This window comes from Lissotriton vulgaris, chromosome 8 (genome assembly GCF_964263255.1).
Source record: "Lissotriton vulgaris chromosome 8, aLisVul1.2, whole genome shotgun sequence".
NCBI lineage: Eukaryota > Metazoa > Chordata > Amphibia > Caudata > Salamandridae > Lissotriton > Lissotriton vulgaris.
Window position 1 is genome coordinate 1010218864 of NC_141696.1, and position 72089 is coordinate 1010290952.

Here is a 72089-nt window from a genome sequence, read left to right on the forward strand (position 1 = left end):
TCTTTCTCTTTTTCGTGTATCTCTATTACTGTTTTTCTTATTTTCTTGTACATACTGGCTATGCAATTCTGTCTATCATGTTTTCCTTCCGATATATTTTGACCCCACTTGTGGAGTGCATCTAGTTCACTCTGATCTGTTCCAGGCCTATCTCGCTCTCTTATTAGACAGTTCATAAGGAAACGTAATATATATGCGTGAGTGTCAACTTTCTGATGCTCCAAGGCATCCTTAATGCTTTCGGGATCTTTTCCAGTCTGTATAAACCGGTAGATTCTGTCTAGGTGCTCTTTCATACCGGAAAACATTAACAGAAAGTCAGTAGCGGCACGTAACCGCAATGATGCCATCATCATTCTATCCTCTTTTCCGGGTACTGGATCATATCTGCAGACTGTAAGTTGTCCTTTGAGTGCATCAAGACGAGGTGATTTGTACACGGTGGGACTCCGCAAGTCCCCTAGGGATAACCTGTGCGTTACGGGCGGGGTCCGGGGACCCGCGGTCGCACCTCCTGAAGCGGAAGCTTGGGCATCCTCCCTGTGTGGAGTCTGTAATTGAATTTGTCTTTTAGTAGGATCTGGTAGACGTGGTTTTGGTAGGTCTGTTTTGAGTGCAGGAAGCGGCGGGGCTGGCGGAACAGGGGAGGTCTGTTGTGGTACTGGTGAAGCATGATCTGGGGGTGGGGTGCCACCCCCGTCCCTGTCAGTAGGCAGGGCACGAACAGGCAGATTGGTGTAAGCTGGAGCTACATCTTCTAGGTAGGAATTCAGGAATATATCTTTAGTAGTCTTATGCATTACTTTAGTTGGAACCAGTGGTGGCGGCAGATTTTTCGGTATTTCTGAAATGGCGTCAGGTGTACCCTCGGCCATAAGATACATGCCGTTTACTTGGCTATTTCGGATGCGATCTATTTGTTCTGTTTTTACTCGGATTCCTTCAGTAACTAGTTCATTTTCCTGTGCTTTCTCTGACTCTTTAAGTCTGTCTTCTCTACGGAGTGCTCTTTCAGCACGTTTATGTGATTCCTTACGCCAAAATTCTATGGCGTCTTTCTGAGATTGTCGGGCTTTCTTTTTCCGTAATGCCTCTTCTACCTTTATGATGCACTCGGCATCCCATGTTCCATTAACTGGCCATCTGTGTCTTTCGTCTAGGTGCTTTGTATAATCGGTCCATAATTCTAGATACAATATGGCATCTATGCCATGTTTGTTATACATAAAGTTACCTGGAGTGTCCCTAGGGGGGATAGGAATTTCTTCCTCTAACATCCCTTTCCTAGTTCCTATCTGCTTTAACTTGTTGAAGAACGGCATTGTGCCTACTTGATACTGAAATGCGCGATCCTTGATACTTAATTCTGAATATAACTAGTTATACAAGAAAACACAATAATGCACAAAAAAACAGTCACATTCATACCACGACATTAATCACATGAAAAGACATTTGGACATTTGAGACATAGATAACTACCCCCTATACTAGATGTACTGCTAAACAGTACAGATACACTGCTGTAACAGTGCAGAAATTCAGAAATTCGGAATACTGGATATACTGCTAAACAGTACAGATACACTGCCTAAAAACAGTGCAGACCGGACTTGTGTACCCAAACCCGTCTAGATACGTCCCAGCAATGGTTCTCACCGGGAAGCACGGAAACAGAAGGCCTCGGAAAACTCGACTGGACTCGACTCGGAACTTCGGAAAACTTCGGAAAACTTCGGAAAACTTCGGAAAACTGGTGGGCCTCTTGACACCTCGGACCTTGTTTCTTTCAGCTAGGCTCTGGTCGGGATCCTCCGCACTCCTCACCGCCTCGTCTGGGCACTGATCGCAGTCTTCGTCACCTCCGTGGGTCAGAGGGAGATGCAGGAAATCCTGCCGGTACGCGTATGGTCCATCTAACTGATGGCAGGGGACAGAGCTTGCAATGCGCCAACCGGCGCGTGAGGTGGGGGAGGGGTCCCTGTTCGGGTGCCAAAATGACGTAAATAATTAATTTACTCTCTTAATTTCTATGCAGGTAAGTACTTAATCAATAATAACTCAGATCGGAAAAAAGAGACAGAGTCCGTGGTGTTAGAGTTCTTAGGGGTTTTATTCCTTAAAAAGGAATGGTCATGGCCAGGATATCATGTTCTGACCACCACAGGGGTGTCAGAAGGGATAGAGCGCTACATTTTATTAACAGTACATAGCTTATATACTTAATTTACACCATTGGAAACAGTATAGAAGGCGTAACAGCTGAGAGAAGACAAGATAACAATATACACGTGGTACAAGTGCGTAATCAAGAGGCGTGAACTAGAGGTGTGTGCTAGAAACGTCACAGGTAGGTGTCACAAAAGGGGTGGCACTAACAGAAAATATTGCAATGTCAGCAGAAATCGGAAACTTGGATGCGCGCGCAGCTGCATGACGTGGGATTGACGTGAAGCTGGAGGGTGCAGGGGACTTGACATTTACGCTGACGGAAAGAGACAGAAGTCTGGCATGTCAGATCAACTTGTGCTTCTATCATATCTGATATCTGGTGTTTAGGAACTAAGCTATCTGGGCGGAAAAGGTCTCTAGGGCAGAAGCTATTCTATACTTGCTGTGAGTGCGTGTATAAGCGCCTGAGTGTCTGTATGAGAAGCGTGGGGGCATGGGCCTTCCACGGGAGCATGGCAACAGAGGCTATGAATTACTTGAATTAGTTGCATAGAGACAGGTCGGCCCTTTGGCCCTGCAGCTGGGGAAGGATGTTTACTGAAGCTAGCAGGCAGGAATGTATTCTCGGGGAGGGAAACAGATAACTCGAAGGTTATAGTCGATCTTGGCAGGCAGCAGGCTGAGCTGAGCGCGAGGGGCCGCGCTGAAAGTAAGTCAGAGTTCACGGGTACAGAGGCAGCCTGGGCAGAGGCCCTCGGAGTCAGAAGCCAGAAAAGAGGCTCGGTGGCAGAAATTCAGGGCCTACTCAGCCAGAGCTGAAAAACGTAGGAGTACACTACAAAAAGACGTTGGCATAGCATACTTAGGAACGGACCATTCAACCCATTCATGGTGGGTCTGAAAGAGGACATGTTAACGTTGGACGCAAATGTATTTGCGTCTTCATAGCTGGTACAGGAGGGAAGTTACATGCACTTTAACTCGTACATGGAGACGGTGGGGTACGCGCTAGGGAACACATCTTGACCATAAAATTTATATTTCCTCAAGGTGTTAAAAGTCACCCTGTTTACTTAAGCGATTTAAATTACTTAATACTAGCAAATAAGGGAGAGCCATCTTATATGGATTCTTAGTTGTAGGCACATCATGATTGTTAATTGATAGTCAGTTCAAAGATGAAACATTAGAACTGACATGTGCCAGAAGCATAGTCAGAATGGGATGCTTTTTGTTAAGAATAAAGACAGTACTATTCTTTAAATCAACAGTGGATATGGTCTACTAGTATTACACATCACAGTAAAAGAGGGTTTAAACTACTTATAATTCACATTAAAAACGGACCCCAGATGTGGGTTGTTCGTTTAAATGCACACCGTGACATTTTAGTGGTAGTCAGTTTGGGGATATACTCATAGAACTGACATGAGTGCACAGTATGTTCAGAAGGGGTTTAAGATAGTACAATGCGCTAATGTAAATCGTTGTACACATGGTTTGAGTACCGTGATGTAAAGACCCATGTAAAGCATAGCCAGATCGGTCTAAATGTCGCTATGTGGGCAGGCGTCTACTCATTATCTAAGGCGCACGCTAACCCATTAACCCCAAGTAACTCACCTCCGCGATAGGAGCAGCTTGCCGCCTGCCTGGTCACCCGATCTCCAGCGTCAGATCAGGGGCCTCTTTTACTGTGATGTGTAATACTAGTAGACCATATCCACTGTTGATTTAAAGAATAGTACTGTCTTTATTCTTAACAAAAAGCATCCCATTCTGACTATGCTTCTGGCACATGTCAGTTCTAATGTTTCATCTTTGAACTGACTATCAATTAACAATCATGATGTGCCTACAACTAAGAATCCATATAAGATGGTTCTCCCTTATTTGCTAGTATTAAGTAATTTAAATCGCTTAAGTAAACAGGGTGACTTTTAACACCTGTTCACTGTATCTATTGTTTATCTAGAGAAAAGAATTGCTTCCAATTTTAATAAGAAGAATTCCGCTCTATCTAGGCTCAATTGAAACCGAGGAGTGGAAAGACGCCATATAAACTACTGAGCTGGCAATAATTCCATCCCTCTGACTCATATGCAGAACGATCCACAACGCCACGGTCACAAATTTTAAGTAAGCATGAAATTTAAATGTTCTGCAAGTAGCCCAATAGCAGATGGTTGTTCATATATAAAATATTCATAGAACATATACCTCTATACACAGGTTGATCAAGGGAATACAAAGACCCAGACTAGTGGATAAGGTTACTCTATCCCCAGGATTAAGACTGATACCGCGAATTGAAAACCGCGAAAGATGTAAGAAATTTGGTACTTGTAATATAGACACTATTAGAATTCCAAAATAACCTTTCTGTAATTTAAATTCCTCACTGAATATATACTAATCTATTGTCCATATACTTTTTAGATTCAAGAATTTTAATGTAGTCCTGAGGAAGGTGTGCCATCGATCTAAAACACCGAAACGCGTCGACATTTTGGCTACTTTTAACCGTTTACATACTATTGTAATGAAGCACATTGTAATGTGAATATATAATGAGTTGTGTAAAAAATGTTTTATGTGTATAATCTGTGTTTATCCAATATTATTTGAGTAAGTCTGTTTCTTTTAATAAACATGTTTTTAACGATAATTTAGTTTTTTTGATACAATTTGTGGGACATATAGTATACATCTGAGGACAGAAAAGTATTGGTGTTTCACTTTACAAAGTACATTATATTCAATAACTAAGAACCACAGAAAGGAACCCCTTTTTTCTTGTTATAATACTTCCCAGTCCTTTCTGGGTTTGTTCAGGGAAAACTCTCTTTTTTGTCTAACTCAGAAGCTTGTTGACAAGTTTCCAAGTCCTAAGACTCTCTTCAGAATGTCAAGCAGCACAACACATGCAGTCTACGCTATGGACTCCACATTACTCCAGAAACTTTACTAACATTCTGTTTAAATTATGAGCATTAGCCATTAATTGTCTCAAGCTCTGTATACTGTGGACATGATTCTAAACAAATTCTGTTAGAGAATCCTGGATATTTTAGCATCATTGTTCATGCCTTGTCTGACATGAGGTTCAATTATGAACTCTAATGATGAAGTCCCATTGTAGTCACAATCTTTAGTCCCGTTATCTGCATCACTGATAAAATATCAATACGTACAATATTGAAACACAAAAATATTGGAAATTAAATATCAATAACAAAAAGATCGACTACTAATATTTAACTACTAAAACCACAAATATCGAGAAAACAAATATTGTTGTTCAAAATATCAGAAGCAAAAATATTGTAAACAAAAATAGTGTGACATTTAACACCTTAGCTGCGTGTAAACATTTCTCCCCAGTGCTGCGCTGTCCATTAGAACTAGTGCTGAATGGACGTTCAATGGTCGTGCGCAGCACTGGGGAGGTAGCGCTGCTGACGACCATTGGCCGTCAGCAGCACTTAAGGGGTTAAATAAACAAATATGTCAATATTCATTTTCACAATATCAACTCTATTATTTGCAAAATAATTAAATATTCACAAATAAATATTTTTAAAAACACTGTTTACATACATTATTGCATCAAATGAACCCAAAACATTTCATACACATATTTAAATTAAATAAAAATAAATTACATCAACAACATATGTAACATACAACCCAGTAAATTACATAATTAAAGTAATGGCAAAACAATAAGAAAAAATCTTGCAATTCTCTACAAACTTTTCAACCCATACCTCAATACAAATAGATATATGAATATATTTTTGACTACTTCCCACCAACATACTGCCAACTACTGTAATCAGGTGCATCAGTCCATAAAGGGGATCTTACCTACTATTGTGATTATTGTCAAGCACACGAGGCATAAATAGGTTTCATTTATTGTATCATAAACAAAATGGTTTCAGCATGTTACCTGTTTTAATATGTGTCTATATATATATTCAGAAATATCAAACTATATGTCATTCATAAAAATAAAACTTTGATTATCATTCACCATAGAAGCATTTACCTGATAAAAAATGTAGAATAAAATTAAACCAGCTAATAAGATAAAACCATGAACATCTTTAACCAATTAAATCAAGCATACAAATAAATCAACAATATAAACGTTAATAAAGGCACACTAATTTACACAAATAAATACTTCAAGAATAACAAGCGCTGCAAGACGAGGAAACTCTGGCAGATTCTCTCACCAGACCATTAAAGAAGAAATATATACATTTAAACAAGTACCGAACCAAGTAAAACATAAAATAGCAAATAAATACTAAAACACTTTCCACATATGCTTCCTAAAAGAAAAACTGCTACATGGAAGACTAATAAACTTCCAGAAAATAACCACTATTGTAAACCTGCATAAATATATGAGGGAGTAAGTATATATAAATTAATACATGTATCCAAATAAGAAGCAAAAATAAACCTAATGACCTCAAACTTTAGTCACTACCAGCAAATTAACATTTAAAATTAATCGTATGTTTTGTTTAACCAACAGAAAAGATGTGAAACATCTAAACTGAACAGTATACAAAATGATATTAAATTTTGCATATTTTTACATTCAAATAACTAACATACACATTTGTAATGTATTATTTCACAGGAAGGAAAGCAGGTACTTAATCACATTGGCTACATTCACCACCAGGAAAGTGGATCATCAGAAAGTCTAAACTGGAGATGTACTAAATATTATTCTAATGCATGGCACAGGAGGGCAATTACAAAAGAAGATTTTGTAATTCACGTAAGAGAGCACAACCACTCCCCAAAATGTGACAGAAATAGAAGTTAGGGAGATATTTCATGATATAAGAGAGGCAAGCACTAGTGCCAAGGAATTCACAACCAAAATCCTTAAGGATGTACTACCTAAACTCTCTGCACATATACCAGGGCAACTACCACCTATCTCCACTTTAAAACATTGAATTGCACACACTGAAAAATGCCACTAGCGATACTCCACCTGCTCCTAGAGGACATTTAACAATTATACATAAGGACCCTTTCCTTTTATATGACAACTCAAATCCTAATAATCTCTACAATATATAATAGATGATGGATGGGACCTTTAAATGTGTCCAAAACAAATCCATCAGATATGCACGATATAAAAACACAAATATCCTGTTATATATGCCCTACTGCCAAATAAACAAAGCAGCACTTACTACGACCTTTTAAACTATATAAAATATAAAACAAATAACTACTACACCCCAAAAATATTCATAGGCTTTGAGTAAAGCATTCTAAAAATGTAATCCCACACAGCCATAAAATAATGTTATTATCATTTCAATCAAAGTTTATAAAAACACCTCAAAAACCTGCACTAAGTGTAGACTATTTTACAAACAGCCAATTTTCCATTGAAATGTAAAATAAATGATAACATTAACTTAAGTCCCTCTCACAGAGTTAGTCAACCACTACAGTTTAATAAAAGAAATTCCTTTTAACTAACAAAATAAAGGCAGACTTAGGGGCTTATTAGGATGGCGGGTGGACTTCAGTCCACCTGCCACCCAAGCGGTGCTGGGAATGGCCGCCAGCCGTGCGGTGGTTCCGCACCGCCAATTAGGCTGTGACCGCCACCCTGGCAGTCGCATTCCACATCTTTAACATTGCAGCGGGTGCTGCTGTAGGCAGCACCCGCCCCAATGCCAAAGCGGCATGAAGGGCATTGCCATGCACAACGTGATAGGTTCCGTATGGTACCAGCCACCTTGTGCATGGCAATGAAGGGGGTATCATTAGTACTCCCCAAGAGCAGCCACCCACCCCCTGGGGGCCTGCAACGGGCCCCCAAATCAATTCCCTTGTCAACCCATCAACATAATATGATTTACGGTGCCGTCCCCTTGTTTTCAGACCGGCAGAAATCAGGGGGACGGACTTTCCGTCTGCCGCAGCAACCCCGTCATGATAATATGGCGGGGAGTAAGTCATGTGGTGATGGCGGGCAGATAGTCACTGCTGGCAACCCTCATAATGACCCCCTTAATTCCCTAATAGACTATTTCAAAGACACTTGGGTTGGCAGACCGCATAGCTCCAAACACCAACCTACATTTCAAATACTATGGTGTAATTTTTATGATAGCACCTTGGCACTGGAAGCCAAAACAAACAACACAGAAAAAAGATAGCACACTGCCTCCCAATACACACTGGGCAGATCCCAACCTACACTCTACAAATGTATAGAAGCATTACTAGAAGAGCATAGGTTCCAAGAACTACAAATGGAAAAATCTGTTAGCAAAATTGTCCCTAAACTTAGCAATCAAGCCAAAAGAATCAACGAGATGTTATAATTTAAAGTCAAACTCTTTATAAATGACAAATGAGTAGATTACTTAGAAATCAGAGTGGAAAGCATATTATAAAATGAATACTAACCTACCAATGTCCTCAGAAACTATGACAAAATCTAAACCAACACGGCAAATATTTTTTTATTTATAATATCAGTCAAAACATTCATTCACATGACAATGTTAATGAAGGCTGGTATAGTAAAAGTATATATACATTTATTTTAAATGTAATCGTCACCAATGAAGAAAGTTAAAAACAAACTCAAGCAATCACATAGAATAATTACAACACCTAAACCAAACAATTCCATATAACAATCACTTAGGGGCCGATTATTATCTTGGTTGGAAAGCCTCCAACCTTAGGTCAAAGGCTTTCCGACATAGATTGTCTGTTTCAATTCCAACCAGCTAATTACAATACAGCCATTCAGAATTGAAACTGGCTGGACATTCCAGCTGGATTCCACCAGGCCCAAAAACCCATCAGCCATTCAAAAGCCAGCGCATAATCCATATGGACAGCGTTTTACACCGTCTGGATTACGATGCACAGTTTTCGACAGGCTTTCCATGTCGGCCTTTCCGACATGGTAAACCTGTCAAAAAACATTTTTGGTGGCCCCCAGCTTGGGTCCCTTCTGGTTGCGGCCTCCGATATCGGCCAATAGGGCTGGTATGGTGCCTCCTTGTTGATCCCTGTACCTTGTGGCAGGCACTTTGAGGTGTCTGCCATGGGTGCATAGATTAACAAAATCTCCCATTTCTCTATGGAAGCTTGTGTTATTGCCGGTTTACCGCTGAAAAACAAGCTCCCATAGAGAAATGGGAGTATGCGACTGCACAGTGTGACATCTGACTCACATCCTGAGCCTTCATCTCCAGATTAACCCACTAACCTACCCCTCCTGCAATCAACAGAGTTCCACAATATGTGCAAAGTGTACACTTGTAAGTATGGAATTAACCCTCTCACGTTTTCCCTAATGGCTAACAACTAACCAATGTAGTCTTCTAACTAATACACTAATCTATGTTCCTTAAAATCAAACCTGTATGCTCACAGCACTTCTTGGCCTCACCCCATGTAATCACTTCACTTATCCTGTAGTAATGGCCTACACCAAAAGATCTGACATTCCCAGACTCTATTTGCATGGCTACAACTGCTTGGATTGACAACTGACATGGCTCCATCTCAACAACAGCTGCTTAATTCATTAGATCCTTTGTATGTTGCTTAAATAAGAATTTATCTTGAAAAAATAAAGACAAGAGGCTTTTGGCAAAACAGGAAGAGTTGGTTTAATTAAACACTGTGGCCAGGAGTACAGCATACAGAAATGGGTGTGAGGACTGACTCAAAGTACAATCATTTTGAGGACCTTCGTATACATTTCTTGGAGCATCATGAAACAATTATTTTGATCTGATGAAGGAGTGGAATGTGGGCCAAGTCATGGAGCCATAAATCACTTTCACCTGATAACAAATGCAGGTGAGTAATGACCTTGTATGGCCACAAGGTGAGCCAGTGAGTAAGGTGTCCAGATGTCCATCATGTGGAGCGTATGATCACTGCATGTGCTGTTTGTGCTGTGTCTTGATTGGCTTAGTGTATATATGGCATCTAACTTTATGATGTTTTTGGAACGTTCACCCTCCAGCCATGTGTGTTTTATTGGGGCCAATCTTCCCAGACCATTGTGGTGTTGTTGCCTATCTATGAGATTGATGTGGGTTTTTTCTATTCATTCATTTGTTCTGCTGGTTACGTGCTACCCCACCTGTGATCTGTCAATCAGTTGCCTCAGGCCTATGTTGCAGGGCCTACCTGACCACATATTTCTGTGGTTTGATGGAGTGGTCAACTCGGGTGATTTTGACAGCAGTGATTCGATTTCATTTTTATGCACACATATATCAGTGTGTACATCAACATCAATATTAACATTGCCCCTGCTAGTTGAAATTTCAACATCATTTACCAAATACTTCATTACAGTAACGTTCTTAGGTGCTTGTCATGTTTCAGTTTTCACTATTACTACTTCTCTAGTCACTTGCATTCTACCCAATTAGAGGAATGTATTTTTAGAGCAGGCAACTCCCACTTGTAGGAAACCACTAAAAAACAATACAAAAATGTGAACAAGCAGCAATGTCCACAGTCCTGTCACTCATTGGGGAAACCAGGAAAACCTTATGCATGTTGATTTGTAAATGATGCAGTGCTCAAATGACAAGAGTCAGAGTCCCATTGTTTATTTAATTGCCTGGGATAAATGTGCAAAAGGATGCAGCGATCTTGGAACATACCCCTCCCTCCATTGTGGTCATCGAGTCCAAGTCATATCAATGTTGCATCACAGTGAGCTGGATTACTGTTATTTCTTCCTTGCATTAAGGTCGAGCTCAGTATTGTTGATCATTTTCATAATTTCTCATCAGGTTATTTGAAACCAGTGGGTGTTTGTTTTCATCTGCATGGTGAAGAAGGGAATGGACCTGCCACATTGATGCGTGTGTCAGAAAACAGTTTTCTTCTGTAATGTTCTTAAATTGAGCCCATTCAAAATAATCAGCAGTTATTTTCTCTTGAGCCTGATGGAACAAAGTAGTTTTCTTCTATAGCGGGTGTTGGTAAACCTTTGACAGAAGACTAGGGTAGGGTTGTGTCTGGTGGCGCCAGTGAGCACAGGTCCCACTATCCTGAGACAAGCTGGGTGCAGGCAAATTTACTGCACTTCCACTAGGTATCCATCAGTGTGGAGGTGCCCTATTGCTTTTCTGGTACATACAGTATTGCACCACAGTTCTCATTCATGCCAAGTGGAATTCTTCCTTTGCCTCTGAAACACAAAGAATACAGTGTAAGTTTCCGTACATTTAGGGGTTGCCCTTTCCCTTCCAACCACATGTACCTATCTATCTTGGTATCCCATATTTCCTGAGATGGGTTATCTATGCTTGTGTTTAACCCTCCCCCGCAAGACTTATTTCCCTTCATATCTCCAGGTGGAGGGCCCTACACTAGAACTCTTTTTCCAGAATTCATTTGTTCTTAAATAAGACTGCCTCAGACACACTAAGGGCCATCCTGGGACCATAGACAGAAGCCGGAGAAGCCTTACTGGTACATTGGCTTTTCTACTGCCAAGAATCTCTTATCTGGAAAGTCTCGGGGCCAAATAGTATCCTCCCCCATAGTGCCCCATTTGCACATCCTCTCTAGCTCTGTTTGAATGTCGCTAGGATTGGTGAAGAGATATAGTGTTGTGGGATTTGTCTTTGAACAGGTCACATTCAGTACTACCCTATGGGGTTCTACTCTGTTGGGGTGGATCCTGGCCTTAATTCTACATACATATCGGTGGAGAAAACATTTTGCTTTTTGGGGGATATCTCTGGAGACAAGTAAAGCTTTTCTTTGCCTACTGTATGTGGCATCAGTGAACAGATGTACCAAGACCTGGCTGATGTGCTGTGTAGTGTGTGTGGAATATTAGTGTTGGGCTCAGTGTAACTATAAGTGACATGGTAGAGGTCTCTCCACAAGTATTGAGCACATTTCCAGGTGGACTCCAATTGACTGGGCAGACCTTTGGCAGCATATGGATGCAGTTACACTTACAGTAAATAGAGGGTACGCACCTGTACAATAATACATAACTTTTTGAACACTGTAGGTCTTGTGGATAGATCCAGCACAGATGTCTGTAGTCCACCAGTGATTGGGGGATTTCTTTACATTAAAAAGGTTTGAAAGAATGTGGTGGAAATGTTTGTGATGAAAGTTCGAGGTCTTTGGGTCTTGTTCGGATTATGGAAGTGGTCGCTAAAGAAATGGTGGGCCACTGTAAGGGTGGTGCACTTTAGTGGCTCAATTGCAGCACTGTTGGATAAGAGCTGTTGTTTGTTGGTAAAGTTCAGAACAACATTTGCATACTTACATAGCGCCACTAATGAATCCTGGGAATTCCTGTGTCTTTCTTTTTTAAGGGTGTACTTTTACATTCATTAGTGTAATTTTTTAGAGTGGCACAGGAAGGTGGCCCCAATCAAGGTGTTCTTTTTTTAAGACAATGGGTATTAATTCATAGGTTGCCTTAATTCATGCTTATGGTAATCTGTTCTCCCCCTTCACCATGACTGATATGGTTATATTTTTTCATGGGGTGATTTTTTTGAGCCCGTAGATGGTCTCTGTTTTTAACTAAAGTTTTGTGGGTATGGCTAGACTTCTAATATCGTACCTTCCCTAGTGAGGAAGTGTGGTGTATACTTTTAGAACCTACAAGTGTGTGATGTGATGTGTAACGAGTGGGTGTGCCTTAATTGGGAATTGTTGGCGATTGCAGTGTGCTCAGGGTTCCTGCTTCTACCCTTCTAGTCCCTGCAAAATGTGGTTGACTAACTATAAAGAATGCGCTCCTTTTTAAATGAAACTACTGGGTTTCTTCACTTATTTGTTCATATGTTTTATCAATTTTCATTGCATTCCATTGAGTTATAACATTACGAGTGCAAAGTTCATCAGTTTCACGATTTCTTTTATTAATTCATCTTGTTTTTAGAAAATTCAACATCATTGAAGAAAGTTCATTGTATTCATGAAAATTCAATCATTTATATCTTGCCCGTTTATATCATGCCCAATGCATTTCGGGTTAAAGAAAAATAACCCTTCGTCAGGGGCCTGTTGAGAAATAATGATAAGAAAACATTCAGGACCTTAGCATTCAGTAAAAGGCAACAGTTCACGAATATCACATATGTAATCTGCAATTAACGTATTCTTGCTGAAAGATACAATGATGTCTGTGTAGTCGTCAACAAAGAAAACTATTAACTAAAGTGTTTTCCAGAAAGAGAAACTGAAAATCCCAACTAATGCGGGCTAATATAATCGTTGCGATAATATCTACAGAGGCTAGCCGGTTTCAACAAATGAGGTCTGGGGTTTAGTAAAAAGTATTTCAAAATCAAAAACGTGGAGGTAAACTTGCGTGCTGCTTCAGACTGTAAGTTTGGATTAGAGTTCCGGGTCACGTGGGTGTGTTGGTAGCCTATGGGGAGGTTTTTAATGTGGAGAAATAGTCGCGTGTTGGTCGGAATCGGCAACTTCAAGATATAGCTATGACTAACATGATTTATTAAACCCCGAAGCGGGATAAGACGTTGCTTATTGCAAATAACAACTAAATAAAATACAAGAGCTATATAATATTGTGAATGAACTGTTCGCGTTTTGCAGTAGCCATAGTTACGTACATCCTGTTATGAGATTGGACAGGAGTCCGATCATAAATTCTCCTTGTTCACACAAACAGGTGCCATGCTGCTCTTCCTGCATCTTAATTGAGTCTGGACCAGGCTACCTTGATCCCTTATCATCTGGTAAGCCCCTCTCCTATGCTGATGATCTGGTGAGGTTTGTGTCCCAGGCAGAAACCTCACTTCTAGTCCTGCCTTTAACTCTTCTTTGAGCAATGCTCCATACCTACCACTGCTCTCTTCAGGTAGAGAGCATGCTGTTCTCTTGGTGTGTGTTCCCAGGGTGAGAGTTCTCTCTCTCCATCACAGAGTGCCTGAGTCCTGAGGCGGAAAGCCGGGACGTGCGTGTTGTGTGTGTTTAATAATCCCCGTTTTTATTGCTGCATTGTTACAAGTCCTGACTAATAGGAACTACGCAATTTACTTTTAAAATTGTATTGTACCCCCTCTACGCTCCTAGGGACGGCTATTCTCAGCCATCTAGTCACTTGCCTTACTGCAGACCCTGCAGCCGACTAGGCGCTGCTTCAGTGACAGACACCTCCATCACCGCCATCTTGGGTGAGGAGCCGGAGCAGGCGAGCGGTCCAGGGCTCTGCCTCTCCCGCCCTCACCGGTACAAAAACCAACAACCTGAGTGCACCGATTGACAGAGTGCCTGAGTCCTGAGGCGGAAAGCCGGGACGTGCGTGTTGTGTGTGTTTAATACTCCCCGTTTTTATTGCTGCATTGTTACAAGTCCTGACTAATAGGAACTACACGATTTACTTTTAAAATTGTATTGTACCCCCTCTACCCTCCTAGGGACGGCTATTCTCAGCCATGTAGTCACTTGCCTTACTGCAGACCCTGCAGCCGAATAGGCGCTGCTTCAGTGACAGACACCTCCGTCACCGCCATCTTGGGTGAGGAGCCGGAGCAGGCGAGCGGTCCAGGGCTCCGCCTCTCCCGCCCTCACCGGTACAAAAAAAAACAACCTGAGTGCACCGATTGACGGAGTGCCTGGGTCCTGAGGCGGAAAGCCGGGACGTGCGTGTTGTGTGTGTTTAATACTCCCCGTTTTTATTGCTGCATTGTTACAAGTCCTGACTAATAGGAACTACGCGATTTACTTTTAAAATTGTATTGTACCCCCTCTACGCTCCTAGGGACGGCTATTCTCAGCCATCTAGTCACTTGCCTTACTACGGACCCTGCAGCCGACTGGGCGCTGCTTCGGTGGCGGACGCCTCCGTCGCCGCCGTCTTGGGTGGGGAGCCGGAGCGGGCGAGCGGTCCGGGGCTCCGCATCTCCCGCCCTCACCGTACAGGGACCGGCGGCCCGAGTGCACCGATTGGCGGAGTGCCTGGGTCCTGAGGCGGAAAGCCGGGACGTGCGTGTTGTGTGTGTTTAATACTCCCCGTTTTTATTGCTGCATTGTTACAAGTCCTGACTAATAGGAACTACGCGATTTACTTTTAAAATTGTATTGTACCCCCTCTACGCTCCTAGGGACGGCTATTCTCAGCCATCTAGTCACTTGCCTTACTGCAGACCCTGCAGCCGACTAGGCGCTGCTTCAGTGACAGAAACCTCCATCACCGCCATCTTGGGTGAGGAGCAGGAGCAGGCGAGCGGTCCAGGGCTCCGCCTCTCCCGCCCTCACGGTACAAAAACCAACAACCCGAGTGCACCGATTGACAGAGTGCCTGAGTCCTGAGGCGGAAAGCCGGGACGTGCGTGTTGTGTGTGTTTAATACTCCCCGTTTTTATTGCTGCATTGTTACAAGTCCTGACTAATAGGAACTACGCGATTTACTTTTAAAATTGTATTGTACCCCCTCTACGCTCCTAGGGACGGCTATTCTCAGCCATCTAGTCACTTGCCTTACTGCAGACCCTGCAGCCGACTAGGCGCTGCTTCAGTGACAGACACCTCCATCACCGCCATCTTGGGTGAGGAGCCGGAGCAGGCGAGCGGTCCAGGGCTCCGCCTCTCCCGCCCTCACCGGTACAAAATGGCCCCTCTAACAAGGGAGCGCAGCGGACGGGCGCCGGTGTGCCCGTCTGCGCCCGTCCGCGCCCTGACGGGCCCCCGGGACTCGCCGCGCTGTAGGTCCTACCGTCTATACCCGTGACGAGCTGTTCTCCTACAACACCGGTCACGGCTTCCTTAGCGATCTATCACGCCACCGAGCCCAAAGACTGAGGATCCTTGCCCATAGCACTCCAACCAAGGACACCACCACTACGATCACGGTGGGTCATGATAGTCACATAGTGCCCGCCCCCTCTCCCCCTTTCCTGTCCATAGCTTACTTAAACACTTGTTCCATGGTCAAACACAACTTAGACCTTTTCCTCTTATTGGATGAGGATAAACCCGACCTACTGCTACTTACCGAGACGTGGCTAACTCAAGACTCAGCCTCAGACATTATCTCGGCCTTACCACCGAACTACCGGATTATTCACTCTGATCGGGGCTCCTCTAAACCGGGCGGGGGAGTGGCAGCAATCTTTCGCTACGATCTAAAAATCACAGCCCTGACTAATCTGAAGTTACCAGATTCTGAAAACCTAGTATTCAAAATTGAAACATCCCATTCCCTCATAGTATGTGTCCTTCTTTACAGACCCCCCAACAATATGCCGTCTTTCCCCCTAACGTTCAGTGAACAAATCGCCAACCTGGCTATTGAACATGCCAGGATTTTACTGGTAGGGGACTTTAATTACTGGTTCAATGACCCCAGGGAAAGCCCTCAGTCGCAGGAACTCACCAAGCTCCTCACAAACCTCAACTTCAACCAACAAGTTCAAGCACCAACCCACAGCAAGGGTCACATATTGGACCAAGTTTGGACAAACTCCCCCTCAGTGACATCCCTGGCAATAGCCATGTCTATGGTCTGATCATTTTCTGCTTAAATTTAGTTTAGCCCAACCTGTTAAAAATAACGCCGCTACAGCTACCGGCGGCTGAGCCAGGAAATGGAACTCTTAAGCCAAACCTGACTTTATACAAACCTTGGCCACTTCCATTCCTCTCCACCACCATGATGTCAACGTAGCTGAAAGCAATCTTGCTCACTGGCTACAGGAAGCCAGCGATGTACAGGCCCTGTACAAAACAATCAAACTGGCCCGAAGAGCCGATGCCCAAAAATGGTTCTCTTCAGACCTGAAGGCAAAGAAATTAGCCCTTCGCCAACTTGAACGACTTTGGCGCCGTAACTACGCTTCTGACGCTAAAACTTGATACATCAGCGCCAGGAAGGAATACATGAAATCCATCTCAGAAGCTAAAACCATCTACTTCTCTGCCCGAATCACTAATTCGACCAATAAATCTAAAGATATATTTTCAATCCTCAACGAACTAACCAATTTGGACAAAGTTCGGCCCAGCTTGCCCCCAACCCAGGCTCTGTGTGACTCACTGAACCTTTTCTTCACTGAGAAAATCGCCACCATTAAATCCAGCATCCCCCGATGCTCAAATCCTTCCCTCTTAGACTCAGATTCTTTTCCTTTGGATTCAGAACCTAAAGCAACCAGCTCACTGTGTGAATTCACCCCTATCACTCCAGAAATATTCCAGGAATTGTTGACAAGAGTGAAATCAGGCGCTCCTTCTGATAAATGCCCCCCCTACATCTTAAAGGAATGTTTATCAGTGATTCCGGCACCTGCCTGCTCCCTTTTGTATGGCTCACTGACCTCTGGACAAGTCCCACGTGCCTTCAAAGAGGCAACAGTAATACCCCTTCTGAAAAAAACGGGCGCAGACTCCACTTGCAACTTAAATTACCGACTCATCTCCCTCCTCCCCTTCTTGGCGAAGGTTCTGGAAGCACATGTCGCCAACTGCCTGTCTAACTTTATTGAAACATCTAACTGCCTTGACACCCAGCAAGCAGGCTTCCGCCCTGCGCACTCAACTGAGGCTGTGGTAGTGGCAGTCCTGGACACCCTTAGGGACTGTGCAGACAATCGCACCACGCAGGCCTTAGTGCTCCTGGATTTATCAGCCGCATTTGACACGGTCGACCACACCATCTTGATCGACCGTGTCACACAGGCTGGCATCCAGGGCACGGCAGCGGCGTGGCTAAAGTCCTTCTTGTCGAACCGCTCCCAAGCAGTCCGACTAGGTAACTTAGTGGGCACTAAACAAGCTATCACCTGCGGCGTACCTCAGGGCTCGTCCCTATCACCACACCTGTTCAACCTCTACATCTCCCCCCTAATCCAGGCCCTTAGGAAAAAACAGGTTATGGTGCTAAACTATGCGGACGACCTACAGCTCCTATTCACAATTGACAACTCAGACACATCCATCGCTTTTTTCCAGTCTACAATGAGGTTCATCCAAGCCTGGATGAACCAGAATCATCTTAAATTGAACCCTGGGAAAACGGAGCTGGTCCTTACCGGGGACAGTGTTAAATACTGGGGCCCACACTACTGGCCATCAGACATGGGCCCAGCCCCGTCTCCCTCTCCATCGGCAAAAACGCTCGGCATCACCTTAAACAGTGACCTTTCGCTCAAAACGCAAGTTGGTCAGGTAGTCTCCAAATGCCTTTTTCAACTAAGGAAAATCAGGAAGGTTCGTCGTCTTCTGACCCGCGAAGCCTTGATACAGGTGGTGATTGCCACCGTGATCTCTCACTTAGATTATGCCAACTCAATCTACCTGGGTCTTCCTCAGTTCCTCCTAAAATGCCCACAGATGGTGCAGAACCATGCTGCAAGACTGATTCTAAGCCAGCCTAGATGGCACCCAGCAACCCCCCTTTTGAAATCACTCCACTGGCTCCCAGTAACTTAGCGCTGCATTTTTAAATTCAGCTGTATGATGTTTAAAGCACTCTACGGCAAAAGCCCCAAATTCATCTCCAATCTGATCATAAAATACAATCTGCCTCGAAGTCTACGCTCAGCACACCATTGTCTTCTACAAACACCCTCCTTCAAACGCAAACGGTCGGGTGGCTGTAGATTTGGCACCCTGGCACCTCGCCTATGGAACTCCCTTCCCCTCGAGATCAGATTATGTCCTGACCTCCTGTCATTCAGGAAACTACTAAAGACCTGGCTCTTTTTACAAGCTTATCACTAATCCCTAACTTCTCCTCTGATCACACTCTGTCCTCACAGCGCCAGGAAACCAACCGGTGTCAGCGCGCTATACAAACCTTTGTTAACATAACATAACATAACATCTTTAATTCATGCCTCTCCTCTAACACCCACCCAGGTTGCCTCCTTCGATCTAAGCTAGGCCCTGTTCTTCTGGGTAGGAATTTGCCCTCAAACTTGCTTTCAGTTGTCCCTTCAGATGCCTGAGCATTCCCTGCCGCTCCCCTGCATCATCTGTCCCCAGAGAATTGGTGCCCCTTTCTTCGCCCTCCCTATTTTTATCACTGTCCAGTACTGCTATGAATCTGCTGGTCACCTGAGTGCTTTTACCTCCGTGCCACATGTGTTCAATGGGTTAAACACAGTGGACAGGGGTTGAGCTTTGGGGAGCTCTAGCACTGAACAGGGGTGATGCTGGGTGTACCTGGGCCTTGTGGCCTGTTGGACTCTCTTGTCTGGATCTAGTAGTTCATTGTTCAGTGTGGGGCACTCTATGTACCTCGACTGGTGGATTGGAATAAACTAATTCAGGGATGGCAGACACTTGAGAAAGCACCTCCATTTCTGCATATAGTGGGGGAGGCGCAGACGCCTTACGAGCGGGTTCTAGGATAGGAATGTCCATTGGGCCTCCTCAATGATGGTCCATATTTCTAACATTGCCTCTTTTCTAGTCTTCTTTTGCCCTACATATTTGGTCCGAATGCATTTTCTCATGTGTTCGATGATGTTAGTGTTGAAGGTTCCCTCCTCTGGCCAGAGGAACGAACATGCATTAGTGTGTGCGTGTCATTTGCTGCAATACTGTTTGGTTTTTTAACTTGTGTGGGGAACATACTTTGAATATGCTTTAGCGGTGACTCTCTGATAGCTGGGAACTTTTTAAGGGACTGATATGCTCTAGCTTCTCGAGATAAAAAAATATTAGATAATTTTGGAAATAAATGCACAGGTATTATAGGCTACAACTGTTTCTATGAGCTCAATACTATAAATATAGATGCATCTGAATAGACATTTCACAAACAAAACATGCTTATTAATTGTCACACCCTGAAAGAAAGTGAAATTGTTAGTTCAAAATATGTGAGTCCAGCAGAAAAATGGCAGATATGGAAAAATAATTGTAAGAATTAGTGACTCCTTCACATGACATTGAGTTATTAACAAAACACAACATTCAAGACAAAAAATGTACTTGCAATAATTTACACACAGCATTATATCAAGTTTGCATCACTTAAAAACCAAAATGAAGAAAAAGCAAAAAAAATGACAGAGAAAAACTGATGACTTTGTAAATAAATACCAGAGCCTGCTCCTCAGCATATGCTACCCGATGACAAGGGGAGGCTTTGTGCAGTACATGGGACTATGGGAGCCCAATCAATCAACCAATCAATCAGTACATTTGTCGTGCACACAACTCACCTGTGAGGGTCTCAAGGTGCTGGGGGTGCAGGGTGCTGCTACTGCTCAAACAGCCAGGTCTTGAGGAGTCTCATGAAGACCAGCAGGTCCTGGGTCTGTCATAGGCGGATGGGGGGGGGGTGTTCCAGGTTTTTGCGGCTAGGTGGGAGAACGATCTGCCACCGCCGGTCGCTCAACGGATGTGGGGGATGGTGATGAGGTCAGTGGAGCAAAGCTGGCGGTACGAGGTGTAGAAGGTGAGTCGTTTGTTGGGGTACGCTGGTCCGGTGTTGTGGTGAACTTTGTGAGCGTGGGTAAGACGCTTGAAGGTGATCTTCTTGTTGACAGGGAGCCAGTGTAGGTCTTTCAGGTGGGCTGTGATGTGGCTGTGGCGGGGGATGTCTAGGATGAGGCGTGCAGAGGCGTTCTGTATGCGTTGTAGTCGTTTCTGGAGTTTGGCTGATCTTCCTGCATAGAGAACATTGCCATAGTCCAGTCTGCTGCTGATGAGGGCCTGGGTGACTGTCCTTAGGTGTTGAAGCAGGAGGAGAAGACAGCGTTCACTTGCTCGGTCATTGACAGTGCGGAGTCCAGGGTGACTCCCAGGTTGTGTGGGTGGTTAGAGGGCATTGGTGCGGCTCCCAGTGCGGCTGGCCACCATGAGTCATCCCATGTGGAGGGAGTGGAACCAATTATGAGGACCTCCGTCTTGTCCAAGTGCAGTTTCAGGCGGCTGATCATCATCCATTTGGAGATGGCCTTCATTCCCTCGTGGAGGTTGGATTTGGTGGTGGTGGGGGCCTTGGTGAGGGAGAGGATCAGCTGGGTGTTGTCGGCGTATGAGACAACGTTGAGGTCATGCGATCTGGCATTGTTGGCGAGCGGTGCCATGTAGATGTTGAAGAGTGTCGGGATGAGGGACGATCCTTGGGTTACGCCGCAGATGATCTTGGTGTCTTTAGAGAGGAATGGGGAGGCGGACACGCCAATAGTCTGTCAATAGCGGCTCTGGGATAAAGATAACAACAATTTTCATGAAAACGAGGAACAACTTGACAACCAGAGGCCCTGCTTGGCCAAGCACAAGGTAAACCTAATCTCCTAGGTCCAAAATGTACCTAATGTATGAATTATACCTATATCATACCCAGGGGTCATGCAAATACCACCCCTCACATTCTTCAGATACCAACAGTGTTAAGAAGCAGGTGGCACTGAAAAACCTTTTAGACTAAATAATGAGATCATGGGTCTTGCCCTATATCACACACACTACCTAAGAGTACCATGTGTATCACACCAAGTGGTCCAAGTGGAGAGGCCTTGGCCCTGTATCGCAGGGGACCAGCATACCATCTGTGTCACTCCCAGTGGTCCTAAAGACTAATCACCTTCACCGTTCCTAGCATGCTGACTAAGTCATATTGGAACAAAGTTGCAATTTTTTACATTAATCAATCATTATAACTAAGCCTTCAGAAAACTTTAGAACCATGAGAGTCTGTGATTGAGTATTGTTCACAGTCTCATCACTGTGACCAGATAGAACATTTTTAGAAATTGATTTTCTGGTTGGCAAAGCTATGTGCCCTGTTGAAGTAGGAACTGCAATCTTAGTCAGGGTAAGTTACATGCACACTACATGATATCCTGTGCTCATCATCTCGTAGCTTGGCACAGAGAAGTCAGCTTATCTAAATAGCCAATGTGTAAAGTATTTGTGCAACACACACACATACAGTAGCACAACGAAAAGACAAAAATACTACACACATGCATAGAAACATAAGCAATAATTTTATAAATAAATCAAGGCCAAAATTAAAAAAATCCGAAGGGTAGAAGTTGAGGTATGAATTTTTTAAACATAAAAATAGTTTTAGTGCTCAGACACAATGAGCTCCAAAAGGGGTTATCTGGTTGTGCTGGACTGTGACAAAGTCAACAGTTCAGGTCAACTGTGCATGGAGTGCAGGCCGGAGACAAGAGCCATGCAGACCCGGTGAACAGAATACCTTGATCCTGGTCACAACAGCAAGATGAGGTGTGCAGACAATCTATGAGTTGATATCAGGCGAGCAGTCGAGGTGATGCATCTATTTTTTTCTATGCTTTGGCAGTGATGCATCGGGAGTGAAGCACCAGTTCTGAGTGAGATGGTTTGCCAGGTTAATCCACGCTGAATGGACGATGCATTGATCTCCACACAGTGACGTGATGCATTGGTTCCAAAGTGGTGCTTCTGGTCACAATGCTGCGGTTTCTAGTGCAATGCCCCAGGTTTATCTCCTGCAACAGGATTGATGTGCTAGTTATGCTACATGCAGAGTGAAGATGCCTCGATTTTAGTGATGCAAATATCTGGGTCCACTTCGACTGTAACAGGTACAGGAGCAGCGGTAGAGACTTTGATATCCCTGAGTGTCCAACAACAGGGGGCAAGGCAACAAGCCCCTGGAGATCACTTTGGTTCAAAAGCAGAGTCCAGCTCTTATCATCAAAATGCAGCAGGCAACAGGGCAGTGCAAGAGTAAAGCTGGTCTTTCAGATCAGCAGTCTAGCAGAGTGTCAGTACTAGATGAAGCACAGAAGTTCTACTGACAGAGTCCAGTTGTAGGTCAAGAAGTGTCTGATTTGGTGGGGTTAGAGACCCAGTACTTATACCCAAATGTGCCTTTGAAATGGGGGTGACTTCAAAGAAGGGTCTTTGAAGTGTACACAGGTCCTTACTTCCCAGCCCAACTCTAAAATATCAGTAGGGGGTAATCAGTCCCTTATGTGGAAAACAGGACACTGCCTACTCTAGTGTGAGTGTCAGCTTCCCCCTCCCTTTCTGCTCAGGAAGAGCCATCAGAATGCAGATGAGTGCTCAGACACATCTAAACCTTCCTGTTGTTCTGGCAGACAGAAGGGAATGCAAATAGTGTAGTTGTCCCCACACCAGACGTATATTGGAGACAGGCTGCAGGGACTCAGAGCAGTAAGAGCGGAGAAATGTCCACTTTCTATGAGTAGCATTTCTAAAATAATTATTTTATATCTAACTTTACCATTAGGAAGGATTTTTCATCACCATTCCAAAGGTATAAAACATGATGCTGGTTATCCTTTCCAATCAGGTATTGCAGCTTAAATGGTATTGAGAAATTCCCAATGTTAACCTATGAGAAGAGTAGGCCTCACAGTAGTGAAAAACAAATTTTGTTTTTTTCACCACCAGAACATGCAAAACGTAAAAGTACATGTCCTATCTTTTACTTAATTCAAACAACAAGAGAAAAAAGGTTTCAAGAACCACTCTTCTACCCCTTCCAGATAGATATATAACAATCAACATAAGAGTGTCAAACAAATATGAAAGACAAAAACGGAAAAAGAGAAGCCAGAGATTCAGGCGGTCAGTGAAGTGGTTACCACCAACAAACAGTTCCCAATTAGTAAGGAAAATAGAGTGCACGTGTTCGGTGTGAACTAAAAGGACCCTCAGGCCCCAACTAAAAGTTGGTAGCCAGTTGTCTTCATTGGGCCCCAGTACTTATACCCAAATGTGCCTTTGAAATAGGGGTGACTTCAAAGAAGGGTCTTTGAAGTGTACACAGGTCCTTACTTCCCAGCCCAACTCTAAAATATCAGTAGGGGGTAATCAGTCCCTTATGTGGAAAACAGGACACTGCCTACTCTGGTGTGAGTGTCAGTTTCCTGCTCCCTTTCTGCTCAGGAAGAGCCATCAGAATGCAGATGAGTGCTCAGACACACCTAAACCTTCCTGTTGTTCTGGCAGACAGAAGGGAATGCTAATAGTGTAGTTGTCCCCACACCAGACGTATATTGGAGACAGGCTGCAGGGACTCAGAGCAGTAAGAGCGGAGAAATGTCCACTTTCTATGAGTAGCATTTCTAAAATAATTATTTTATATCTAACTTTACTATTAGGAAGGATTTTTCATCACCATTCCAAAGGTATAAAACATGATGCTGGTTATCCTTTCCAATCAGGTATTGCATCTTAAATGGTATTGAGAAATTCCCAATGTTAACCTATGAGAAGAGTAGGCCTCACAGTAGTGAAAAACAAATTTTGGTTTTTTCACCACCAGAACTTGCAAAAGTACATGTCCTATCTTTTACTTACACAGCACCCTCCCTATGGGCTACCTAGAGCCTACCTTTGGGGGACTGATGTGCTATAAAATCAGAGTTTAAGGCTTGGTAAAGAGTTTTAAATGTAAAGTCGAAGGGGCAGTAAACTGCACACACACCGGTTCTGTAGTGATAGGCCTAAAGCAGGTTTTAAAGGCTACTTGTGCTACAGGCCCACTAGTAGCAATTAATTTACAGGCCCTGGGTATATGAAGTGTACCACTTTACAAGGGACTTATAAGTAAACTAGATATGCTAATTTTGCATATACCCATGTTATCATGTTTAAGGCAGACGCACATGCACTTTAGCACTGGCCAGCAGTGGTAAAGTGCTCAGAGTCCTAAGGTGAAAACTAAAAGAACCGGCAAAAATAGGAGGTAGGTGGCAAAATGTTTGGGGGAAGACCACCCTAACAATTACAAGTCTAACTAACATCTTCTGCACAAAACATATCAAGTCCAGTATGCAATTGATTAATATAAGTATGATGTACACCAAAGTGACAGTTAGAATTTATAGAGACTATGGCCTCATTTATGAAGAAGTCACGCAGCATAGCAAGTCATCTTGCTGTGCTGCAGTACGTGACACCGAAAGGGCAGAAATATACAATTTTTAAGGCAATATGATGCATTCCTGCCCTTTCCCCTGCACTGGTGCCCTTTTGGCTGCCTAGCACCAATGCAGGCATCCTTGCACAGTGGTATAAGGGGGCCTGCATGCAATATTTATTTCTTTGCAGCAAGGGGCACAAAAACATTCCTGGGGAGACATATTCCCCTTTCTGTATGAGCTGCAGACTACTAGTTACACCTCCCCATGTAAAGTGAAAGATGTTGGCACATTCTGAGGTTTGCAAGTTCTTGTAATTCTGGGATAGTGTCAAAAACCAAGGGAGTTGCGTGGAACACCTATGCAATGCCCATTGAATGCCTTCCCAGGGAAGAGTAACGCAACACAGCGATTTGGAGTTACTCAGTCATGTAAGGTGACTTTGAGGGGCTTCAAAATCTGTTTTAAGGTTTGCATCACTCTTACACCACATTTCATGGTGCAAGAGCAACTCAAACAGCCTCATAAGTAGGCCCCTGTTTTTTTAATAAACTGCAGAGGTGATCGGTGCAGTATCACTAAAGTTTGAATGCTTAGATTGCTCAAGGCGATCAATTGAAAGTTTGGCTAGAGAAGGATCTGTTGACCTTATCTAAATAGTGGGAGGGTAAAACATATTTTTACTTTAGCTGCTATCGTTTTTTTCTCACAGGGTACACTATCTGCTAATAGCTCAAATGCAGTTTCAGTGTCAAGGAGACGTGGTGAGGTTGGAGCTATTTCATTTTTTATGGCATCATGTTGTTCTGGGACAGTGAGAACACCTCAGATTTCAGTTTTAGTCAGGCCCCATTACCACCACTTCCATTGGGCCATTGGGGATGCATGTGGAAGCTGTTTCTAATCAGTACAGCCCTGAACCAGTGCTTGGAAGACTTGGTGTTATTTGGCACCATTCCACGTGTGAGGATCAATAGAGGGGAATAGTTGTATCTGTGTGAATAAGACATAGGGGTTGGATGATGCTGTAGTTGCCCTGGAAGGCATCGCTGAGGCACACTCCTCGGCATCTGTTATAAGAGCCAGCACACCAGCAACATACTATAGGCTATGCTCATACCCAATTTAACCTGCCAGCCCTTGATGAAATTCAGCCACTGGACGCACCCTCTGGTTTCAAGTCATAATACATCAAGAAGTAATTCTTTCATGGGTAATGGTGAATCATTTGACCACATACGGATCTAAAAGGCGAGGGGCCTGAGAGCGATCGCATGAGAGACGTTTTCGAGTCCCAGATCCAGACTCATCGGTGTCAGAGGGGCGTTCTCGGGAAGCTCCAGAACTGATCTCATAAATATATTTTCAGATTTTTCATTGGGGCCTGCATTAATGTGAGCCCATAGCTCTGCCCCATAGAGTGCAGCTCCTATGCCCTGAGCTTGATATACTTGGATGACTGGAGCCATTGTTCTATGAATTGACTTCCTTAGATTGTTTCCCACATGTAAAGAAAGCTGGCTTTCTACTATTCGTGGGGTCCATGATTGTGTGTTGGCCAGCCTTACCCTCAGGTAGTCAAATTGCTTCACCTCCTCAAGTGGAGTTGAGCCCATCATAATACTCCCCTAGAAAGACTTGTGCCTATTGAATGCCATGAATTTTGTTTTTGAAGTATTAATTTCTGATCCAAATTCCTCACAAGCCACCCTGAACTGATCTACCAGGTTTTGGAGCCCCATCAGAGTTCTGGACATAAGCAGGCTGTCATCTGTAAAAAGTAGTGCAGGTACCATATATATTCATGCATGTATGCGTCTCGACCTTTTAGCGGACGCATCATACAAATAGTAGCATACCTGTACTACACACGTGTAGCTTGTTCAGATGCATAACACATATAAGAATATGTTTGCAAGTAGACACATACCTCAGTCACAAAACCATGCAGATCTTTAAACTTGAAAAACTGCACTTCCCATTCCAAACAAACACCTAAATTGATACACCATACTCCAATGATACCTTTCCACAGACTCATACAAAATAGCCTAATGACTAATCCCTCTGCCACCATGTCTTAAACCTTACTTTTATCGTGCAGCTTCACTATTCAGCGACTACTCTGAGAGTTGGGCCTAGCCAAATATAAAGCAACAACCCTTTAAATATCTCTGTTGTAGGTCTCACCCAGTGGTCGCAGTGGGGAAAAATGTAGGGGAACTGTGGACAGAGAATGGGATCAGTGGGCGGACTCAGAGGTGTGGCCAGAATGCACAAAATATTAAAATTTTAAGTATTTGTTTGGCATTTCACTGACCAGTTACAGTTTGTTATGTTTTTTAATCCAACTAATGGATACACATGATTATTTAAGGTTTAATATGAGTTTAATATGAGTTATTGACATTAAAATACATTCACAAAATAGAATATGTTTCCAATCACAGCAATTTCCCAATTACTCTTAAAAGTGAAAGCACAAGCCATTTTCTCGGCGCCATGGAGTTTCTGTTGGCAGTTCTCTTCCCTTTTTCCACAAGATCAGTTCAAACATGAATGGCAAAATATCCAAGTTTGCAAATGTTTTCTATATAATTATGGCTCTGCCATATTTGCCACATAATACATAATATGCTGCATAATCTGACAATTTCAACAAATAAATTGTTTGCAGCTCAAATGAATCAAAAGTTACAAAAAAAATTGAATTGTGTTGCTGCAAAGTGGACAGCCCTTTCAGAGGTTGACTGATCACCTTTCCCACTGCTTCATTTGTATGTTACACTAGTACTAATAAGGCAAAATCTTTCCAGACACTGTTAGCATGTGTAATAATATCAAAATAATCAAGTATAAAAAAAATACTGCATTACGCTGCAGCTTTTCTTTTGCCTCATAAATTAGTCAACGCTGCTGCATCATTTTGTCCTCCTTTACTGCATAATTCCAGTGGCCCGAAAGCAGGCAGCACGTGTTAAAAGTGCTTCTGCATGAAGCAGAGGTTGCTAACTTATTTTGGTGTGTGTGCAAATCCTGCATTGCCGATCCCTAGTGAGTTGCAGCTACTACTGCTGAAATAAGGCCAATGGAGGTAATGTATGGGTGAGGAGGACTGGTCTCAAGGGCAGTGCTGGCTTTAGAGCTGATGGCTCCCTGTGCAACAATGTTTATTAGTGCTCCCCAATGACCATTTCCACCTTGGATTGCCTCGCTACCACACTTTAACAGTGACCTTTAAGTCTCCATAACCATACTCTCGTCAACATGTATGTAATTTGATTTACGCTGCTACTCATACCAGTGTAGGGTATCAGAGTACCTTACATCAGACACAATACACAGAGACAATCAATATTACATGTGTAAATCACTGTATAGGAAAGGATACATATGACTAATGACTACAAGGTGTAGGAGTGACATGACAACCATACTAGTAGGCAGTATAGTTTAATAGTGATTGATCTTGAGAAATACAAACTCAGAATTTAAAACATAATACCATGGTTCTCTTTAATAATCATAATTGATTTCTATGCAAATCAACACTTTTTGCAACATTAGGATAATCAAAGACTTGGGGAAAAATGTATCAACTACAAGTAACAAGAGGATCTCTCTGACAAAAGCAGTAGCCCACTGACCCGCTGACCTATTTACATTATATACACTTTGTGATCTGTATGGTAAATGTTCTTTGCAGCAGGCACAAAAACCCTCTGTACTACCTTTCTATGAGTCAAAACTTCCACTAGAAAAAACTCTGATCTTTCTCTCGAAGAACAACATTAATCACCTGAGTTATCATGACATTTTTATTGTTACTGACGCCCTCACCTAAAGTCAGAGCCCGGTGTGGTCACATCACTCACACCACCCTAGAGTCGGTTCTTCTCAAGGGTCCTGTGACCTCATGCTCTAGGGTGTGTTGCTTCATAGGCCTGCCCACAAGACTGAAGGTGAACTTCATTATGGATTGTGGTGGGTAGATCTTCAAAGGTCACCCACACTTTCCACTGCTAGGGTCCACATTCTGGTGCTAAGACACCAGGGCTTCTAAAGTCTAGAGGGGCCTTCTAATGTCTAGCCTGGGAATGTGCTCCCTCAGGAGAGTGGTCTGGTCATTAAGGCTGACCCTGGATCCCCAGTTCCATAATCGGCAGCTTTGGTCATAGTGCCACATCCTCTCCCCCCACTGAAGACCATACTGCCTTCAAGGGTAACCCACACTTTCCACTGCTAGAGTCCACCTTCTGGCGCTAAGACACCAGGGCTTCTAAAGTCTTGAGGGGCCTTTTAAGGTCTGGCATGGGTATGTGCTCCCTCTGAAGAGTGGTCTGGGGGACTGTTCATTAAGGCTGACCCTGGTTCCCCAGTTCCATATTCGGCAGCTCTGGTCATAGTGCCACATCCTCTCCCCCCACTGAACACCATACTGCCCAACTGAGAGAAACTCGCATTGCCTTCAACTACAACCCAATTGTGCAATGCTATAAACACCTGGATGTGCTCAATTTAAATCAGGCACTAGACAAGAGCAATATGCTGCACAAAAATAGTAACAACATCCTGGAGAAAGAAAACCCTCATAGGGAATGCAGGATTGAGTAAAGCATGTGAAATGTATGCAAGAACAACAAGGTTGCCTTAACGCTTTTACACTCACTAATCAGAAATCATTGAGTGCTTTTGCCTGAAAAGTCAAGGACATGACTATAGGGCCTGGAAGAGACCCATTTCAATATCCATTGCTTATATTCTTACAAAATGTGAGAATTATGGTTTAAAAAGACCTCATCCATGAACACAGAGCTGCGGTACACATTTTGTTTTCCAATTTTCCCATCAATCAGGTGTTGCAGTACCTACAGGATTAGTGCGCTTACCCACCAGGGGAAAACAATGCTGTTTAAATAAAGACAAGCAAACAAAAGTAGGGATTCACTGGTAAACTCTGTAAAGTGATGCTAATGTGTTTGGGTGTGAATAAAATCATTATGGACACTCTGCCTTGCTTTATTTTGATATTTATTTAATTTTCATACTTTGAACCATTTATTCCCAAGGCTGCACTTTGGAAAAGAAAAATGTCAAAAAAGACGACATTTGAACAAGCAAAATTTGCCCAATCTAAGCCTGACGCTGTGGATGAGAAACACGACAAGCTTGACCCGAAGCAACCAATTGATGAAAGGGCCCAACATTGGTGGATGTCATGGGGTCCGATCTGTGCTGGAAGAAAAGATCGATACCGGAACAACGGAAGTCACCCTCATAAGCGCCGACCTCTGCAACATGGGAGAAAGGGTCAAGGCAGCCGAAGACTCAGTCGCAACTCTGCAAGCGTCTATGAAGACACTTGAAACGACAGTTAAGGAGCTGCAGGCTCAAATATCTGACCTTGAGCTAGGTTGGAGAATTATGAGGGGCGCGCACGCAGCAATAACGTGTGAATTTTGGGGCTTCCCAAGAAAGCAGAGGGGCAAGCTACAGCTCTGTTCATTTAGGACTATATTCAGACCCACCTGTAACTGCAGTCCCTCTCACGATACTTCTCAGTGGAGTGTGCGCATAGAGTGACTGGAAGCCCCCGAAGCAAGGCGCCCCTCCGCGTCCCATACTAGCAAGGATATTTAATTTCCACAACAGGGATGTCATCCTCCAAACAGCTAGGACTGCCTGCTGCTCTAGTTTATGAGCTCTACAGTAATCTTTTTGCCGGACTTTACCTATAAGGTGCAACAGAAATGCAGATCCTTTCTGGAAGTAAAACAGGCTCTCCAACAGCATAACCTGAAATATGCAATGCTCTTTCCGGCTAAGCTGCGGGTGCAAGTAGATGGGAAATCATGGTTCTTCCAGACTCCGGAGGACTCCTGGGACTGGCTTGGAGGTTGGCAATCTTCCTTACAAAGTGACATTCTCTTCCAACAGAATACAGGGGTTTGGCGACCATCCTGAAAGGATCTATCAAAGCAGTGAGATTTGATCATCAGTGGCCCTCCTCCTGCAGCTGTGGCCCTCTGGCCTCTTCTGGATAAAGGGGTCCCTCACTGTGTGACATTGCATATGAGTATAAACTGGCCCCAAGAGGGCAGGGGTGAATATAATTTGTGAAATATTATTTGTTGTTTGCATTTTTTCTACTTACATAACCCTTGCATTTAAGGACAGGCATGGGCAGGTGTTAGGCACACCACTACTACTCACCATTTGGGATTGAGCTCCTGGTTATGGCTATTTGAACGCCATGTTGGGGTGGATTTATGATTCTTAACATGCTACATTTTATGCTCACATAGTGGTCATCAAGGGGAATTGAGGTCATATTCTTGGGTAGTTTGGCTGTGTAGCCTTCTCCTCTACACAGTACATTTGTTTTGGGTATACAGGCACTGTGCAAAATTAAGGGGTGGGCAGTTCTACGTCCACGTTGCAGGGAGGCAGGGTTTGGGTGGGTTCCAGTGTGTTTCATCGGCGTTTATTGCAGTGTATACATGTGTGTTCAGTGCAGTCTAGTAGATGGTGGCTTTTGTATCGCACCTTGTGCCATCAGTAATAAAATGTGTAGTTCTCTCTATGCCATACATGTATTGTCTCAATCGCTATCACTCGATGGAGGCCGGACGAGCCTTGTCATTGTTTTTTTGGTATCCTCCATAAGGGAGGGCACTGTGTCCCACCTATAAATGAGTGTTGATCAGGAGACGGCCCGCTACAGGTCCATCTTAAATTACTCTCTTGGAATGTAAATGGCTTGGGTGATCGAATTAAGCGGGGAACAGTGTTGCAATGTATGACGCGCCATGCCCGACCTTGTATTACTCCACGACATGCATATCCAGGGAACGTCCTACTGAGCACTTAATATGTGGGGGTATAAATTAGTGGCTCACGCAGGTTATGCTAATGGGTCCAGAGTGGTTGGTATTCTGTCACGTAACTCCCTTCCTTTCCAGATACAAAAGGTTTCTCAGGATCCACTTGGTAGGTTTGTCACGGACACGTGGCAATAGGAGGGTGGGCCTCTTAACATGACTTCCCTATACATACCCCGCCCCCCGACTGCACTCCCCCACTCTGACTGACCTGGGTCTGCATATGTTGAGGCTGCCTGAGGGGACACTGTTCCAGAGGAAGAGTGCAGCATGTCACCCACTCGTTTGAGGAAAAGGAAGAGGAGGGGGTATAAAGGGAATCCTAGATTTTAGAACCCAGACGTAAGAGGGAAAAATAAGTCTTGCCTCTAGTTGCCCTTACACACCCCAAAGGATGTCATGCTTCATCATCAGGCATTTGCTCCTCATCGGGCCGGCACTTTGGCGGAGATCTTATAAGAGGGAAATGCCGTATGATGCATGTAAGTGTGTGAGGAGGGTCCTATGTGGAGGGTGATGAGGTACGTGCAACGAAATTAAAACTGACTTAGGGTTACCAAGAAAAGTGTTTAATGGGACTTGGACCAACTGCCACCTAAGCAAGGGGAATCACCCGGGAAATTGTTGGCAGACATCCTTGGGGACCTTGGCTTGATAGATATATGGAGAGTCTGCAAACCTATGACCAAACAATATACCTTCTACTCCGGGGTGCATGGATAGATTACCTCTTTTGTAAAGCCAACCAGCTCCCCATGTTTGGCGAAATCTCCTTTCTTCCTCGGAGCATCTCGGATCATCCCTGATTGTGGCATATTACTGAGGCATTCCGCACCCCACCCATCACAAAATGCTTTTTAAACCCCTGGTACCCCGTTACGATATGTGACAAACTGGTGGAGGCAACTAAAAATTACTTCTCTGAAAATGACAGTTCAGTTAGTTCGGACGTAACACTGTGGGAGGCCTACAAGACGGTGATCCAAGATAACAGGTCACAGAAAAGAAATAAAGAAGCATTTGGAGGAAATAGAGAAAGAGGTCATCCTGCTTGAAGATGGCACTCTGGACACAATGCACACATTGGCAATAAAACAAAAGGAGTACAGGAACATTGCTTAGGATGCGGTAAGGGCCCAATACCAGGCCACTGAACATTGTGGTTATGATATAGGCGACAAGACCGGTAAACTGCTAGCGTGGCTTGACAAGAGGGAGATGGCTAATTGGGATCACTGAAATAATATCGAGGGACAAAATATCGACTTGCCAAAATATCGTGGACAAAATATCGACAGTCAAAATATCGAGTTTGTATCTACAAACAGGTAAGTACAAAAATATCGAGTACAAAATATCGTTAACAATAATATAGATGTAAAAAATATCGACTTTATTAAAAACAGTGTTAAATTAAATTAATATTAAATTTTAATTACTAAAATATACTTAAAATTATAATAATTAAATAATAAATGAAAATAATACAAATAATTTTTTACAATCTTATTTGTTGACCCTGAACCCTAAAAATACCCCTTTACCCAAAAACCCAAAACTGACCCTGAACCCTAAAAATACACCTTTACCCAAAAACCCAAAACTGACCCTGAACCCTAAAAATACCCCTTTACCCAAAAACTGAAAACTGACCCTGAACCCTAAAAATGCCCCTTTACCCAAAAACTGAAAACTGACCCTGAACCCTAAAAATACCCCTTTACCCAAGAACTGAAAACTGACCCTGAACCCTAAAAATAGCCCTTTACCCATGAACTGAAAACTGAAACTGAACCCTAAAAATACCCCTTTACCCATGAACTGAAAACTGACCCTGAACCCTAAAAATACCCCTTTACCCTAAAACTGAAAACTGACCCTGAACCCTAAAAATGCTCCTTTACCCAAAAACTGAAAACTGACCCTGAACCCCAAAAATACCCCTTTACCCTAAAACTGAAAACTGACCCTGAACCCTAAAAATGCTCCTTTACCCAAAATGTATCAATATTATTTAATTACCAATTAATTATTAATTAACAATAACAATAAAGTAAATATATTAGAACATTAGCTGTAATTATTTTAATAATTAATATTATTTTTTCCAAATTAATTACTTAAAAATAACACAAAATTATATATTAAAATTTTACTCTAATTAATGTAATTAACTAATTACAATTAATTAATTAACAATGAATTACTAATACAAAATATGTTCAAAATTATATTAATTAATTATTAACTAATTAATATTAATTAATTATCAATTAATTATTAATTAAAAATATTAACAAACATATATTAATTAATTAATTATTATTAAATTACTTCCCACCCTATTCCCCTATAAACCCACAACCCGCTACAGAATTACATTACGCAATTATTATAAAAACAAAATTCATTTAATAAAATATTTTATAACATTAATACACACTATTCACACATATTATTACATAAAAATACACTATAAAATATTATATATTATTAAAAATTCGATATTTTTGCTATCTATATTTTATACAGTCGATATTACTTCACTTACCTGAAAAACGATATTTTTGTAGTCGATATTATGTCCAGTCGATATTTTGTCCAGTCTATATTTAAAACTCGATATTATGTCCAGTCGATATTTTGGAGTCGATATTTTGTCTGTACACCGGCTAATTGGTGGGTGGCTCAGATTACAGACCAGAGAGGCGTGAAGCGACAGGACTAAGCTGGAAGAGGCAGAGGTATTCGCTGTCTATTTTGAGCAGGTTTACAAAACTACACAGACGTCCCCACAAGCGGAGGTGGCGGAATTGCTGGCCACTCTGCCTCTGCCGTTCTGGATCCCCAGGATGCAGGAGAGCTGGATGCCGCCTTGACAGTGGAAGAGGTATCTAAGGCAATTGGCGCTTTGCAGTCCGGTAAGGCCTTGGGCCCCAGCGGCTTTCCATTCGAACTTTACAAATCCAACTCCAGCATGATTGCCCCATTACTCGTGGATGTATGAGGAGAGCGAGACTAGGGGATTTTTGCCTGAAACGCAGAGACTTGTGAATATAGTAGTCATTCATAAAAAAGGTAAACCCCCTGAGCAATGTAGCTCATACAGACCCATTTCCCTGATGGACCTGGAGGGCAAAATTTTAGCTAAAATTCTGGCACTACGTCTCTCACCCTATCTCCACAAACTGATACATCCGGACCAGTCCGGTTTTATGCATGCTAGGAATACCGTGCTGAATCTCTGTTGCCTTTACGATGTTCTGGGGAGGGATTGAATGGCCTTTCTTGTTTGCCTCCCTTGAAATATAGGGCTTTGGTTGTTGTCCTGGGTGCGTCTCCTTTATGCTAGGCCCTTAGCTCAGATCACAGTGAATGGCGGTCATTTGGCGACCTTTGCATTGGAGAAGGGTACAAGACAGGGTTGCCCCCTTTTGCCTCTGCTCTTTGCTGTGGCTCTTGATCCTTTGGCTCTCTGGATAAGAGGGGACCCCGTCATTAGGGTCTGAATGGGTCGGTAGATTGGAGGGATACAATTTCCCTCTACACTGACAATATTCTGCTCTATTTAGCCAGACCCAATTTCTCTATCCACAGAGTATTACACATCTTTACTCTCTTCTAGAAAAGTTCTGGTTATACTATTAATTGGGATAAAACATTGATTTACGTTTTGAGTGGGAACCGCCCGACTTTACCCGCTGGCTGTGAGGCCAAAATAGTTACAGACGGCTTTCAGTATTTAGGCATATATATCACGTGTGACCCATCATTGTTCCATGACCGGAATCTTGGGGCCCCCTACGCCTCCTTCGAGCTGATGTGCAACACTGGAAGACGCTACCCCATTACTCTGTTGGGCAGGGCTGCCATTTAGAAGATGATGGCGCTTCCACGCTTTCTATATGTCCCATAGAATACGCCCTACTTGGTTCCACAATATTACTTTCAGTCTATTGACTCTGAGGTATGAGCCTTGCTACAGAATCATGTTACTCCGAGCATTGCCCTCACTAAGCTCACAAAATGTTATGTTATTAGATTTTTATAATTATAATGCCCACAGCTACTCCTGGGAGTGTCCCAGAGCGAGCCTAAGAGGTGCATATTAAAAAGTGATTAAAACAAAAAAGTTTTGAGCTGTTTCTTAAATCGCCCCAGATCCTGGATGCTGCGCAAAGAGAAGGGCAAGGAATTCCAGGCCATGGCTGCCCTAATGACAAGAGATCTGCCGCCCATTCTTTGAAGGTGCACACGGGGTATCTGAGCAAGCAGCTGAGATGCTGACCTCAGGTGTCTGGCAGGCATGTAGAAAGCAAAACGCTTCCTGAGGTAAGCAGGTCCTCCAGCATACAGAGCATGATGTGCTATGACCAGGGCCTTGAACTTAACACATTTCATAACAGGTAGCCAGTGCAGCGTACGCAGATGTTGTTTGACGCTCTTATTAATGGGAATGTTGAGCACCAGCCTAGCTGCTGCATTCTGGACCACCTGCAGTTTTTTAAGAATGTAATCAGGAAGGCCCAGATGCAACCCATTGGCATAGTCTTTTCAAGAAAGCATCAATGCCCTAGTCACTGATTCCTTCGCTGTTCTTGGTAGCAGTGGAAGGAATTTCTTAAGGGACTTTAATATCCCAAAGCAGCTCCCAGCTAATTTTTTTATCTGGGTTGAGATGGACAACACCCAGATTTTTTACTGGTTATCCAGATGAAAATGGCATAGGATAGTCGGACGGCCAGAGAGATTCCCTGAATCGGGGGGTAAACTTTCCATAAAGAAGGATTTGGGACTTATCCTCATTACAGTTGAGCTGAGCAGCACAGCACCATTGGAAGACACTCTTTAGCCTTCAAGGTGGAGAACTCTGATTTACCCCAGGTGTACAGAAGTTGGGTATCATCTGCGTAAGCAATGATCTTGGCACCCTGCTCTTCCGCTAACTGGACCAGAGGAGTGACATAGATATTAAAGAGCAGGGGGCTCAAAGAGGACCCCTGTGGCACTCCAGTGGTCATCGATTGAGGTGGAGACGAGAAAGGCGGGAGCCAGACCTGTTGTGAACGCCCCTCACGGAAGGATTGCAGCCACCTCCAAGCCAGCCCAGAGATAACTATGTCTGCCAGCCGGGCCTGAAGCAGGAAATGGGGAATGGTTTCAAATGCCGATGACAGGTCCAGCATTATGAGGGCTGCACTTCCATCAGAGTCCAAACAGTCCATTCAGTACCGGAGGCAGCTCTAAAACCAGATTGCGCTGAGTGGATTGCCTTCTCACAAATTTTCACCACACAGGGGAGCATAGAAATAGGACAATAATTCCCTCGGCCCGCAGGGTCAAGCAATGTTTTTTTAGAAGCGGGAGGATCTTCGCCTGATTCCACTCTGCCGGAACAACTGCCTCTTGGAGGGAGAGATTAAGGAGTGTATTAACGTCAAGGTTGACCGATTCTGCGATGGAGGCCAAGAGTCTAGGCACGCACTGGTCCGATGGCGACCCGGATTTATGGATTTCAAGATTTTAAGGGATTCTGACAAATCGACTAGGATGAAGGCTTTCAGCATCGACGCGGGAGCTGGTGCCTCGACCGAGGAAGCAATGTCCAGCCTCTGCTTGCAAACGTTGCCTGGATAACCTGAATCTTATTGATAAAGAAGTTAGAAAGCTTTTCAAACCAGGCATCTGATATAGGGAGATTAGTGGTCTTTGCCTTGGGGGTCATGAAGCTCTGGACCATGGAAAAGATTTTCCTTGAATTGTTGCTGCCTAACTCAATACGCTCGGCATAATATAGGCGTTTGGCCTCTCTAATGGCCATATAGTATCTTTTCAGGGCTTCTCTGAGTATCTTCTTAGGATCTGGACAGTAGTCCATACACCAACAACGTTCCAGCTTTTTACAGTGTTGCCTACGTGTTATCAAGTCAGCTGAGAACGAAGGTTTGGAGGGGGAATCCCTGTGTCGGATGCGGCGCGATGGTGGTGAGAGACTGTCCACTGCCTGCTAGATCCAGTCAGTGAAGCTAGTCAATGCCCCTCTCAGGTCAGCCGGGAGGGCGGGTCTTGATTCTTTCAAGATGAGGCCAAAGGCTTCTGGATCGATTTTTGTGGTGGCAGGGCTTGGTCTGGACGGGTGATCCATGGACTTTCCTTCCACATCCCACGTAAAACAGGATAGACAATGGTCTAACCAAGGAACCGAAAGCGGGTCTTCGATAGTGATAGGAAAGTTGGAACAAATGGGGTCTAAGGTATGGCCACCACTATGGGTGGGTAAGCTAACCCACTGGGTGCACTGTGCCAAATTCAAAGAGTTCAATAGGTCGCAGGTAGTCCCTAATTCCGTCTGGTCCAGGTGGATATTAAGATCCCCCAGGAAAAGATATTGCATGAAACGCAGGGCACGGGGGACAATAACATCTTTCAGTCCTCTAAGAAAGGGTCCAGCGGAGCCAGATGGACTGTAGACTAGCATCCCCCCCAGCATGGATTGAGTTGAAAAGACATTGGAGAAGTCCAAAAATTCACCCTCCCCCAGCATTACATTCTTTCGCGGAATGAACTTCCAAGTATCCCTGTAGACAATGGCGACACCACCCCCTCTGCCATTTTGGCGGTAAATCCGGGAGATTTTAAAACCTTCAGGGATGGCAATCTGAACTATTGGATTGGAGGATCCATTCAGCCAGGTCTCTGTAATGAGCAGAAGGTCAAAGTGCTTATCCAAGATAAGGTCAAATATATCCTGGTGGTGTTTCATCAGCAAGCGTCTGTTTATCAGCCCAGCCCTGATGGTTGGCCCCACTTTAACAGCAGAGAGAGAGCCAAATGATTGCCCTACCCCCCCACAGTTCTGGGCCAAGTCCGATATTGCACCCCTGACAAACTATTGGCTGATGAAGGCACACATCCCATCTAGTATCAGGTTTACAGGGGCCAGGCCTAAGCAACAGCAGCTCATTACGGCTGTAGCAAAGCGGGGTCGCATGTGGGGAGGTAGAACGGGCAGTATGCCTGGCGCTGACCCCTACCGGGACGCTGACGGGCACAGACGGGCTTGCCTTAGGCGCACTCGCGCAGCACAAATATTTAAGTGCCTGAAAGTCGAACAACTAGAGCGTGCCCCTCCAAAATGGCACCTCTAGTTAACCAGAAGCCCTAACGATACTGACGCACACTCGCAGTATCGGGGCAGGACCGGAAAAAAGAGGTGAGGGTAGCACGTAAATTCAGAATACACAGTTTTAATAACATTCGTAAAAGATTAATTTTATATTCGGCAGTAAAGCAACTAATACTAATTAATCACTGACTCATTTCATAGTATCAAGTCTTTAAAAGCATGTTTTTTTAACAGCAGTGCAAGCAATGTTAAAAAAGCAGCAGTGTGATACATTTTTCTAAAGGCAGCAGTGTGAACAAATTCTAAAAACAGCGAGCGAGCAATTTTTAAAGCAGCAGGGCGAGCAATGTGCAAAACAGCAAGGGTGGTAGAACACAAAGCAAACTTCTAAGGCTACTTCGTCCGCGCAGCACGCATATTTATGCACCTGCAGGTTGAACAACTAGAGCGCGCCCCTCTAAATTGGTACCTCTAGGTAACCGGAAGCCCTAAAGATACTGACGCACACTCGCAGTATCTGGGCAGGACCGGAAAAAAGAGGGGATGGGAGCACTTAAATCCAGAATACACAGTTTTATTAAAATTTGTAAAAGATTTATTTTATATTTGGCAGTAAAGCAACTAATAATAATTAATCAAGGAGTCATTTCATAGTATCAAGTCTTTAAAAGCTATCTTTTTTTTAAAAAAAGCAGTGCGAGCAATGTTAAAAAAGCAGCAGTGCGATCAATTTATTTAAAGGCAGCAGTGTGAACAAATTCTAAAAACAGCAGAGCGAGCAAGTTTTTAAAGCAGCAGGGCAAGCAATGTGCAAAAGAGCAAGGGTGGTAGAACACAAAGTAAACCTCTAAGGCTACTTCGCCCATGCAGCATGCATATTTATGAGCCTGCAGTTCAAACAACTAGAGCGCGCCCTTCCAAAATGGTGCCTCTAGGTAACCGGAAGCCCTAACGATACTGACGCACGCTCGCAGTATCGGGGTAGGACCGGAAAAAAGAGGTGAGGGGAGCACTTAAATCCAGAATAAACAGTTTTAATAAAATTCGTAAAAGATTAATTTTATATTCGTCAGTAAAGCAGCTAATAATAATTAATCACAGCGTAATTTCATAGCATCAAGTCTTTAAAAACAATTTATTTTAAAAACAGCAGTGCGAGCAATGTTAAGTAAGCAGCAGTGCAATCAATTTATTTAAAGGCAGCTTTGTGAACAAATTCTAAAAACAGCAGAGCAAGCAATTTTTAAAGCAGCAGGGCGAGCAATGTGCAAAACAGCAATGGTGGTAGAACATAAAGCAAACGTCTAAGGCCTCAAAAAGCTGGTACGATGGTGGTATTGCCCTGCCGGACATTAGAGCCCACTATTGAGACTCGCAATTGGTGGTACCGATCGATCGCAGATCCAGCCCATAGGATGGATAGGCACAACATGCTTCCCGGTACCTACGGTGGAGTGAAGCATGCGCCCAGGTACACCCCATCTTCCACTACGATCACCCTATGGCACAAGGCAACAGCTCCTCTTGATGGAAAGACAAAATCACACAAGTTACCTGGCTTCTTGAAGCTTGTCAACTAGGTATGCTGTCGAAGCAGCCAGGGTTCAGTAAATGGGACTTGATCGGCCTCCCATATGTCGAGGGCATGTGGATAAAGGGTGGGGTGGTTCCATTTAGCGACCTACAGAGAGAATACCAACTGCAAGGGTGGGAAACCTTTTGCTACCTCCAGGACCGTAACGCTTTACACAAAGCAATCCCTAAAGGAACAGACTTGCTGGTCTCCTCGCCCCTAGAGGATAGACTATTGGACGATTGCCTCCATGAAAAAGCCATTTCATTGACCTACTGTAAAATTCTGAATAATGAGCCAGTCTCCCAGGAGAAGACTCATGCAAAATGGGTTAAGAACGTAGGGGACATGGACAATGATGACTGGCAGGAAGCCCTGGCTTCTCCCCACGAGGTGGCGATACGCTCCCGTTTTAAACTAATTCAACTTAAACTTCTCCATCGGGCTTATTACAATAGCTCAGGACTTGTCAAAATGGGGTTACCAGGCACACCAGCCTGTTCCAGAGAATGTGGTCACACCGGAACCTACATACACCAATGGTGGGAATGCCCGACCATTCAAAGGTACTGGGGTAAGGTTATGTCTTCTATGTCAAAGATCAGCAAAACAACTATAGACGTCTCCCCCAGGTTTTGTCTTCTGAATATCTGGAAATCCACAGATCTGTCACCATACCAAGAAGTTGGGGGTGTCTTTGGGCTGCATGGTGGCGAAGTGCAATATAGCCAGAACTTGTTAGAGAGTAGTTCACCTAAGACATACTGACTGGGAGTCGGATATGGACTGGTGCAAGCAGGCAGTGAGGGTTATTTATGAGAGTAGAGTATGCCTGCAAAAATGGACCAAAATCTGGAGCCCCTGAAACGAGAGCAGAGGTCTGCTATGTACCCCTTTTGGCGATTGACAATGAGGATATTTAATGATTTGCATATATTGAGAACTATGAATAGGTAACTGCACTGTAGATCCAGTGCTATATTATGTTTTTAATGTACTAATCTATTGCAATTATCTAACATGGTAATGACTGCATTGCACTGCACTTGTATTATGTGTCATGTGTTTATGTTGATTTTTCAATAAATAAAAAGTTTTTTTTAAAAAGATGACATTTCCAGCAAAATTGTTTTTTTCAACCCATTTCACAGGTGAGTAAAAACAAAAGAAGAAAACAGAGGGTAAGAACCGTTTCTTGAAGACACGGTTTTAAGTTAGTGAGGAGGAGCTAGACAGAAAGAGAGTTAATAAGAGGAAAAAAGAGAGGTAGGGGGAGCTGCCAGAGGCAGGGCAGAAATCAACACTGTACTTGTCTTCTTTAAGCTAGAGGGAAAAGACAGAGTCCTTTTCCTTCTCTGTCTGTCCGCCCGTACCTGAATGACCAAAAACACAGAGCCTTATCTGTCGGCATCAGCAATTTCTGCTGTCCTTGGATGCATGTTTAAATTTAAAAAGTAGTAGGGGCACGCCGCGCCCTGCCGATCCCACCTACTTTAACCGCTGGTCTCACCATATTCCTGAAAACATACAGGCATGTGTCAGTGCCTTTTGCAAGTGGTATCAAACATAAATGAAACATATAAATATATGTATACCTGTGTTTTATAGGTCTAGCACCTTCAGGTGCATAAGATGTGTGAAAATACATGTATAAATAGGGACATACCTCAGTCCCAACTCCATGCAATTCTTTAAACTTGACAGACTACACTTCCCATTTCAAGCAGATACCTACATTTATATGGCGTACTTGAAGTGTACCTTACCACAGACTCATACAAAGTAGCCTAATCACAAAGTGCTCTGCAGGCATGTCTTAAACCTCACTTTTCTCTTGTATCTTCACCATTCAGTGACTACTCAGTGTTTTAGCTTTCCACAAACTGATAGACATTACCATAATAACTAATTCATCTACCAATGAACACTTATTAATATGCACAAATTATTTCAATCATCATTTCAGTTCAATAAAACAAACTACAATACAAATCTGTACATTTCGTAATATATTTCAAACATAACACTTCTCTAATAATATCAAAACTTTGAAAATAATGCTTTTAAAATCTAAAAATATCACTACAAAGAGTGGAGCTCTAATGCATAATACATAACACACCTTACATATGTGTAATTCAGCTCTAGAATAGTATTGCAGAAAATTAAATATCAGAAACTCATAAAAGATTTTCTTTCTCAAACAGTAAATGTAATGCAGCACTCTCAACAAGGTAAAACCAGTAGTGTCAAATTTCCCTCTCTTTCTCCACACAAATAAATATATGTAACAAATCAAAATGCTTACTACATTATTTCAAATTGTGAAACACATTTCTATTGGTTAGACATATTAACCCTTTCTAAATGTTACAGTGCCGGAGTGTAGTGTATCGATGCATCCGCGAACCCTTATGGGAATTCAAAAACCTATATCCAAAAATACTAGTATTGTTCTTTTAACATCAGACCACTTCTAAACATAGTAATTATTTGGGAAAACTTACTATAGCAGCATATCACTTATATCTAAGTTAGCATTTCATATTGTAAAACCACAGTTAAGTTTCAACTCTTCCCCCATTCTGCTTAAACCTAGTTTCCATAGTAACACTTTTTGCATCAGTGAGCTCTATCAGAAGGTCGCAAGCTCACCAAGAAGGTGTGGTTGACTTTTGTAAAATATTAGCTTATCCTGTCCACCGTACCTTTCAACCAGTTTTCTGTAACCAATCAGAAAATCAGAAAATTAGAAAAAAATAATTTATTTTTTAGCCTTGGAATCCCTGTAGGACCCCCTAAAAATGCCTAGAGGGTCAGGGGGTTTCTGCACTGCCCCTTTCTTGTCTTTTTTTTGTTTTATATTTTGCTTGTGACTTGGTTTAACTGAATCACAAGATGGCTGCCAACACATTCTGGTTTTAAATGTTGGGGGTCTATCAGAGTCAACCTCATGCTCGGGAGAGTTCTTGGATCCACCGTGCTCACCAGATACTAATATTTTTTGATTATGGATTGCTCACAAACTAACGAACGGATATATACCATTTAACAAAGAGAATGCTTTCTGGACCAAAAGCTACCTTTTAGCCAAATTTGGTGTAATTCCATTCAGCACTTTGGACTGTAGCCATGTCTAAATTTTCCTATGGATAAAACACATTTTGGGACCCCCTTTTTTACTCGGTCCCCGCTTCACGACTCACCTTTAAACTTTGAAGACAGTAGCTGACCGGAGCAGCCATTTGTTTTGAAAATTTTGCTAAGATTCTGCAACCAGGGCGCCAAATATATTGGCAAAAGGAAAAACTCTTTTCCTTTGGAAACTAGGTCCTAACTATAACTACCTACTGCCGGTCGCTAGTAGGTAGTTATAGTTAGGACCTAGTTTCTATAGGAAAAGTGTTTTTTGACATGCATATAACTTTGGCATTCTTAGACCAATCTTCACGAGGTTTTCCAGGAAAAAGTGTAAAGGTATGTTCTGAATGTGATAGAAAGTTATGGGGTGAGATGTGCAGTGGGGGCCGAGAAATAGGGGTTAAAATTAGGGGTGCATTATTAATGCTAATTCCCATAGGAACATGCTATCAAACCTACTGCCCGAACTGCAGGATGCAATTACTCCAAATTTTGCTGAAGGGTAGATATTTGTTACAAAGACTGTGCTTTTTGTTCTTTGGTGCAATTCCGAATAGTAGTTTTTCAGAAATGTAAGTAGCAAAATAAAGTGCTATCTCTGGCCGTGGATATTCTGCATCGATTTCAAGAGTATTTGCGAATGCACACACCAACAGGAATGCTTTGAAGTAGTGTGGCTCACTGGTTAGAGGCGGCAGACCCGAGAGCAGAGGACGGCCCGGGACCAGGGTTCGATTCCCGGCGTGGCAGGTTTCTGGACCAGGGTCAGCGGACTCGATAATTCTCTCGCCTCAGTGCCCACTCTGATCAGCGTTCACACTCGGCAACTCTGGGCATTAGCTTGCCTCATCTTCACTAACGGCCCCACCATGCCTGGTCTCACCCTGGAGATACCCATTAAGGGACCATCTCTCAGGGAAGCCAGGAAGGGTTTCGCAGTGGTCGAAGCGCCTTGGGACCCTACGGGTAAGTAGTGCGCTATATAAATGCCTATACATTTGATTGGCTGGACTCAACCTGAACAGAAAGTTGCTCCCGCCATTTGATTGATCGGGAATGGTTCCCAGGGCTGAAAACGTCTGTCAACGCCAACTAAATAGGTTAGGGTGGAGGTACTCTGACCCTGTGTTTGAGATACAAGTTATGTGTCCAAAATTGCTTTTTTGTAAATTGTGCTCAATATTCATAAAAATGCTGTGCCCGCTAACACTGCCCTTGATGTACTGTTGTGACACTAATCCACCCACTTAAAAACTCATTTATCAACTCACATTCAGAGGCTCATGCACTCACTCACAGATGGACTCAGAGACTCATGCACCCACTCACATACATAATCAGACTTAAACCCCCACTCACAGACCCACTCAGAGACTCATGCAACCAGTCACAGACCCACTTTGACACTCATGCACCAACTCACAGACCCACTGAGAGATGTATGCGTCTACTCATACACTCACTGATAGACAGACCTACTCAGACACTTATGCACTCACTCATATTAACGTACCCATTCAGACAGCCATACACCTGTTTACATACATACTCAGACAATGACACCCACTCATATCCCCACTCAGACACATATGCAACCACTTTTAGGTGTATTGAAGGACTCAAGCAGCCAGTCACAGACCAACTTGGAGACTTATGCACCCACTCATATAACCCAGTGAATCATTGATACACACTGTTATAGAGCTATTCAGAAAATGATAAATGTTTTTATAGAGTTACTTTTTTAATGTGGTTACTGCAATAACGAAAAATAGGTTTTCCCAGGTTTAAATAAAAACTCTGCACAAAAACATGTATTTGAAGTTCACAGTAATAAGTACCTAGTGCCATAAAATACTATATTATGACTGCAAATATGTGTTTCCAGTATGTAAAAAAGGTGCAATAGCCGCAGTTACCAACGTCATGGTGACTCCCAGCATTAATGCAGAAAAAGAAAATAGGTTTTCGAGTTGGTTTTAATAGAAACTCTCTAGAAAAGCATGAATTTGACCTGTACAGTAGTACGTCGCTAGTGCCAAAAATGGTAAATTTTATGTGTGCATATGTGTTTTTCAGTTTGTAAAAAGTTGCGATTGTCGCCGTTACTGACGTCATTGTGACTCCCGGTGTTATCATGAAAACAGAAAATAGGTTTCAGAGATGGTTTTAATAGAAACTCATTAGAAAACCATGTGTTTGAACTATACAGAAATGTATCCAAGCGCCAAAAATACCATATTATGTGTGCATATGTGTTTTATCCTGTCTGTTAAATCGACATCTTTGTGAAACTTGGCATCACCGCAAAAACAGAAAATAGGTTTTAAAGACCGTTTTTATAGGAATGCACATGACTTTAGAGGATACAATAATAAAACCATAGTGTGTAAAATACTGTAATATGTGTGCATATATGTGTTTTACACTTTATGAAAAGGCGTAATCGCCACGGTTAAGGACGTCATTGAGATGCCATGAATAATCGCAAAAACAAAAAAAATTGGTTTTAGAGATGGTTTTTGAAGACAACCATCAACAAAAACATGAGTTTAAGTCTGTTTTTTAAAGAAACATTTATATAGTAATATTTGTAGTGCAATGTTTAGAATGGATTGTTTATAGTAGTTATTTTTGCATGTGCTGGAGGCAGTTGATGTTTTGCTTTTATTTTAGGACTTGGCTTCTTAATCGCGACCATCGCGACATCGTCACGAAGATTCCCAAACCACCCAAAAAATGATATTCATAAAAAATAACAATATTTTGGCTACTAGGTTGCCTCTGACAAAGGTAAATATGTGTATATCACAGCTATAAATGAGACCTGAGGCAGAGTTTCAGGTTACTTAGAAATACCCTGTTGTCTTTGTCTGTAAAGTGCACTCCATCATTTCTATAAGTTCAATGCATGTCAAAATGCAGGTTGTTGGTTATAGATAAAGCCCATGCGATGGTCTCTGAGGAATGCAGAAACAGTTTTACTAACACATTTCCTGGCTTTATCAATCTGGGGACAGAATTGATTTGACCACTTCAATTTCTGTCTTTTGAATATATTAGTGTACACCAAGACAGTGTGAGGTAAAGTGACATCAGTTCTGCAAAGGTATCCTTCATTAGGATTTCCAGCCATACCTCAGTCAATTTGCCTAGGTCAATGCCACCACATTGCACAATCATAAGGTAAGGAGCTCTGTAATCCATAATGGTTTTAACCAAAGCCAGCAACTGATGAAACTTTAACCTTATCTGGACAAACCAAGTAATCTCCTCATTTGGCAAACCCAAGTCCCTGTCAATACCTTTCTATTTTGAGGAGTCTTCAGTCCAATAGACATATCTGTGGCCAAAAATCCACAATCTAAGCATTTTGAAGTGAAGGAGAAATAGCAGACAGGAGTAGTCTAGTTTAGAAAAATATATATTTAATTGGTTGCTGTCAGCATGTAAGTGAATACATTAGGTAGTGTGTTGGATGCATTAGCAAGAATTCCTATGATTGGCTATTGTTTAAAAAATGAAATGTAATACAGACATGGATATGCTTGTGAATCTGTGGAGTAAACCACAATTCCTTTATCTGATTTAGAAGTAGCATGGTCCTTCCAGAATGTACTAGGAAATTGTGACTTGCTGGTTCCTCCGGGTTGCTTGATGCACTGAGCTAAGAGTGTATTGAGGGTAGGGTGTTAACTAACTGGATTTTTTTTGAGGAGTTATAACACAATGTAAGTATCAATAAACTTTAATTTCCAACAACGGACTATGTATTAAACTGTTGTGCAGTATTTAATTTTTAAAGAAATTAACCTAAATACAGGCTTGGACTCACGGTTTTTTTCGCAATTCCTCCGCGATGATGATGAAAACATCATGAAAATGCATAGACAGGAATCTCTTTTTGAAAAAGATGGAAAGAATTAACAGATGCTAATCATTTACACGTGGAAATAGAGTAGTCAGAAATGAAAGACATGGTTTAATATGCTGCCTTTCTCATGATCATACAGTGGAAAGTTGAAGAGGTTGCCATTTTATACTTGCTTTGTATGAGAGTGGTTTATCATTCTTGTGCTTAGTTTTTACAAATTCTAACAGTGTCAAAATCTTCCAAAAAGAGCTAAAACAACAATATAATCTACAAACTCGGTTCACTAGTATGTAAATAACCTTTTAATCAATACACAATTTACATTAGAAATGAAGATGTGCATGGGAGTTTCATAAAAAAAGTATTACAGTGATATCAAAAAAATATATCAGATGAACTGTATCTGGCAGAGGGTATGTGTTTAAGACGTTAGTAACAAATGTTTTGGAAAGTAAAAGGAATATGAATTAATGCCCTTTTATTCCATTGTATACTTTACAGGAAAACAACAGGTTTAGTATTGTTGAAAGTTAGAACAGGGAATGTATTTAAAAGTAAGAATGTTTAAAATGTATAAGCATTATGTGCAGAATAGATAAATGTATGTTATTTGCATTCTGGATATTGTAGTACATCTAGTCACATTAATAAACAGGGGTAGTGTAGCCACGAATAAAAGATACGAAAATGCGCTGTACTTGTATATGAATAATAAAGTAGTAATACTTGCTAGGTATGTATGAGGAAGTGTATGTCAATGTGGTCTTTAACTTATATGACTTATTTGCATATCTTTAGATGTTGGTATATGTATATTTTGGTTGCAGATACTTATATATGTATGACAAAACTCTTGAGTTTATTTAAAGATGTAGAAAACTATATATTTTTAGAAAGATGTCATGAAGGCGTATATCTAATTTGAAATCACATATATGTTTATATGGTGATCTATATTCATTAAGGTTATTGATAAGTTCATATATATGTTGAGGGTGGTGTACTTCCTTAAACATGCCGTGTTTAAAATTCATTGTGGAGGGTTGATAGTGCAGAATGTCTCTTGAGAGTTATTGTGCTAGCTTCACTTGGTATTCACAGAAGGCACTTAGTAGTAGTAACGTTAAAAGTTCTAACTTTAGTACTACTAAATGTCTTCTATGAATACCAAAATTAATAACTTTAGGATTGTATCTCAGATTAGTTCTGTGAATCATCCCCTAAGGCACTATTCATGCTCTCATCCAATTATGCATATATATATATATATATATATATACATATAAAACATATTTAAACTTTACAGAAGCACACAGTCACCGGATGATGTCATCAGTGATGTCATTTGAGATGTCATAAGTTATGTCACTGACCATGTCATGAATCATGTAATATGTGACGTCATCAGCAGTGCATTGTGGGGGCGCGAGTTATAGTTACCTCAACTAACTACAATTGCCCAATTTGTCTGTTTTTTTATGAATGAAATGTCCAACTAACTATAACGCCCCTGAAATCTGTAGTTTTTCAGTGAATTTCTAAGGTTTTTTACATGCCTATTTCTAACTATAATGTCCATGAAACCTGTGTTTTTTTCAGTGAATTTCAAAGGTTTTTTAAAAGCTAATTTCTAACTATAACCTCCCTGAAACCTGTGGTTTTTCAGTGAATTTCTAAGTTTTGTTTAAATGCTAATTTCAAATTATAATGTTTTAAAAAAACTTTTTATAAAATTGTAAGCTTTTTTAGAAGTAAGGTGATATTTCTGCTTTGTAAAATATATATATATATTTTTTTAAAGAATACTGTACCAGTCATGATGGTTGCGCGAATCCAAGAATTTTGTCTCCATATTGGTTAAGTCATGTACAATGCGCATGGTAAGCAACGGGTGGTTGTTCTCGGCCCCGCGTAACGTTACATATGTATTTCCGGGGGTCGCACTGGGTGCACGAACCCTTTGGAAATCTTTTAAGTTTGAAAAGTATATGTATATTACTTTATTATATATTATACCAAGAGATTATTTAACAAAGTTGTAAATATCATATATTTGTACCTGGAATAAAGATAAATTATTGTTAAATATAATTTTCTGGAACCCCGCGGGGTGCGCGCTAGTTGCGCGCCGGCTGCGCAAAACCCATGTGACAAGCATTTGATTGTTTAAGAAGATTTCTATTCTAGAAATTACTCTACCACATCCACATTTCTCATTTTTCCAACAGCATTGCCAGAGGAGACACCTTTTGTGTTGAGTGCTCTGCTAACATTTTTTTGGTGTTTTAAAAAAAGAAAAAGGAAACTGAAATGGCATCTTCAAATCCAGCAGAAGACGTCATTGCTGAAGATGAAGAGTTGGAGGAACCCAGAAAACAAAGGAAGGAAAGCATTGCCTGGGCCTTTTTTATTTTTCATGCAGGTGAAAAAAAGGTGAACGCAAGGAAGGTTACATGCAGTATTTGTAAAACAATATTAACTCGGGGCTCCAAAAAGAAATACTCGTGTGGAACTTCATCCATGCTCAAACACCTCCAAACAATGCACCCTTGTCGCCTAGCACAGGAGCAGCATCGACAAGATGTAGAACTACGAGCCCAGCAAGGTGATGAATATACTGGACCAAGCACCTCAGCTGGTACCTAGAATTCCAACAGGGGACCTGATATTAGGCCAGAAGTTGCTGGTCTCGAACAAAGGTGCATCAAGTGCAAAAAAGTAGTCAGTTAGGGAGAACAGTCTGTTGATGCCATTGATTTTGCTGCAAATGCCATGTTTGTTAATATTTTTTTGCAATAATTGTTTAATTGCAAAATGTTAGAGGAAACGTTTTCTACGTTTTTTCTGTTGTTTGTTCATTTTTTGAAAAATAAAAAACAAAACAATATAAAAGAGAGTTGAAAAAATCACACAAAATATAAAAGAAATAAATGAAGAAAATGTTTTTCTTTTCAGAGCCGCCTAATTGGTTTAAAAAGGAAAACATTTGTATGTGATGTATGAATTGTGGTAAGTGGAATATATGACAAAGTGTACAGGTAGTATATGTATGATTGAAGGAGTGCATGGGCAATGCTTGGGTGCTTGCAACACTGCAGGACTACTGTCTGGGTGTCTGCAGATGTGCATGACTAGTGCCTCAATGTTTGCATGAGTGGAAAGGTAATGTGTAGGTGATTGGAAGAGTGCATGAGTAATGCCTGGGAGATTACATGAGGCCAATGGTAGTGCCAGGGTGATTGGAGTAGTGAAATGATAGTGCATGGTGATTTTGTAAGTTCATGGTTTAGGCCTGGGTGATTGCATGAGTGCATAGGTAATGTGTGGGTGATTAGAGCAGTGCATGGGTAATGCCTGTGTGATTGCATGACTACAAGTATAGTGCGTGGGTGATTGGAGTTGTGCAACGGTAGTGCATGCTGATTTGATAAGTGCATGGGTAATGCCAGGCTGACTGTGTGAATGCAGAGGTAATGAGTGGGTGATTGGAGGATATTATGGGTAATGCATGAGTGATTCCATGAGTTCATGAGTAATGCTTAGCTGATTGAATGAATACAAGGGTAATGCCTGGCTGATTAGCTGGCTGATTAGAGGAGTGAATGGGTACTGCATGAGTGATTGAAGAAATGCATGGGTTATGACCGGGTAATTGTATGAGAGCATGTATGATGATTTTTGTAAAGTCATGGGTTATGCCTGGGTCATTGCATGACTGCAGACGTAATGTGGGGGTGATTAGAGAAGTGCACGAGTAATGCCTGAGTGATTACATAGGTGCATAGGTAGTGCCTGGGTGATTGGAGTAGTTAAAGGGTATTGCATGGTGATTTTGTAAGTGCATGGGTTATGCCTGAATGATTGCATGAGTGCAGAGGTAAGGTATGTGCTATTAGAGGAGTGCATGGGTAATGCCTGAGAGAAGGCAAGACTACAAGGGTAGTGTCTGGATGATTGGAATAGTGCAAGGGTACTTTGTGGTGATATGATACATGCATGAGTAATGCAGGCTGACTGTGTGAGTGCAGATAATATGTGTGAGTGATTGGAGGAGTCAATAGGTAATGCATGAATGATTGCATTAGTGTATGAGTAATGCCTCTGTGTTTGCATGAATGCATGGGTAGTGCCTGACTGATTGTAACAGTGCATAGGTACTGTGTGGTGATTTAATAACTGCATGAGTCATGCCAGGCAGACGATGTGAGTGCAGGGAATATGTGTAGGTAATTGCAGAAGTGTATGGTTAATGCATGACTGATTGCATCAATATTTGAGTAATGCCTGGGTAAAATGCATGAATGTATAGGTTGTGCCTGGTTGATTGAAATAGTGTATGGGTACTGCCTGGGTCATTGAAGAAATGAAGGGCAGTACTTGAGTGATTGGAGTACTGCAAGGGTAATGTGTGATGATTTAGTCTGTGCATAAGTAACACCAGACTGCCTGTATGAGTGCAAAGGTAATGTATTGGTTATTGGAGGAGGTTATGGGTAATGTCTGGCTGATTGTATAAGTGAATAGGTAGTGCCTTGATGATTGGAAGACTGTATGGGCACTGGCTGAGAGATTGAAGAGGTGTAGGGGTAATGTGTGGGTGATTGCATGAATTGAGGGATAAGGTCTGGCTGAATGGAAGAGTGTTTGGGTAGAGTCTAGGTGATTAGACAAGTGCATGGGTAGTGCTTCAGTGTTTCTATAAGTGCATAGGTACTGGCTGGCCGATTGGAAGAGTGCATGAATAGTGTTTGTGCGATTGCATTAGTGCAGGGGAAATATCTGGGTCATTGAAAGAGTGGATAGGTAATGCCTAAGGGATTGTATGACTAACTGTATGAGATTAGGGGAAATAACTGGGTGATTGAAGGAGTACAAGGGTAATGCCTAAATGCATGCAAGACTGCATTGGTTGAGCCTGTCTACATGTAGCACTGCATGGGTAGTTCCTTAGTAAATGGAGAAGTGCATGACTAGTAGCGTGATTCCACAAGTGTAGTAGTAGTGTGTGGATGATTGGAATACTGCATGGGTTATGCCTGGGTTATTGCATGAGTGCATGAGTAGTGTATGGGTGATTTAAGAAGTGCATGGGTAGTGCTTCTGTGATTCCATGAGAGCTAGTGTAGTGTAGTTCCTATATCCCTAATAGGCTCTGTGCATTGGAATAACATATACTATAGTTTTGCCAGAAGGACTGAGGTCAGTATGTCTCTATGGAGTATATTAAACTTAATTGCGTGTGTGCCAGCTAACTCAGAGGTCACTAGAAACCTTATCGAATTACCATGAAGGGATTAGCCTTTATCAACTTTGTTTCCCTTAGAGTTGGAACAATATCTTCAGAGTCGTGGAAACAATAGAAAGTAGCAGAGCAAGTTTCAAGGGAACAAAGATAAGGTGCACAATATTTTGGAACACTGTATCCTTCAACGTTGAACAAACCAAAAAGCTAATACATAGGATTTCCGTCCTACTCAGCTATGGTGGATATTATCCCTTACCCACTCCAAAAGTCTATTGGAGTTTTATGAGTAAAGGGTCTCTGACAAAAGCACTACTAAGTTACTTCATTATCTAGCGTTAAATTAGTGCCTTACCAAACACGTAAGTGGTTGAATGCTGGAGTGCATGGGTAGTGCCTGGGTAATTGAAACCGTTGGGCGCCATGTGGTGTATTTCCTATATGCCTAATAGGCTCTGCGCATTGGAATAACATACACTATAATTTTGACATAGGACTGAGGTTAGTAAGTCTCTATCGAGTATATTAAACTTAATTATGTGTGTGCCAACTAACTCAGAGGTCACTAGAAACTTTCTCGAATGAACAAACAGGGATTAGTCTCTGACAACCGCATAAACATGACAACAGAGAAATATAGAGACGGGCGTTTCAGTAAAAAGGGGTTTCTTGAACAATGCAAGAGGTACGAACTGCTACAATCGTAAGACAGAATGCGAAGTATAATGCGTACAGCGTAAACAGTAATATAAAATAATACTGTAATAGCATGGTTTGTTGCTATGACATATAAAAAAATACATACATAAAAAACACAGGCTAAAATACTCAACTGGTGCTTCTAAAATAATCCTACCCTAGTGTACCTAACCTAAGTCTAGTACGAGGGAAGAAGTAGGTGCTGTCTTAGCTATAGTTTAGTTTTGCCAAGAATTTGCCAAATGTTTCTCGAGGTTCCAATCAGCTCCATACCTTAGAATGAGAGAGGTCGGAATCTCTTTCCCGGGACTCGATTTCCCAACACCCCACAAGGGGAGTCAGAAACACTGGAGCTGGATTCTCGGCAAGGAGGATGACAGCATCTATTCAGTGAGTCAGCTTGGGAGATGACTTCCTTTGGGACTTGCTGTAGCAAGCTGCATCGTGCAAGTAGGTAGTCGTACTGCACCGAACCACACCGTGCTTTGACATAGCAAGTGAAGGTATACTTATACCTTGAAGGTGTTTAGGAATGCCAGTGTTGATGTAAAATTCGAGCATATGAAAGTCATGAATGAACCCCTAAGGAATAGATGTTCATGACTAATAAATGGGTTCTTGGAGAAATCAATATCCAGGCAAGGGGAAGTCCCTAAAGCTTAAGCGTCTGGTTTTCCAAGAACTCGTTGTGACGTAGATGAACGGATGGAAGTGGCCATGCCAGTATTTGGGTAGCATGGACTATGCCTTAATAAGGACTGGATTTCTATGCCAAAGTGAAATAGTGAAAGTGAAAGGGCAAAGTGAAATATATCTATATAAGGGCATGAATCAGGAAATTAATACAGAATCTAAATCAATACTCAACACTAGGGTAGTGCCTACATGATTCAAAAAGGTCAAGAGTAGTGCGTGGTGATTTTATAAGTGCATGGGTAGTGGCAGGATGATTGTTGGAGTGCATGGCTACTGGCTGGGTAATTAGAGGATTGCATGAGTAATGTCTATGTGATTGGAGGAATGTATGGGTAGATTCTAGGTTATTGCATGAGTGTAGCCTGGGAGAGTGCAGGAGTGAAAGGATAGTGCATGTTAATTTCATAAGTGCATGGGTAGTGAATGGATGATTGGAGGAGTGCATGGCTACTGGCTGGTTAATCAAAGGAATAAATGAGTAATGTCTGGGTGATTAGAGGAGTGCATGAGTAGTACATTAGTGATTGGAGCAGTGCATGGGTAGTGCCCTGGTTATTGCACGAGTTGATGAGTATTGCCTGGGTGATTCGATGATTGCTTGGGTAGTGCCTGGGTGATTTTGTAAGTGCATGTGTATTGCTAGGGTGATTTTGTAAGTGCATGGGTAACGCCTGGGTGATTGCATGAGTTTATGGGTAATGCCTGGATGATTGCAAGAGTACATGGTTAGTGTCTAGGCGCTTGGAAGGGTGCAGGGATACCTTATGGTGATTTCATAAGTGCTTCGGTATTGGCAGAGTGATTGGGTAAGTACATGGTACTGACTGGGTGATTGGATGAGTGCATGGGTAGTAAGTGGTAGAATGCTGGAGTGCATGGGTAGTGTCTGGGTAATTGAAGAAGTGAATGACTAGTATCTAGATGATTAGAGGACTGCATGGGTAGTGTACAGGTGAATGTAACAGTGCATGTGTGGTAACTGGGGTATTGCATAAGTGCATGAGTAGTGCCTGGGTGATAGCAGATGTACATGTCTAATGCCTGGATGATTTAGTAAGTAAATGGGTATTGCTTGGTTGATTTTGTAAGTGCATGGTTAATGCCTGGGTAAGTATATGAGTTTATACGTAATGCATAATTGATTGCAAAAGTGCATGGTTAGTGTCTGGGTGATTGGAGGAGTTCATGGATACCGTAGGTGATTTCATATGGCTGAGATACCCGCCACCCCCTCTCAACACAATCCCCAAGGATGGGAAACCGGAAACAGTTCTGAAGTTTTTGGAGACGGGAGGGAGTGACCCTCCCGGGCCGTATTTATTAAAATATGAAACAAAATAAAAACATTAAAATAAACAGTTTCATATTATGTACAATTTCATTACCACATTGCGATGTTTGGCTAACCTTAACATATCCTCTAGTACAAAGGTTCTCCTAGCCGAACTAACATCCTACCAAACATTTACTTAACTTTTGAAATTGTACATCCTAACGTTTAAGGGCCAACGGCAAGGTCGTAACCGGTGTCAAGATCCCTAAACCAGACATATCCCCCTCACTTGAGAGGGGCAGCACGGAGGCTTACCTCAAGTGCAATTACCAATTTCCCTTGACTTGACGGGGGCCCCAATAAAACTCGACGCCACTTAAAGGTCGTACGAGGACTCGTGTGAGGTATCTAGAAGGTAGCGTAGACCCCCCCCCAAACCCCACACAACTTACCGCATCTGCCGTCGCAGACGTACTGGCCCCGGGAAATTCCCCAGGAGGGGGCTGTAACCCCTCCTATCCATGAAGGGGCCTTGACCGCCTTCCCTTTCCTTTCGGCGACCCATCCTTAGAAGGGACCGCCTCCCCGTTGAGGGGCCAATGGCCACCTCCCCCGAGCGCCCCCACCCGTAATGGGTGACGCCCACTCATAGGGATCTTCCAATTAGTGCTCACCGATCATGACCTTACCGCCCGACCAAAATAAATACGACAAAGATAACTAAATAACTAAAGACTAAAAACAGACAGTAGCAACAACAACTTTATTCAATGCATGCCTACTGATGAACACTAAAGCAGAATTACTTTATTTGCAAAACATAACACAAAAACGATCATTCTTTATTGCATACTCAAAATCCTCACGATAATACCGCAACCTGTAAATGAAAATCAGAATTCTCAATCAAACTTTATTAGAAACCACACGCTGTCTTCAGGGGCTGGTGGGTGGGTCAAAAATGGCTCTTCGTTCCGTCTCGAGCTCACGTGCAGCGAGGAGGTGCAGCTTCAGAGCACAGGAACAAGAGGATGCTTTCTGGTCTTGCTCCTCCTTTTATCCGTCTTCAGGGCGGGCGTAAACCCGCCCCTGCCTGCCCCAAGGGCGTGGCCAGCCGCGTCAGTGTCTAGGCCAACCCACTCTAGGGCGGGAAAAGGCGCGCCCCGGCTACGCCGCTTCGGGCATACCAGCCGAGACTCGCCTCCCGCCCAAGATGGCTTCCCGGGGGGATCGTGGTACTCTGCCATACGTTCGGGGGGACCGATTGGTCGCCCCTTGCCATATGGCTGAGATACCCGCCACCCCCTCTCAACACAATCCCCAAGGATGGGAAACCGGAAACAGTTCTGAAGTTTTTGGAGACGGGAGGGAGTGACCCTCCCGGGCCGTATTTATTAAAATATGAAACAAAATAAAAACATTAAAATAAACAGTTTCATATTATGTACAATTTCATTACCACATTGCGATGTTTGGCTAACCTTAACATATCCTCTAGTACAAAGGTTCTCCTAGCCGAACTAACATCCTACCAAACATTTACTTAACTTTTGAAATTGTACATCCTAACGTTTAAGGGCCAACGGCAAGGTCGTAACTGGTGTCAAGATCCCTAAACCAGACATATCCCCCTCACTTGAGAGGGGCAGCACGGAGGCTTACCTCAAGTGCAATTACCAATTTCCCTTGACTTGACGGGGGCCCCAATAAAACTCGACGCCACTTAAAGGTCGTACGAGGACTCGTGTGAGGTATCTAGAAGGTAGCGTAGACCCCCCCCAAACCCCACACAACTTACCACATCTGCCGTCGCAGACGTACTGGCCCCGGGAAATTCCCCAGGAGGGGGCTGTAACCCCTCCTATCCATGAAGGGGCCTTGACCGCCTTCCCTTTCCTTTCGGCGACCCATCCTTAGAAGGGACCGCCTCCCCGTTGAGGGGCCAATGGCCACCTCCCCCGAGCGCCCCCACCCGTAATGGGTGACGCCCACTCATAGGGATCTTCCAATTAGTGCTCACCGATCATGACCTTACCGCCACAGGTCCGGATAGTTGACCGGCTATCCGGACCCCCCACCACACTCCTACCTAAAGGTCATGTTTAACGTCTTCAGCCAAGCTATGAAGTCTCCTATGAGTAACTCATTCCCCATCCGGGACAAATGAACACCATCCCCCAAGTACATACTGTCATCCTTAATACATCCATGCGCGATAGAATGCAGTGCATTGGAACGGAACAACCTACTTACTTTGTTATTCATTTTTCTCACAGAGTGATTAAGAGCAGAAACCGAAAAAGCCCCCCGCCACACTTTTCGTGGGATCATATGGGACCATGCAATCGTGCACCCTGGAACTCTCCTCGCTAACCAACTTACAGTGGAAAGCATTGCTTCCAGGAGAAGTCGTCTACCAGTGGTGACCAAATCATTGCCCCCAAGATGTACTATGACTACAGATGGCGGTGACCTCGTCCGCCCTAGCAAACCCTCGAAAAATGATTGAAACTGGTCAATACAGAGACCGCCCTTTCCGTAGAAGGACACACTGTACCCGTATTCCCCAGCCATGTGCACCATGTCACCTGCCTTGAATACGTCCGCGGCACGCCTCACGTATGAGTGGCCCACGACCCACACCTCCTTTTTAACAGCCGGTGATGTCTGACCGCTGGCCCGGTGTTGGGTCGACTGCATAGTCCGCCCCGCCTCGTAGGCTTGCGTAACTGAAAACCAAACAAAAAACAAGAAGCGTGAGTATATCATTACGGCTTCACAACATGTGCAAACGCACATACCTTTTATAACAATTGGAGGACCAACGCCCCACTCGTTTAACTTGTTCCACATTCAGACCCCTGGCTGTAGCCTCTGTAGCAGCCCCTATCCGAAAGGAGTGGGTCCCAAATTCGCCCGGGTTCAAGCCCGCAGCTGTAATCGACATCGCAAGCACCCGCTGAAACTGAAACCTTGTCAGTGGGGTGGCGTCCGCGTGTCTCAACAAGGTCCCCCCCCATGATGCCACCCTTCGTGTTAAATAGTCCTCTAAACACCTCACTGGGCACATGGACGATCCGGGAATCCTGCGTATAATTATACATTCACCCATCCCACTCTGGTCGGTTTTGGACCTCACAAACGACACAGTCATCGTCTCCCCTCTGATCTGAACGTGCTCTGCGCACAGTCCTCCCGTCACATCCTGTTTGTTCCTTGCCACTAATTCGCTTACCCGCATAGCCCCATGAAATGCCAGCGTAAAAGCGGCTCGGAATAACACTGTCTCAAACTGAGACGAACATGTTGTAGGGAGTCTAGATAATAACTGGGCCAACCTATCCAAACCTATCGGGCGCCTCTCATCTATTCTGCGACCCTCAAGGCGTTGCCACCCACGTAGCGCTTTTTGCACAACGAAAGACGCTGTCGGGTCCTGGATCCCATGAGCCCTAGCAACAAAGGAAATGGCAGCCCGATGCCTCTGGGCCGTGGCCACCGTCTTTCCTGCCAAACGTAATGACATCAGGAAGTTCACAACCCCTTCCTCCTGGCCCCAAAGCTCCTCACTAGCAGTCCCCAAAAAGGCTAAATAGGACCGGAACGCCCCTTCATATGCCTTCCTCGTCCTGGGTGCTAAACTCTCTCCCACGAGGTTACGAAGTTCGGGGCACCGAGAGACCAAAGAGCTTCGGGAAAGGGTGCCGGCTCCGGGTCCGCTGTGGGCAGAAAACCCCAGAAGGCCTGCATACGAAAACGAGAAAGGGCATCAGCCGCCTGGTTCATTACTCCAGGGACATGTCTTGCTTTGAATAACACATTCAGTTGCATACACAGTAATACGATCTCCTTGAGCAGCCTCAAAACCCATTTGCATCGTGCTGCCTGACTATTGATACACTCAACCACGGTCATATTGTCAGACCAAAATACCACAGAGTGATCTCTGAACCCTTCGGGCCACGTTCTCAGGGCCACGAAAATGGGGAAAAGTTCCAGGAAAGCAATGTTACTTGTCAGTCCACTGTTATGCCACCATGCCGGCCATTTCTGTGCAGACCATCGAGCACCGAAAATGGCACCAAAACCTACACTCCCTGCCGAATCTGTCCACAGCCCCAGCCCCTCAGAGGACACGGCTGGTTTATTCCAGACGACTCGACCATTGAAATCCGCCAGAAATGCCAACCAAATGCGCATGTCCTGGCGGACCTCGGCCGAGAGCCTCGTGCGATGATGGCCCTCCTTCAATCCGACCATGGCTTGAGCGATCGAACGGGAAAAGGGGCGGGCCATAGGTATGACTCTCAGGGCAAAATTCAACTGGCCCACTAACTGCTGTAACTGATGCAGCTTAACCTTAGCTTCACTCAGACACATTTGCAGGGATGCCCTGAACTTAAACACTTTATCACTTGGTAAACGGAAACAACCTTCTCCGGAGTCTAACTCGATCCCCAGAAACTCGAGGCAAGTCGAAGGACCCACCGTCTTACCTGGTGCCAATGGCACGCCAAACTGATTCATTAAAACACAAAATGCAGCCAAAGCTTGCCCACATCCCGGATCCCCGGCTGCCCCCAGGAACAAGAAATCATCGAGATAATGCATCACATGTTGAAAACCCGTCTTCTTTGTGAAGACCCATTGTAGAAAACTACTGAATTTCTCGAAATAGGCACAAGAAATCGAGCATCCCATCGGCATACATCTATCCATATAGTACTGACCCTGAAACATGAAACCCAGTAGACGCTGATCGTCTGGATGTACCGGGAGCAACCGGAACGCTGACTCGATATCAGATTTTGCCATCAGCGCCCCGGGCCCCAGGCGATTCAAAATGGCCACGGCCTCATCGAAAGATGCGTACCGTACCGAGCATATTTCCGGGTCTATCGCTTCGTTTACGGAAAGACCACGAGGGGCTGACAAATTATGTATCAGCCGAAACTCACCCGGGTCCTTCTTGGGGACCACTCCTAAAGGCGAACAGACAAAGTTAGCCACCGGGGGTACACTAAACGGACCGGCGACTCGACCTCGAGTAACCTCCTTCCGGATCTTTTCCTGTACCACGGTCGTATGCTGCAAGACCGATATCTGATTTTTACATTTTTCCACACCCTGAAAGTCCCCCACTGGGATGCGGAAACCATATGAAAACCCGTTCCGCAACACCCCAGCGGAAGCACGATCCGGGTATTCACTGAGCCAGGGAATCATTGCCAAGGTATCAATCGGGGTAGGTAAAGGCGCCCCTCGGACTATGTTAGACCTGTTTGGCACCTCCTCTACCCCCGTTATCACCCGTTTTGGCTCTGCACGTGGACTCAGGATGGGATGATTGCCCACACCCACTACATTCGTGTTTAAATTTGCACGATCCCTGGGGCCTAGTACACTTACTCCTGTTAAAATTCCAACAAACCCCTTTTTTACCTGTATTACCGGTAGGCCTCGAGTGATTGTCGGTACCCGCACCTGATCGAAAAGGCGTCCCCGCATACTGATGGGAGGATTCGCCCACATTACTCCCTACTAATGGCACTTTCAACATACCCGTCTCCTTCATTTTGGACCAGGACACAGAATCATAACAATCCCAAGTTAAAGTTTTATCATGTTCTTTTGCTTTTCTGAAAAGATTATCATAGCAAAACCAATGATTACCCTCGTGTGATACCGAGTACCCCATGATCCGTGACTGATAACTCGGCAACTCGGGTAGCAATTCGGGCCTCCGTTCTCCCAAAATCGATGTGAAAATTCCCCATGCCTTGCCCCAATTGCCAATGTTTTCATTAACCTTAAAGGCGGCCATCTTTGCGCGCCAAACACTCGGATGCATGAGATCCTTCTGACCTTTAACATGCTCCATCTCATAATGATCAGTGAGCAACGAGAAGATGTTTACATATTCCCCTGCCCATATCTTTTCCTTAATAGCTAGAGGAACATGCTGACCCAACCTCTCCCTTCGAGAGGGAGCCGACTCTTCCCTCGCAACCGGCAATGGCCGCTTACCTGAACTGGACGCTGTCTCTGTGACTAAAACCGTCCCCTGCGGCTTCTCTCCGGCCGCAGCCGGCGTGGATACCTTCGCTGCTTCACGAGTTTCCCGCAGTTGCTTCATTAACACCTGCGCGTCGACAGCCGTGGCGCCCTTGCTACTTTAACCCAACCACGCTGCTACTTGTGCTGCCAGCTCGGGCGGCATGTCTTCCCCGGACCCGGGGGTGACCACCACGGGAATCGGATTCCCTTCCTCCGGCACAGGAGTGGGTGCTTCGAGCGGGGCACTGGGACCCGGGGTATCTCCCCCAGCTGCTCCTCTCCTGGGCCTCTTGCCTTTTCCTCCCGGGGCCGTTCCCTCCGAAGGACGTTTCGGGCCCCCTTCCTCATTTTTATCCATCCGCCTCTTTAGGTCGGTCATCTCCTTCATGAGAACACGCAGCATCTGTTCGGTAGTCATCCGCTTTCCCGCCTTCTTCGGCATTCTCCGACAGAGTATCTGTAAAACAAACGAGAAAGATTACAACGCTCAAAAATGGCTCTTCGTTCCGTCTCGAGCTCACGTGCAGCGAGGAGGTGCAGCTTCAGAGCACAGGAACAAGAGGATGCTTTCTGGTCTTGCTCCTCCTTTTATCCGTCTTCAGGGCGGGCGTAAACCCACCCCTGCCTGCCCCAAGGGCGTGGCCAGCCGCGTCAGTGTCTAGGCCAACCCACTCTAGGGCGGGAAAAGGCGCGCCCCGGCTACGCCGCTTCGGGCATACCAGCCGAGACTCGCCTCCCGCCCAAGATGGCTTCCCGGGGGGATCGTGGTACTCTGCCATACGTTCGGGGGGACCGATTGGTCGCCCCTTGCCATAAGTGCTTGGATATTGGCGGAGTGATTGGGTAAGTACATGGTACTAACTGGGTGATTGGAGGACTGCATGGGTAATGCACAGGTGATTGTAGCAGGTCATGGGTAGTACCTGGGTTATTGCATAAGTGCATGAGTAGTTCCAGGTTAATAGCGGGAGTACATGTCTAGTGCCTGGATGATTTAGTATGTGCATGGGTATTGCTTCATTGATTTTGTAGGTGCATGGTTAATGTCTGGGTAATTACATGAGTTCATAGGTAATGCATGTATGATTGCAAGAGTGCATGGTTAGTGTCTGGGTGATTTGAGGAGTTCAGGGATACCGTATGCTGATTTCATATGTGTTTGGGTATTGGGAGAGTGATTGGGTAAGTACATGGTACTGGCTGGGTGATTGTTGGAGTGCATGGGTAGTGACTGGGTGATTGCTGGAGTGCATGGGTAGTGCCTGGGTAATTGAAGAAGTGAATGAGTAGTATCTAGGTGATAAGAGGACTGCATGGGTAGTGTAAAGGTGATTATAGCAGTGCATGGGTAGTACCTGGGTTATTGCATAAGTACATGAATAGTGCCTGGGTGTTACCAGGAGTGCATTTCTAGTACCTGGGTGATTTAGTAATTACAAAGGTATTGCTTGGTTGATTTTGTAAGTGCATGGTTAACACCTGGGTAATTACATAAGTAATGGATGCATGATTGCTTGAGTACATGGTTAGTGCCTGGGTCATTGCATAAGTACATGGGGACTGCCTGGATGATCAGAGGACTGCAAGCATAGTCCATGGTGATTTTATAAGTGCTTCGGTATTCGCAGAGTGATTGGATAAGTGCATGGCTAGTGGTTGGGGATTAGAGGAGTCCACGGGTAGTGCCTGGGTAATTGAAAGAGTAAATAAGTAGTGTCCAGATGATTAGAGAACTGCATGGCTAGTTTATAGATGATTGGAGCAGTGCATGGGTAATGTCTCAGTTATTGCATGAGTGGATGACTAGCTCCTGGATAGTTGCAGGAGTACAAGCGTTGTGCCTGAGTAATTTTGTAAGTGCACAGGTATTCCTTTGGTGATTTTGTAAGTGCATTGGTAATACCTGGGTGATTACATAAGTTTATAGGTAATGCATGGATGATTGAAAGAGTGCATGGTTAGTGTTCGGGGGATTGGAGTGCAAGGATACCATATAGCAACTTCTGACCCTGCTCGCAGGCAGGTCGCTCCCCACGCCACCACACGGTTGCCAGCTGACTCATACCTGCTCCCTGCTGCCCGCCTGTTTTCCCGCCATTTCCTGCTTCTTCCCGCCGCTGCATCCCTGCAGCCCCGCCCCCTGCTCCCCATTGGATACCAAGCTCCCGCCTCCCAGCTGCTCCTCCCTCCCTATCCCCCTCTTATGGAGGGCGTGCAGCAGCCACGCCGCTGGCGCGCTGAAGGTGCGCCAAAGGCAAGCCCGTCTGCCCCCGTCCGTGCCTGGACCGCACCCAGTGCTACAGGTGTACATGTCTAGTGCCAGTATGATTTAGTAAGTGCATGGGTATTGCTTGGTTGATTTTGTAAGTGCATGGTCAATGCCTCGATAATTACATGAGTTTATAGGTAATGCATGGATGATTGCTTGAGTGCATGGTGATTGCCTGGGTCATTGCATGAGTACATGGTTACTGCCTGGAGGATTAGAGGAATGCAAGGATAGTGCATGGTGATTTTATAAGTGCATGAGTATTTGCAGAATGATTGAATAAATCCTTGGCTCGTGGTTGGTGGATTAGAAGAGTGAATAGGTAGTGCCTGGGTAATCGAAAGCGTAAATGAGTAGTGTCCAGATGATTAGAGAACTGCATAGGGTAGTGCACGGGTGATTGGAATAGTACATGGGTAGTGCCTGAGTTATTGCATACGTTTATGAGTAGTGCCTGGGTGATTGGAGGAGCACATGGGTAGTGCTAGGGTGGATTTTAAGTGCATGGGTATTGTTTGGAGGATTGTATGAATACATGGTTACTCCTTAGGTGATTGTAAAAGTGGAGGAGAAATGTCTGGATGATTGATGAACTGCGTAGGTGATACTTGCAACATTCTAGAAGTAATGTGTGGGTACTGCCACAGTGAATAAAGCTGTATATTGGTAATCTATAGGTGATTTTGTAAGTACATGTTATATTTAAATGATTGAAGAAGTGCATGGGTTCTGGTAAACTGATTTGATGAGTTAGATAATTCAGTTAAACAAAATTAATGATTGCAATAAAAGTGAATAAGTATTAATTCATAACATTATGCTTATCACATTACTTTATCTTACCTTCTTTATTGAAGTAGATATGAAACTTATTGAAACAATTTTGCAGTTGTTTTATTATAATCTAAATTTTAAATATTTTCAAACTTTAGAATTACTTTCTGTAAAAGAGAAGGACATATACTGTTATTGCAAATAATATTATAGTTTAAGAAATAAACATAATTTCACAATTAGATAACATATTCAGATTCTCATTTTTGCTGTTTTCAGGTACTATTGAATTTCGCCTTACACAGTGTTTTCAATGTTGATCATCATGTAACAGCGAGCAAAAAAATACAATCAATAAGATTGTAGAAAAAACAAATCTGTGTTCAAAATATTTACAACAAATTCAACTATCTGTTTACATTGTCAAAAACAAACACTCTCATTTTCATTGCATATAATACAAAGATCAAATATGTGAACTGCTTCTTTGAAACACAATTTTCTAAATACAATATCAAAGAACAGAAACGATAATTGAAACAGTAATTGTTCGCATCTTCCCAATAGGCCGAGTGATGTTTCCAAAATCATTTGCATTGAAAATATCCAAAATAAACTTGTTAATTTATCTTTACATCTTCCCAATAGGCCGGAATATGTTTTCAAAACTTTGGCACCAAAAATATCAGATATGAATTCGGTAATTCATTAGGCAACCAACCTTTGAATTCCAAATTGGCATCATTACAATGTGTCCCTCCTTTATTGCACTTTAAATACTCAGTAGGGTCCAGATGTTGTAGTAGGTCCATCATGGAAGATAATAGCCACTGCTTTAAAAGTTCTTCCTGAAATTGATAGTTGACTTGCCAATTTTCTTCCATCTGCTCTACATCGCTGTAGCATTGAAATAACAAATTGTCCTAATCTTTCTATAAATAATGTTGACAACATTTCAGATTTGCAGTGAGTTCATTCCATATCTTGATTAGTTGATTTTATTAATTTGTTAATAGACACCGTTTTGTAATCTGGTATTGTCAAGGATATCAATCGTTCAGTGTCTATATCAATGGTAGAAGAAAATGAACAACGTTCACATTTATGATGCCATCTGTAACAAAGTCCAAACAGATTTTCAATTTGTATTCCTTCACCTTCCAATACTGCAAGCATAAACACAAGGAATTCTTGAGCATCTTGTTGTACATTGTGTGAATTGTGAAGAACAGGAACATTTATATATAAGATGCCAAATGCCAGAAGCAGTTTGGATTTTAGTTTTATCAGTTGTCAATTTTTTCAAAAATATAATGTAACAAAGAACAAAATCTTTTGTCTCGATTCTCTATAATTTGATGATGAAGATTTTCTAGACAAAACACGACGTTCACAATCACAGTAGCATTGCAGTTGATACCTGAACTATTTTCTAACTGGTATACTACAATATCATCAATAGTGTCCATTTTCATTTTCTTCGAAGCCTTAACATTCTCTTGAATTTTTTTCATTTTTCCAACCTCACTAGAGTGTTTGTCATATATTCATTTTGAACATACTACACGCTTTTCAGATATAAGATATTCACCTAAGTTGGGAGCAAAGAGCCTTCTTAACCGATTATACCCTCTTACACAATTTGCATCTGCACTAATCTTTCTTTCATAAAAATCAATCAAATACAATCCAGATAATGTTCTTACTCGAGACAATGCAACATATGCCATGCCCTCTTTAAACACTAATACAGACAAAGTGGTCCCAGATAATCACACAATCAACTCAGTCAACGCTGCACTCCGGCTGACCATTTACTACTGTGACACGCTGTCTATAACACACCGGCACCAATATACAAGACGTAACTCCAATATCTTATCTTCGAGAGTCTACCCTTATTGAACCCAACTTATTGCATTCCAGTCCCAACCTAAGATTCATTGCCCTACCTTCCGCATCCCCTGTCCTGATGAAGACCCTCTAGCAAGGTTTATACCACGCCTGCATCCACTTGGGTCGAAACGTCGACACTTCCTCCTGTGTTCAGCCTCCTCCCTGATCTATCATTTGTGATTTTATTTGAGGCATGATTGCTAAATTACTTGATGAGTTATTTGTTCCATTGTGTTAACTTATCATTATTTCTGGTGTATTCAGGTCTCAGTGACCTCTGTTCTAATTCCTATACTTTTACTATCCCATCACTACCCTTTCCCTATTCCACTTCTTAGGGGCATTATATGTGATTTATTATGTATTTATTTTATGAATGAGTTTTTACGATACACGTTGTGATTAAAAACAATGTTGTTATAATTGTTTTTGTATTCACCTAAGTGATTTTACGGTTGAGTTGATTGTGTGATTATCTGGGACCACTTTGTCTGTATCAATCTTCCGCCCAGGTCCCAGTGACTTCTTGGGTTAACCTGTGTTCTTGCAGCACAATTTAAACACTAAACTTCCAATGTTTACCAAAACACTGCCTACACTTAAACCTTGAGATTTATGAATGGTCACTGCATATGCTAAAGAAAGATGAAACTATTTTCAATGAACATACAACTCTTTAACAAGCAATAAACTAACAGCACAACATCCAATCTGTTTTACCTCTTCAATCTGATCAAATTTAATCTTTAAGAATTCAATTCCATCTCTGTTCGGGTAATTAACAAAATCAACAACGTTTCCCATTGCTCCATTTACTAAACCTTTTTCTACATCCAAGGTATGCCTTAAAGTAACACAACCATTCTCACATAGATATAAATTATTTTCTAAACCAGCAGTCTTAGATATAGACTTTTCCAAAGAATCCAATATTGATTTGAATTTTTCTGACAGAATAATTCCTTTGTTTTCTATTTTATTAATGGCTTCCATTTTCATTATTTGTTGTTTTTCCAGTTTCAAAAGTTCTTGATTGAATGTAGAATACTCTTGCAGTGTTGACATTAGGCAAATTATAAACTTCTTTTTTCACAATTTTTTGTACAATATTTCAGGACCAACATTTTCATTTAGAAAAAAGATTGTAGGTAGCCAACTTTGTAAAGCTTCTTTACCATGTTTTGTCAAAACACAAATTCTTATATCTTGAAGAATGCTTCCATAATGTTCATCAATTGCTTTTCACATATTAATAATAAGTTCTTTATATTCAAAATGAGACCAAATGTTGACATTTCCAATACTTCCTAAAGATTTCCTAGTGTCTTCATGGATAAGTGTTTTAAAAACTGGATGCCCTTGTACAGGAGTAAGTTGCAGTAGGATGCTGAATACAATTACAAGTTTCCCTTCCAAATAAAACATCATAATCTGTTTTTTAAATGTCTTGCATTCTTAAGTGTATAAAGGCAAGCATTAAGTTTGAGACCATGCTCACCTCATCAATGTACTGCTAACCGAGTTAGAGCGGTTACAACACAAGATACATGTAATTGAGTGGTTTTCTGTCAATAACTGGTCAAACCTTTAACTAAGAAACTTTCTCCTGTACCGGCTTGACCACTGATATACATTAGAATAGATTTAAATGATGTGCAGTTGCAGTCTTTTTTCATGAAGTAAACCATGCTCTATCTGTTGTATAACTTGCTGATATATTTATAGCTGTTCAATATTTAGTTGTTCTTCCAAGTTCCCCTTCTCCATAATATCCTGTTGTACTTGTTGCATTACAGTTTCTACTTCACTCATAGCTATTGCTGCATCGTTTTCAAGAATTGGTTCTCCTAGTGGATCTTGACTCAATCAAGCAGAACTTTGACTATCTTGAAAAGTCTCTCTAGTGATGTCAGCTGCAATAGTAGTCTCTTGTTCAATCTCTTTATTCAACATTTGTAGATCTTTTGGAAAACTGTGCATTCAATGTTATCTTTACAAGCGTTAAAAGAATCTTCATAGCACTAAAAATCTCCAAGTAATTCCATAGCGCTGGCATGCCTCCGGGTATCCACTTGCTTTAGAAATGTTTCTTTATTCATTCATTCAGTACGCCAAGGCTTGAAGAGATGCAGAAGGGCTAAATAGAAAAATTCCATTTGATCTGGAGTATCGCAATTGAGTTTCCTGTAATTAATGAGATTTCCTTTGGCATTTTTACCAAACACCAATCACATCCAATGACTGCATATTTTTCTTCATTTATATTTCCTGCAACATTTCACTTAAAACTTTAATATTGCAGTACTTCATAGAGACTTATGTTTTCCAGATGTGGACTTCTTTTAGGATAGTACATATCCAACATGTTTGTTTTAACAATATCTGAACTTTCTAGTTCATTTAATGCTAAGTATTCAATTTCTTGGGCAGATGTCAACTGATCTGAACATTCGTAGGATCCAATTTCTCGATGGGAAAGCATGTTCAAACTAAAGCTGTACAATTTGTTACTAAGAGTCTTCTCTTGTGAAATTTCTTCCCATATTTCTTTCAACTCCGTCTTTTCAGATTTTGTTATGTATGACGTAGCATAGCGAGCAACAGCAATTTAATTATCTGCAATATACTGGATATCCATATTTGCATTCCACATCATCAAAATCACTGGATTGTAATCATTAATATACTTTGAATGTTAACTTCTTTTTATATGGTACGTATTCTTTGGAGATTTGTGAGTTATAGTATGCCTCACTGCTGACATGAAACTGTTCACACTTCCTTTGCAATTACTGGAAGTGGTATTTCAATTCAACATTTGGTTTAAAATTCTTCCTTTGACTTGTATTTCCATCAACAGTATTTCCCTTCGATGAGCTCGAAACCGTTAAAATGGTTGTCATAAGGAATTTTCTTCTCCTGTTTTTGGAATACCAAATGTAACTTATTCGTCAATGAAAGATAAAAGTCTCTTCAGAATCAGTTCCAAATTGTGGTGCATCCTTGATCCACAATATCATATGTATATGAGGAGCACCTCTGGTTTGGTACTCCTTTCTCCAAAAGAATGCAATAAATTCTCCAAAAGGTGAGTTATTTTTATTGCAGATAAAAGACATCATAGCTTAAAACCTATGATTGAAATATCTGCACACATTTACAGGATCCAAGGAACACAGTTCTCCAGCAGTCTTGAATTAAATGTTTTTAATATTTGAATGTGCTTCTTGTAAAAATTCAAGTAAATCGGCCGATGATTATTCAGCACAGCTTAGCGTAACAAACCATGTAGGGGTTTCTTAATTCCTTAACATACATTTAAGTTCTCCGTGACGACTATACCAATATTCATTAGTACCTCGTTGACATGCCATCAAATTAGTCAGTTGAGATTTTAAATAATCGTCTCTTTGCTGTACTTTGTCCATGAATTCCTTCGCAGAAACATGTTGAAGATGAACTCCTGTTTTTAATATGTGGTTCACTGCATGTGAAAGTCCAGAGTAGTCACTTTTAACCACATCGCTGCTGTGGTTATTTTTCCCCTGTGCTGAAAATCGCCATTTTGCTGGTGTCATGACGAGCTCAGCTCGTCATCAGCACAGCTCAACTGTGCCTCATGACGAGCTGAGCTCGTCATGAGCATGGAAGGGGTTAAACAAACAATGAAATATATATGGAATACATTGTCGAAATCATGGATCTTCTGAGTACAATCTTGTTGTACTATATTCTGAAGCTGGAATCTGCACGGGTCGTTCATCATATCATTCACCTTTTCCAGTGGGGGATATCTGTGGAAAACAACGGGCTTCTAAACTTCTTTCCCAAACACTCATAGGAGTTCCCTTTGCTTTCTTCATTTGGAATAATTCAATAATATTTCTAATCACTTCCTTTGAATGTAAAGGATGTATACTATAATGTTCATACATTTCTTCACTCCTGGATATGTCCACTTTTTCAATTTGGCCAGTTGAAATTTCACTATTTTCTCTAAAAACTATTTCTTCCAGATATACATTTTTTAAATAAAAAATGTTTTTTATTAGATATAACTTTGCCTTTTGAACTTTGCTGACATCTACTAACTCTTGCCATATGTTCCTACTCTTTGTTGGAACACCATTAACTAGAATACCTACAGGTTTAGTTTCCTCTCTCTACACCAATAGTTTAATATTTTTCTTTAACTCTAAAGGTAAATGCACAACTCTTCCTTTTAATCCTCTTTGTAAATCTGATGGAGGCACCTTGCCTGTTTTGGGCTCCATACAAACAATAGCCTGAAACGGGTGCACAGATTGAATCAGAATGGACTAATACATATTTAAATCTACCAGTTCTGCAGGAATAGCTACCAACTCTAGGTTATTATGTACAGGTGTAGTTGGCATTTTGTTCTCTTCTAATTTGCTATAACATTATTTACAAATACGTTGATCACTACCCAAATCAAAAAGATCTTCCACCAACAAATAAGCACCTAATTCCTCCCACTTATCATTGTTTTCCTTTTCTCTTTTTAAATACAGATCAACATTCATAGTATGATTTCTATAATGAGTACGTCGACAACAAATACAAACTTAGGAGCCGATTAGGATGGCGGGCGGATCACCACCGCCATGCAGGCGGTGGCGATCCGTCCGCCATCCGTATCCGTCTGCCACCTATTTCCCTCTGCCATATTACAATGGCGGGGGACCGCGGCGGACGGGAAGACCGCCTGTTGCTTTTCGGCGGCGGAAATGGTCTAATGATGTGCTGTGGGCAATGCCATTCCGTGGCGGCAATGCCACCACGAAAAGGCATACGGTCTTTGCTTTGAGGGCCCGTTGCAGACCCCCAGGATGAAGTGGGAGTATGGTACCCCCCTGCATTTCAAAATACAACATGGCAGGCACCGTGCCTGTCATGTTCTGCTTTGAAACGCACAACATGCATTTTTAGCATTGCGGCGGGCGGTGCTTTCAGTGCCACCCGCTGCAATGTTTAAAATGCCGGATGCACCCACCACTGTGGCGGGTGCATCCTAATTCGAGGCACGGGACCTCCGGTCCGCCATCCCAATTGACCCCATAGTTTGGTTTTTCAGAACAAATTACTTCAAACTTTGTATTTCTTCTACAAACTTCTCAGTGGTACTATCTTCTACCTCTTCTTCAACACCTACACTTATCAAACTCACACTTTGTGTACACTCTTTTCTAGTACTGAAGAATCAAAACTCTATATAATCAAAAACGGTTTTTACATACGCATGCAAAAGAACAGTTTATTTCACGTAAAAATAATGAATTACTTTTTACATAGTAAAATCTTCTTACAAACGTCTGCATTGCAGAAGTGATGTACTGCTCACATTCTCAAATGATGAAAAACACTTTGACACACTTTTCTTGAAAGACAAGCCAGAGAATGACCTTGCAAGTCAGTGTTTTTTCTCACTTTACAAGGATCTAGTCCTTGCAACATCTTAATCTTTGTTTAATATTTTTTTTAGTATACTAAATTTACG